General features: G+C 26.0%; 4 protein-coding genes across 6 annotated transcripts; 2 read left to right on the top strand and 2 right to left on the bottom strand.

Moving 5' to 3' along the window:
- Positions 1 to 14,112: 14,112 nt before the first annotated feature.
- Positions 14,113 to 39,054, bottom strand: LOC112692572 (MFS-type transporter SLC18B1-like). 2 transcript variants are annotated; one of them, XM_025567292.1, is made up of 14 exons: positions 32,757 to 32,810; positions 22,478 to 23,035; positions 20,882 to 20,977; positions 20,499 to 20,572; positions 19,016 to 19,163; positions 18,844 to 18,912; positions 18,680 to 18,770; positions 18,396 to 18,550; positions 17,651 to 17,844; positions 15,568 to 15,663; positions 15,438 to 15,512; positions 15,146 to 15,239; positions 14,310 to 14,507; positions 14,113 to 14,230 (listed from the first exon to the last, which is right to left on the bottom strand). In XM_025567292.1, exons 1-13 carry the CDS (start codon positions 32,808 to 32,810, stop codon positions 14,319 to 14,321), a joined length of 1,893 nt encoding a protein of 630 aa, XP_025423077.1. In that variant the 3' UTR covers positions 14,113 to 14,230; positions 14,310 to 14,318. The 2 variants fall into 2 exon arrangements, with proteins under 2 accessions (XP_025423077.1, XP_025423082.1); XM_025567297.1 differs by lacking the exons at positions 14,113 to 14,230; positions 32,757 to 32,810 and adding an exon at positions 38,836 to 39,054 and having other exon boundaries at positions 14,319 to 14,507.
- A 9,273-nt stretch (positions 39,055 to 48,327) lies between these two features.
- Positions 48,328 to 51,950, top strand: LOC112692105. Its single transcript, XM_025566661.1, has 9 exons — positions 48,328 to 48,567; positions 48,625 to 48,705; positions 48,781 to 49,075; positions 49,166 to 49,478; positions 49,566 to 49,665; positions 49,754 to 50,103; positions 50,163 to 50,421; positions 51,104 to 51,271; positions 51,385 to 51,950. The coding sequence occupies exons 1-9, from the start codon at positions 48,505 to 48,507 to the stop codon at positions 51,925 to 51,927; spliced, it is 2,172 nt and encodes a 723-aa protein (XP_025422446.1). The 5' UTR covers positions 48,328 to 48,504; the 3' UTR covers positions 51,928 to 51,950.
- A 2,137-nt stretch (positions 51,951 to 54,087) lies between these two features.
- LOC112692096 (cytoplasmic dynein 1 light intermediate chain 2-like) lies at positions 54,088 to 59,461 on the top strand. Its single transcript, XM_025566650.1, has 10 exons — positions 54,088 to 54,323; positions 54,543 to 54,616; positions 54,675 to 54,791; positions 55,078 to 55,308; positions 57,979 to 58,106; positions 58,164 to 58,393; positions 58,529 to 58,640; positions 58,699 to 58,908; positions 58,979 to 59,096; positions 59,169 to 59,461. The coding sequence occupies exons 1-10, from the start codon at positions 54,301 to 54,303 to the stop codon at positions 59,363 to 59,365; spliced, it is 1,440 nt and encodes a 479-aa protein (XP_025422435.1). The 5' UTR covers positions 54,088 to 54,300; the 3' UTR covers positions 59,366 to 59,461.
- Positions 59,462 to 62,158: 2,697 nt separating this feature from the next.
- On the bottom strand, positions 62,159 to 66,213 carry LOC112692413 (RNA-binding protein squid-like). 2 transcript variants are annotated; one of them, XM_025567090.1, is made up of 11 exons: positions 66,007 to 66,213; positions 65,773 to 65,923; positions 65,212 to 65,252; positions 65,016 to 65,140; positions 64,099 to 64,377; positions 63,924 to 64,017; positions 63,806 to 63,859; positions 63,602 to 63,709; positions 63,469 to 63,537; positions 63,233 to 63,301; positions 62,159 to 62,452 (listed from the first exon to the last, which is right to left on the bottom strand). In XM_025567090.1, exons 2-11 carry the CDS (start codon positions 65,895 to 65,897, stop codon positions 62,412 to 62,414), a joined length of 1,005 nt encoding a protein of 334 aa, XP_025422875.1. In that variant the 5' UTR covers positions 65,898 to 65,923; positions 66,007 to 66,213; the 3' UTR covers positions 62,159 to 62,411. The 2 variants fall into 2 exon arrangements, with proteins under 2 accessions (XP_025422875.1, XP_025422884.1); XM_025567099.1 differs by lacking the exon at positions 64,099 to 64,377 and having other exon boundaries at positions 62,160 to 62,452; positions 65,773 to 66,213.
- Between the last annotated feature and the right edge of the window lie 4,541 nt (positions 66,214 to 70,754).

Raw genomic sequence — 70,754 nt, 5'->3', positions numbered from 1 at the left:
ACACGTTCGCACACGGTGTTTGATTGCGATTCAAATATTCATGTATGATTATTATTTTTGTCGTCATTATTATTGTTTTTAAATAGGTACGGCCCGTTATGGTCGTCATTGTCATCGTTACGATGACGGCGGCACGCGCTTTCGTCCATTAGACGTGTTGCGCAAACATGGTCCGTAGCGAAAGGTGGAAGGGAGGTGCAAAGGTATTGTCTTGTCCTTTCTACCGTAAGTTATAATAAACATTTTTAACGCGATAGATATATCAAATCCGCGACCACTTGAAATGTTGAATACGTCGATTCCGGTGATAACATAATAATAATAATAATAATAATAATATATAATTATTATTTTCAGGTGCCAAAGAAATGTAAAGTAAGTAGTGGAACCGGACAATGGACTACAAATGTATATGCAGTGCTTTTACAACCATGCCGATTTAAAAATATACTGTTTTGTACAGACTTAACGGTGTTAAAATCTGTTGGAATTCGGTACGCGCTGCAATATAATAATACATTATTAACCGGCACGAGAACGAGGTAGCGTGTTCGGGTCGTATGTATTATGGTCATAGGCGCAACTAGGGGGGCTAGCCCTTAGGCCCCTAGTCCCTCCCTCCCCATAAATATTCCATGTTATGCATGGCATACTCCAACTTGGCTCAGAATCTAAAATATATTAACATGGTATATAAGAGTAGGGGTAATCTACAGGTTATTTGAAGTTTTGGTATGAGGGCTGTAGCCCCCCTCCCCCAGATTTTTTATCCTAGTTGGACCTATGATTGTGCCAAAGAAACGTGTCACGATTGCGGCTAAGGAAATATTTCGGTAGTGCGGGGAAACTGTGAACCATAACTGATGGTGCACGGCAAAATCATCGACAAACTGATTTACCTTCTCTCCCACTCATTGTCACATACATTCCTCGTAATCCTAAACTGTTTTTGAGTAACGTTTATTCAAAAGAACCGAGCATAGCCATCCCATCTAACCTAACTAGGAGCGTCGGGTTTGAATGGTTCGTGTACTTAAAAAATGTCTCCAATCTACCTTTCGGAAAGCGTCATAATTAGTGCATGACAGAATAATACCTGTGTAGTAGGTACATTTAATTTATTCGATCACATTGTTATTGAAATAAATATTTCTAATTAATATTTCACATTTTTCGAATTTATTGCCGGTTTTCTCATTAAATCTATTAAGGTACCGAGTTAAATGGCCCAAACGAAATAGCGTAAATTATGTTTTTACATTATGCGTTTTATTTACAATTTTACTATACTTGTGTTCAGTTATTTTTATTTTTTTGTTGATTTTTATTAATTATTTTCTTTTTTTTTTATTAAATAATTTATAATCGATCATATATATTACCTATAATGCAAAAATTTTAATAATTAATAATGTTTTAGAATTTTGAATTCATGTAGGAGTATTTTAATCCTAGTACCTACATTAAAATATTTAATGATATATTTTATAGCTTGCTGTAACTAAAGATTTTTTCTAAGTAGGTTTTAAATTTTAAAATGTCAAAACTATATTATTATTATTATTATTAAACATTCACTAGTGATTAACGACTTGTCCACAATTCGCATAATTTATTAGGCATTATAAATAACAAACTTTAAAGTATGAATAATTTAAGTACGAAATTATTAACAATTGTCTACTTATATAAACTATATTTCATATCTATGTGTGTAGGAGGTATAGTTTTTATTTCTGATTAAATGCATTTACATATTATACGTGTACAAGTACCTACCATTAATTAATTAATTCATAAATAAAATATCACTGTATTTTTAAAGAACAACAATGATCAAATATTTTTGTATAATTAATATAAACTCTACATACCTATTTATATAATATAATCCAATCTCATATAATTATGTGATACATTTTGACGGCTGAAAATGGGTGATAAATGTCTTATATTAATATATTATCGATAATATTACTATTTACAGTAGCTTAAAACGACAACAGGAAGTTGTAGCTAGTAAACATGATATTTATTATCACTAATTACCATTATCTAGTCTTATATATTATGAGACTTCAAAATCAATCCTTTAATACAAATCATAATATTAAACATAGTATTAGTATATATATATATATATATATATATCTTTTATCATAGTATATATCTTTTATAACTATACATTGATTTACATAATATATTACAATATTAAACAATAAGTGTTTACGTTATTGGTATTATCGATAAGAAAGGCATAGTTGAAGACGAAGAACACTCCCTTAAAAATACTTTGACATCAATAGTATACTTATCTTATAGAATAATAATTAAAATATATTATAGGATTATATGAATTCGTTGTGATTAATCGAAAAGTTAGGCTATTCTTGGTACGAAAAGTTGTTGGATTAGAATTTTTTAACAATTAAACTAAACTTTGTTAAATTAATTAACAAAGAGTAGAATGGTGGTCATACGTTTTAATAGATCAGGGGCGCTAGAATCCTGAATACGAACTCAGGACTGCAGTTTATTGTTTACGCTAACACGTCACTAGGTTATCATTTTGGATTTACGTACAGTGACACTTGAATTCATAATCTCGTAATTGCAGCACTGCAGACTGATATAATAGTGATGAATTACAATAGGTACCATAATGGACCATCGAGATCCACGACGATTTGTATGATGCAGTCACGATTGTTTATAAAAATTATAAACATGTTGGTACGGTGTGCATTTTAACAGTATTATTGTTCTTGGAAAGAAATAATACTGTTTACGCGTTCAAAACTCGACCGCCGTCGTCATAACAGCTGCAGGCTTCAGTACCGAAATACACGGTAATTATGCATACATGATGCACAACATACGTACGCGTGTAGTTAATATTTAAGCTGTAAACACACACGTATTAAGCTGAATCCATCATGGTTAGCCGTACAGTTGTACCTGTTGTAATATTGAAACGTGTATAATCCCGAGGAATCGTACGGCGGCATGCTTGCTAAAATGTCCAACCGTTCTGAATTCGAGATAGTATCGTACAATAAAGATGCAATGGAATGTTAATGAAAAATACACCTATACAAGTTTCACGGTTACATATGTCCGTTTTCCGAACGTGATTCCAAGAAATTTAAAGACGAAAAGGTAATACGCGTAATACGCTTCCGGCTATTCAGAACACCCTCTCGGCCTCTTATATATAATATTATTATTATAAACCAATTAACCGTTGTATGGTCGTTTTATTGAATCAAATGGAATCACTACCTACCATCTCTTTCGCTCCCTTGTTAAGTGTTATTATTAGGGTTCGGAAGCTTTAGGAATTGCATATTGTTCTGTGTGCTCTCGATTTATAGCAGACCAAGCTAGACATCTGAGCTATACAACGTTGAGTTGAAAAATTGAAAATTAAAAATGCATATTTTGCATATTTCGTTAATTTTAGAGATAAAATGTATATTTCGTCGATTTTCATTGATTTTCGCATATTTGTATGCATATTTAATATTTTCTAAAAAAATTAATTTTGTTCATTCATAACCAATTTATTTTAAATAATGTTACATAACATAACGCTAATAACGTGGAAAATGTCCATCATATAAAATTCAATATTATTTTTCGTGGTTATTTATTGTTATTTTTTTAAGTCTACTATGAATTTAACGAAAATATTAATGGTTCGACGCAACAGGTATTATACAACATACGAGTATATTTATTAAGTATTTCACAAATAATGAAAATATATTTGTTTTACTATTTTTTCAGTTCAATAAAATGTCAAATGCCAACTGATTATGCGTCATATTTTAGTTTTCAACAATACAATTTTTTTAAATATAGGTTTTTAGAATTTACTAATTAATTTTTAATAAATAAATAAATAAATATTTTATTTGCATATTTTTTGCCTTTTTATGCTCCTGTAACTTCCCAACCCTAATTATTATTATTTTTATTTATTTTTGAAAAATATTTTTTTGGTCGATGTCATTTTTCTCTTTTACTGATTCAACTAATCGTTATAAATATTAATACGAGTAGGTATACGAGTACGATTTACTGTCTGAATCATTGCATTGGCATCAAATTATAACGGTACACAAATAATATTCATAATTTCTAATCCTATACTCATATATTTACCATGTATACTTAATTGTTTTACCTACATGATCAGTTATGAATAATATCGACCTTAAATAATATTTTATCTTAATACGAGTATAATGCGCATCATTTTTAGCCGATTATTAATTTTTAACTATATATCAACAGAAATTAAAAATATAATATAAATTTGCTTTTTATTGGAAACCATTTTGTATTGATTGAATACCATTAGATATTATACATTTGTGTTACAATATATGTAATACAAACATTATTCAATAAATATTTACGTTCGACATTTTTATTGTAAAAATTAAGATGGCAAAAAAGTAAATAACAATATAAAACTGAATAAATCAGCTATAAAACCGATAAGAAAACGAATTAACAGTACGTAGTACATATTGTTACAACACGAACATATTATTATATAGGAAATAATTGGTAGAAAGCTGATTTGCAATGACTCAGTATAACCAACATATGTTCGCTATGACCATAATTAATAGAATATTTAATTAAAATATTGATATTCTAGTGGCGTAGGTAAGGGGGATGTTGGGGTTTTAACCCTTACCCATTTCCAAAATCCCGGTCAGTAAATAAATAGGTAATATTAAAAAATAATTATTACATAAATATATCAAACCTTCTCATTAATAATTTTAACCTAGGACCATGAGATATATGATCGGGATTTTAAACAATGAGTATATGCATGTATTATCATCGGCCTACCAGAATTATATAATGTATTATGTATTGATAATATTACAATAATATCACGTAGTAATATATGTATTATCCTATCACACAATATTATTATTAGGAGAAAACCTTGACCAATACCTAAATTGAAAATGGCTCAACAGTCCAATAACTACATAATATAATCATTGGCGGACTGAAATACTAAGAGTCCGAGATGCGCTTTATGTAAGGGGGCTGAACTATATATATATATATATATATATATATATTACCTATTAATAGAAACGATTTTATGAGGACCTTATCTTCTTAAAACATGTATTATGTTTCAATTTCTTATGTTATTTTATTCATTATATTTATGTTCTACACCCGAATTTATGTTTATAACGATCTTGGTTTTTGGAAATTTTATGTTAAAAATTAAGATTTTTTAATTAAATTGTAATAAAATTGGTATAATTTATAAATAATTCTGATCTATAGAAAACATTTAAAATTTATCGTGTAAGTAAAATAAGTAGAAAAATAATATATAAATATAGTGGACAGTGGCGTAAATTGGGTGATGCAAATATAGCAATATTATAGCAATTGCATCACCACATTTGAAATTTGATAGAGGAAGTTTATATTATTGCACCACCGGAAAGTCATAAAAAAATTTATACCTACCTATAATTTCTATTTTCAAAAGTATATATTTGTTTTACAAATGACAAGTATGCATAAAATTTAATTTTCGTGCAAATGTAATTTTGTATCAATATCTTAAACTCTATTTCAATGGTACAGTTCGATTAACATTTTTTCAACGATAATATAAATTATTTATTATTAATTGATGAATTTGATGCAATATGTTTTAAAAGACGTCGAATAGGTTAGAAATAAAAAAATATGATGACTGACTGCCCATACTCCATATTCAATTTTATTCACTAAATTTAACTGAAAATTCGTTGTTGTATGATAATCTTTTACACAATACATAAACTAAGCAAGCTGCTTCCACATCATCTAATGTATTTATATCCAATATGTTTAACGCCATTTTAAAAAAAATTAAATAAAAAAATAACAAAAACGTTGTACGATGTACATGCATATGCATATGAATACGTTTAATTACCAAATAACAGTATTTTGGACAACGAGATTAGGTTACACCATTTCCCGCGTGTACATTCCCGATAATATTTGTTTCAAAAACAAGTTGTTAAAACGCGTACGCTAGCGTCTAAAACGCATAGTGTGTAACTAACCTGACGCCAGCGTTTTGAATTCCGCATTTTTAAAACCAGCTTCAAAGTTAAACATTTAAATATTTTACTGTAGAAGCATTTTATAAATCATTTTCATACTTTTGGTGATATTAGGTTCTGAGTTGATGATATTAAATGACATTATGGGCGTGCACAAATCTTTTTTTCAGGGTAGGTATGCAAAGGGCTCTCACTGCCTACGCCCACCACCACTGAAAGTTAATTTAAGCGTTCAAAATGCTGGTAAAAGTATATACACAAACGTCTTAATAATTTTTTAATTTTTTTCCTAAAAAAAAAAAAAGTAACTGAATAGCTATTTATTAATTATTATAACTATCTTCATAATTATAATTTAAAATAAATTATGAAAAAAAAAATGAAATACTTAACACTTGAAATGGTTTGATTAATATATTTAAATAGGGTAAATCATCAAAAACGTAATCATATACTTAAATGAAAAACAAAATAAATTTGGTAAATAATGAATAATAAATAATAAATAATACTAATATAATATAATAAATTATTATTAATCATAAAACAATTCTGCGTTCAGTTGAGTTTTTAATATCACCTATAATGTCTTAGGGATTTTAATTTACAGCCATTTCTTGTTCTATAGTTGAAAGATTTTTAATCTGTCTTGAAGCATAATACTTCTTGATTTCATTAACACATTAGATCGTTGTTATAGTATATAATTTGTGTTTTTCAAAAACAAATAAAAATATCTGGTTCTGAATATAAAAATATAATAAAAATCAAAATGTAATAAAAAATCATGTAGTACCTATACATTTATAGACCAAATATGTTATGGTTTTTATTTATTTTTTATATTTTTAGATACAAGGCTCTATGTTTAGTGTATGCAACGGAAATATTTTAAAATATATCAAATATTTCAGCACAAAATGCAAACTCTTATAATTTATAATAATCATTTTCAAGTTAAATGGTTATATTTAAACGTTGTAGTGGGCAGTGTTTTGGCCACACAACGGAAAAATGAAAAGAAGAAAAACGAACAATTTCCTTAATAAAAAATTTAAGCGATTAATCAAAGGTGTTGTCCTTTTTTATTATAATTTTTAATGAACTAACTCGTGTAATGAAAATGTGTATACTCCGATGAGCACGCGAATTAGTTTCGTAACCCCGATAACCAAATTTGGAAACCTGACCCGAACGAAGCATTTGCCACCCCGCTACACATTATATTAAAACCGTATACGTTATATTTGGTAAAAGGTTTACAGATAAAACCATGTAGTATTTGCATACATTTCGTATACCGAAATTTATTTCCGTAGAAAAAAATACCGGCAGAGCTTTGTCATTTGAGGTGTTAAATTCGGAACACGTAATACGAATAAAATCCGTTTTATACAGTACTAAGACTTATTTTACACACACACACAAATATGTAAACATGTTTATATATAAACATTTGTTCGTATTACATTTACCCGTCTTGTACAACTCCAGATACACCACACACACATACGCAAAACCGCACCCAGCAGCGTCATCACTGCCACCGCTGCCGTCATCGCCGACACACAGCGGCACGCGATGACTCATTAGTGTCTATCAGTGAGTACCGCCCCTCACTCCCCTGCACTCTATCGCGACTAAAAAACCGCGGACGAGTCAAATGTTATTAAAATTTCACAGTGCACTACAAGTTAACTTCGCGTACAAAGCGCACCTGCCTAAAACATTTTTTAGATTATTGTTTTTCCAACAATAAAAATAAATGTAAATACGAATAATTACAGATTTTGTGTTCATTTGGAGCTAGAAACGTTGGGGTTCCACGAAACAAAAAATATTTGTAAATGGTTCTGTGGTCATGAACGTTTGGGAACCGCTGGCCTAATGCAATAGCTTAGCCCTAGAAACCCATTGTTTCCACTAATATATATATATATATATAACTACATATTTATTATTTTATTATTATCTAATATTCTATATTAACCGTTATCTGTGAGGTAAATATTTTAATGCACCTCTTAAAATAATAATAAAAAAAAAAAACCATTATCTGTAATACCCAAATTGATTTAACAACCTCATTAATTACCCATCTTATTTTTATCCAGCTTTGTACATCGTTCGATCGGTCGCTACGACTGCTTTATCCATAGCATGAAAGTATGCCGTTGCCGCCTCGCGATGGGCATAAAAGAGCAAAGCACAGGTCGAACCTATACCATTTACTGCCTTTTTGGTGCCGTAGCAAGACCTACCCAGGCAGACTTGCGTGGTCCGAAAGGTAGTCTCCCTCCCGGACTCAACGTACGGCATATATCCAATCCATGGTGCAATAATCAGAATTATTCCGGCATTGTATCCGATTGATATATAAAGACCACTCATAATACAATAATCGGAGTAATTCTAGCATTGTATGGTCTTATACCGCGCGTTCGAGTCCCATAATTCAACAGTTTTTAGTAAAATTAATTTTCTTTTCCCCTGTGTTCTCTTTTTTTTATATTCTAGTGTATCGCTTTCCGAATGACTATTTAAAAACAAATAAACTTTCTTTTTTCTTTTTCCGATTATATCAACCGTATTTATTTCAAACCTTACAACAAACCAAACATCACATACACCCATCAAGGGGCTGGTTGTACCTTGGCTCATGTATTTATGAACATATTTGATTTATTGATAATTAAATTTATTGGCTAATTGCATGCGTTGAAAAATAATTTAATATGCACATACGGTAGATAGGTTATGCATTTGAAAGGAATTAAAGAAAATCCTATAGGTAGTACAATTGAATAGTTATATACATATATGTATATTATGTAGTAAGGGGAGAAGGGGTGGATCATTGTTTAAATACTTTGCTAGAGGGTTTGAAATATGCTTGCCGCACCACTGGCTGCACGTACTCTTTGGCCGTGCGCTACTTACACAACGATCGCTGCGGTTGCCTTCTCGAGTTGAACCCGATTCGCACTGGTACGACACGTCACGGCACGACACGGCAATAAAAAAACTGTCCGTCGCACGTGTGCAATCCACTTACGACCGGCGCGTACTTAGGTAATCCACGAATAACCGGCGAATACAATACAATACAGATACACATGCACAACCATGCACACGTAAAGCGAATAAATAAGGAATAATAAATGTTATTATTTATACATAAATGCAGTATACCGGGATCGTGTATAAATATTTCTGATCACTCTTGGTCCCTGTAACAATAATATTGTAAACTGTAATTTTATTGATGTTCGAATATTAGTTGCATAAAACAATGTTTGATACAGACATTGTTTACAGAATTCCAATGAGAAACAACAATGGAAACGCGTCGGTTGCCTATTCACACTGAACCGACAGCAGTTATCGACGGATGGACAAAACATTCTTCTCGAAAATGGTCGGACGGTTTGTGTTGGTTCCAGGTGTGGCTTTGAGGGGAAGTGCCACTGGGGTCATGGCCTCCCCCCCAAGGCTTTTCAAAAATTAAAATTTTTTATTATTTTTGGTCCTTGTGAACTGTAAAATCCCGATTATTTAATTAGATACCTACCTAACAATTTTATTTTGCCTAAAAAACCATATTATGACATTAATATGAGGTGTGTATTATAAAATAGGAACGTAGTCAAACTCTGTGTCTAAGTACTAATTTGAGGAAACAACTATTATCAGTTAATACTTAAAATGACCCCCCCCCCCCCGGTAAGTCTCTGTAACCGCGCCTGGTTGGTGGTGAGTAGATATTGTCATAATTAATATCAACATAGAAGTACGTATTTTGTCCTGTCACGTCTCGTTGCATCGTACCAGCGTGAACCGGGCTTTACTCCGAAAGTGATATTTCCTCCTCGAACGGTGACACGTACGTAACGTATACACAAACGCGAACACCTTTACGCTTTTAACGTCACGTGGATTAATATGATTTAATGTTAATGATATTTTTGATCGATATGCATAGTACAAAAAAAAAAAAAAAAAACACGATAAATACCCGTAAATTCGATCACCCCCTTTGTGCCATCGATTTCCCTCGGCCACCGCTGCTGCATCAGCAGCAATAACAGCAGCAACCGTCCCGTCACACATTCGAACCCTATATTACATATTAGATCAGGTACACATCGGTTGAGCATTACTATGGAAACGTTATTTATTACGTGCACATCACACCAGTCACCCGATCGCCACTACCGCACCGGCCGACCGAACGATATTCAGACATCCGAGTGACGTAGTGCGTGTTGATTGCGTGATTTAGCGTTCGTACGCGTCCATTAATTAATATGTTCGGTTACTCTTTATGCGAGAAGTCACTACATAATATACACGCATAAATGTATAAATTTATGTGCATGTATGTGTGTGTGTGTGTGTGTGTGTATTCGTAGGGTTCCGCGCAACCTTAAGTCACTAAATAATAATACCCTTCGTAGTGCGTAATACATTCGAATATCATTATTGTTGTTATTATTGCTATTGTTATTGGTCTTGGTTAGCAAACGGATCGATAGTAATCGTTATTCACGACTGCGAACGGTCTGGTCCCCTCGGTCCTCAGCAGTCCTCGTTTCGTCGATCGGTTATAATTAACGCTCAAATACTTATACCATATAATAGCGTAATGACACGGTGAACACTCCATTTCGAGTGTGTTTCGGCAGTTTATATGGCAGCTGCAACGACGTTTAAACATAATGTAAAAACTACGTTTTCTTTTACTTATCGTTTATAGTTGTAGATATTCAACTTTAGGCGGAGGACTTAAATTTTGTAAATATTTAATTAGCAGATAATTCTTAACTGTTGTGGTAAAATGCTAATGTTATTAAAATTTTAGTTTTTATAAGCGAAATACGTTTACAGTAAATGTTGTATTATTATTACTATTATTATTTGCACCATTACAATAAAACCTTAAGAACTTTAAGTTTTCGGTTTAAAAATTGATTGATCTCATTAGGTCTTTTATGCTAAATTATGTGTAACTTAACAGATTAACTAAATTGCCACATTTAAATACGTAAATGCATGCTTCAAGTGATTAAAATCATGCTACAAAACTATTTAAATGATTTATAACATTCACTGCCGAAAGTTTTGTCCTATTATTTTATATTATTCTAGAACAGTTCATACTCCACAGCAAAATTCAATTTCTTTTATAGACATAAACACAACGTTTTGAACTTTACATTTTACCTTAATAAGTCTTCAACATTTATAAAAATATTTAAATCACAAAACCATTCCTAGAATCATTATGTAAATGAATCGATAATAAATATATATATTATAAAAATTTAATTTTAATATCATTGTTTGCATCACAATGACACTAATGGTGTAGAAATAGTACAAGACATTATGGTGGAATTATGAACACAGATTAAATATGTAGTTAAATAAAAAGTTTATTTTGTTTTTACTTGAATTGTAATTATTTTTGGCCAATAATTATTTATTTAATCCATATCAAGCTATTATTTACTTTGAGATCCATAGTATTTTCTTAATTAGGGTTGGTTGTGCAATGAATCGACTACAGTTATTACAGTTAAATTTAACGAAATTTTCACATGAAATTAATAATAATACGTTTATTGACGTCTAATAGATATGTGGCTTCACTATTCTTGTATTTCTTATTATAAGTACCATCAAAAAAGTTCAAAATGATATTGATTCTAGTATATATAATGTTATAAAAAGTCATACATAATTATTTTGATTAATATGTCCTGTGGTTTAAATACTTTTTATTTATTTTAAAACTTTGTTTATAGTGTTAAAAAAATAATTTCTATAAAAGAAAATAAAGAACTTTTTGAAGACGTGCACTGAATACAAATAAAAAACGAATTATAATAATTTGTGTCCATTCTTTTTGTGCAATATAAGCTTGTATATATTTACATATTTAAAGAAAAAGAATCCTAAAGGGAGAAAATATTTCGAATCACTCATTCAGGACTATTTTTGATCCTCATTATCTAAGTTAATGTTATTTGTATTTTTTCAAACGATAAATATTTTTCCTATGATTATTTTCCAAATATATGCCAATTATTTAGTATTTCACTTTATTGGAAACGAAATAAATAATATTTATAAGAATTGATCAAATCTCTGTTGCTGAAAATAGTTGAGTTATTTTACACAAGCTTATTAATATATTTAATAAGATTGTTTTAAATTTGTAAATATTGATTTTTAATAGGTAACAAAATCATAAACGACAAGTTTTATAAATTATTTGTTAATTATCAAATAACTCTACTCAAATGTACATCTCAACCACACCCGCAAGTCCCAATATCAACATACAAAATTATAAAATTGTAACTGAAGCGGCTATGAATTTTTTTCGCCATCATTTAGTTACCCAGAAAACTAAACTTATCGTGGATATAGGGGTGAATTATAAGTGGTGAAATGCATACCCGATCCAGTTTCCTCATCGTTCTCGCAAAATATATATTTCTCGCAACAACAGGACGTGACGTTTTGTTCATAAATTTATCCTCTTGTCGTACTTTATTCTTTCATTTACTAAATCGCTATAGACATACTTTAGTACGAACCATCCATATTTTACTGTGTAGACTTTTGAACTCGATCTTTACATTATGTATGATTATAATTGTTTCCCTCCTCCCCGGTCTATTATTATAACAATGTGCAAAAATCACGTATACATTATTAATCATTTAATATTTTGATGTCGAATTTTTTCGTAAAAGTTTTAGCTTCTGAATAAATTAAATACATATCATTACTACATAACAATTAATACATACTAAATGTGATGTTTTATTTTGTTTCAGAAGGCAATTTGATAATAATTAAAAAAGTGTTGAAAGTTTACAATGTCATATAGGTTTTATATAATAAACTTCTAACTTCTTTAGTACCTACAATTATGATTATATTACAATCCGTAAAATTGGTCAGAACTTTAATACGTGTATTGTTAAAAAAAATAAATCTATCTAAATTTTTTAAATATTGAAATATATATAAAATTTATATAATATTAAAATATTAAATTATCTAACTTTAGTTTATTTAGTTCAAGTATATCTAATGCAATTTCTGAACCAATATCAATTACGGAGTATTTACTAATATAATAAATTTATAAGAATGGATACTAATACTTTATAATGAAAACAAATAAATAGCTGTTTAATTATATCAATAAAGTTAATTAATTTTACTAGGTAACCTATTCATAATTTTCATAGTTTAAGTTATTCTTAGTTTTTTTTTTAGAGACATTTATAATATAAAATTGTAAGTTTTCATCAAATTTATTCACACATGACTAAATTATTTAATTTTAAAATGTGAATTCACTATTTTTATTTTTTTTTTTAAACACTTAAGTTTTAAAAATAAACATTAAATTAAATTACCTACTGCGTTATATTTGTAAATCAAAGTTGTATTTTAAAAATCATATTGAAAATAATATTAAAAAAATATAGATTTCAAAATTAAAATACATATTTGCTGAAAGACCAATAAAGAGTATCTAAAGAGTGAGTATTAGATTTATTTGAAATCCTTAACCACTAATTTATTACTTATTTTTTATTTTATGGGAACTAATAAAATTCTCTATTCTTCTAATGAACCATTTAATTTTCTTTCTTTTGTATATTATATAAGAAATAAAATGAAAAATTAAATATTACATTTGTTTATATTATTACAAAATAAATATTTTTTTATTATTTTATGATTCATAAAGTCAATTAAAAATACAATTTTTCGTAGAAAATTAAAATATAGACAAAATGACGAAAATATAATAAACTGTGTTCTAAAAAAAAAGTATTTTCCATGTACACGTAATATTAGCAATTAATTTACAATTATTATTAAATCTAAAAAATATATTATAATTCATAAATATTTTTCAAAAAAATAAATTTAAATATAATTATTTTAAATATTTTTATTAATTAATCATTTAATAAATTAAATAATAAAGTTAGTTTGTTTAAGTTATTATTTTCATATGAAGTTTGAATTTTGCCAAGAACAACGAATGTGTACAAGACGGATCATCCGGAATAGGTTAAACGGTTTACCTGAAATATGAAATAATTATAATTTATTAATTTTAATTAATAACTTATACCAACAATAATATTTTTTTTTATTACTTACAGATTAAGATTACACTTCAGTAGTTTCGGTTTTGATAGAATAATTAGGTATTATTACTGATCCACCACGATCGTCGTTGACTGAATTATATCGAGGATGGATAATTTTTGGGTCGTTCAAAGGACTCTTGTCCGACATGATTTTCGGACGTTTTTTTTTTTTCCTCAGAAAACCAAAAAACCCAATCGTAAATACACCCTAAAAGTAAAATAAAAAATATGTACATTATATTTTTTACTCGATAGTTAGATCATACGCAGATCTTTAACTAAACATTACATTTATAAATCGTTTAAATTAAACGAACAAAAAAAAGTATTGTCATATGTACAATGACTGTCATTGTAATGGTATTTATAATCTTTTATTTGTTTCAATATGACCCTAAGAAAAAGTGAACATTAAACTTATTTTGTTGGGCGTGCTTTTTTTCTTTAAAAAAAAATCAAAAAATCGTTAATTGTCGGAGTATGGTAGAATTTTAATCTTGAGTATTACAGAACTTAATTCATTTGTTTTCTTGTACAACAATAGATAAATTAGGATTGAAAATAATTATTCAAATTTTTTTAATATTTTTATATTATATTATTATTATTTTTATACATTTTTTAAAATGTTTATTATTTTTCTATTTATTTATTTAATTTTTAATTTTTTTTATTATTTGTATTATATTATATATTATATATTATATACAATATTAACTCGAGTACTTAGTTTGTTAGGTATTATATGTAAGAAAAAAAAAATCGTTTCTTGAAATTACATAAATAATAATATAGTAAATATTATGTCATATTTAAAAAATAGTTAATAAGTGTATGTATACTTACCAATACCAAGCAAATAAGGCCCATTGTAGTCATACATATAGAAAAGCCAAAATGTTCTAAAAGAACGCCTCCCAATGATGGACCGGTCATATCACTAAAATGAAAATTTGTTTGGTTGGTTAATATTTTATTTATTTTGAAAATTTATAAAGAGTAACTAACGCGTGTCAAAGTATCAAAGATAAAAAAAATCTTTGAAATATGTTTGTTTAAACATTTGTGAATTCGTTTTTTAATCTATTTTACTTTTAAAAATATCAGTAATTAAAATATTAAATTAAATAATGGATACCCAAGTGAATATGCTGATGACCAAAATCCGGCAACAGTACCAAATGTAGAAACGCTTTCTTGAAATCCATTATCTCTAAAAAAATATTCCATTAATAATAAATTGTCGAGTACATAATAAATAAACTTACATTGCACTTGACAGAATGAAATTGAACGCAGGCATCATAGTTAATGATGCAGATACACCCAGGATTCCAAGTCCAACCAAATTCAACCATAGAACACTAAAATTGTATTTATGAACTGAATAACTTATTTACATGACAAATATGCATATTATACATCACATTCAACATATATTTATTATTCAGTATTGGATGGAGTAACAAACCTATTGATTATATTATGTTATGTTTTGTGATGAAAAAAAAATGACTCAACATTTTTTACAAAATTCCTTTATTAATTGAAATTGAAATTTAAAATATATCTTTAGTAATTTATTTCTCAAACGTATCAGGTATCAATGGCTCTTGTTGGTTAATTTTTCGACTCCTAAATCTTACCAAACTAAATTCAAATATCACAAATAAATGTGAGTAAAATTTTTCATATTTTTATTTAATGTTTATTACATTTTGAAAAACAGAAAACAACTTTTTTTCCATAGAAGTTGAATTACCTATTTCTTTTTTTTTTAGTAAATCATTAATAATTAATAATTTCTATAGTTAAATTTTTTATACTATTTCTTTAATTCTATATCAACATTATTTATTTATTTATTTATTCATAATAACGGACTTACAGTTCAAATCTTAAAGTCTAAACAATATACAGCAATTTATATAATGGAAGTTTAATCAAAGATGAAAATATAATATAAAAGGAGATGAATAAACTATGAGAAAAATTTAAACAAATTATTACATGGGGAAATCTATAGTATCCTTAAAAGAGTTACCTTGGATTAATAACAAATTTATGGGGGATGAATGTATATATTTAAGTGAAGAATTTGGAATATGAAATAACTTTTAATTTCTAAAATTATGTGCATTTATATTAAAATTAATTAGGCTTAACAGAAAAGGTTCATCAATCTTATCGTTTAGAATTTTAATTAAAAATTTTACATATGAGACATTTCTTCTTTCTTGAAGAGAATTAAGGTTTAATAAGTTTAAAATATTTTCGTAACCAGAATGAGAGGGCCTTAAAATATTACACTTCAAACAAATAAAACGGAGGTCTTTATTTTGTACTGATTCTATTTGATTAATGGAACATACATTTTGAATATCCCAGATTATTGAGGCATATTCTAAGTGAGATCTTACGAGAGAGGTATAAAGAATTTTAAGAGTGTAGGGGTCATTACAATTTGAACAATTACGCATTATAAAACCTAACATGGAGAAGGCTTTACCCGTATTTTTCGTAGATATTATATGATCAGTAAATAAGAGCTTGGAATTAAAAGAGATCCCAAGATCTTTTACTAGGGAATAGCGAAATAAAACATGATTGATTAATTTATAGTTAAACGTTAAAATATTGATTGGTTTTTTTTTTTTTTTTGGGGAAATGAAATAGTTTGACACTTATTTAAATTTAATGATATTTCATTGAAGTTATACCATTTATTAAAGTTATAATATTATCAATCGTTTCAAGTATGTCACCATTTTATGGGTCTAAATTAGGGTGTCTTCCTACAAAAAAAGGTTGAGATATATTGCAGTAAAAAATATTTATAAAAACATTTTCAAAACTTCCTGCTGAATTAAAATAATTTTAATATAATTTTACGAAAAAAGGTAATAAAATACTCAATTTTAAATTTTCTATAAATAGCTAAAATGTATATCAACTACGGCTAAAGGTGATACAGGCATTCATTGAAAATTTCAAATTCCTACGACTACTAAATACTCGGCCGTAAATATTGATTTTTTTTTACTTTTTGTTAGTGTTTTTTAATTATTTAGAAATCTGTTGGAAATGTTGTTAAATTATCCCACTCAATGTACCAAAAAGACAATATTTTTTATCAAAAATCTCCTACGGTTGTATGATTAGAAATAATTTTTCTGGTCGAAATCGTGTTAAGACACAATATAATAAAAAATTGAAAAACACAACATGATAAAATCAATAGTTTTTTCATTTCACTCGGAATCTAATAAAATTTGTTTTCAACCATAATATTTGGGTGTGATTTATTGTTACTGATGATTTATTATATCAGCAGCATATATGATAACTTACTCTTTGTCCAATGGTAACCAAGGAATAGGAGCTAAAATGAACAGTCCGAAAGCTGATATAAGCAAGCCACCAGCCATCATTGACCAATGGTTATCATATTTGTCAGCTATGTAACCCCAAATCGGACTAGAAACTCCGTATAGTACAGAACAAAACAGAAACACAAGTCCCACCTCGTCGGTAGACAGTCCCATCTGTAAATTAAAATTATTATTGAATTGCTGTAATTATTGAAATAAAAAACAAACAAATAGACAAACGCATTCGGCATAACATTAATAGTGGAACATCGTTGCTTTAAATATTTAAATATGTGCATAAATTTGCATTAAAATATAGTTTGAATGTTTTTACATTTCAAACATTTAATAAAAATATATAAAATGAATAGAATAAGTACGGGATTTTCGTAAGAAAATAACAAATTCAAATACACTATTGAATACATTGAGTATTTTTCGGATTTTATTTTTTTTTTTGTGTAAAAAGTTTAAATTTCATTTTAAATATAATTTATAAATATAAAATTATGACTTCTGAAAAAAAAATTCTGAAAAAAAAATAATAAGAAAATTATATACGTAAATGTATTAAAAACTGTTAGGCAATAAAAATCGGAATATTACATAAAGTTCAGAGTTCTGATTATTAAACATTATTGTTTGCAGTATTTTCATTGTAAATGAGTAGATTATTTATTAAACAAATTTACTTTCAAAATCTATTGGAAATTTTAAAATATTACTTCTCGTAAATGTGGTTCAAGCGTTGGATCAAGTGACGCCCAAAAATTGGATGTAACCGTAATGACAGCTCCGACGACAAAAGCTGAAGGAATTATGAGTAATTTTACTATACCCTTTGATCGGCTTCCAACAGCTTGTGATGCTTTTACATCGTCTATTTTTATAAATAAATATTTAATCATATATACACACATAAACATATATATATACATATAAATAAATTTTAATTTTACAATTTTAAAATGTTGTATGAATTATTATAAATTTATAAATTATTAATTACCTTTAATTGGAGGCATAAGGTAAATATGCAGTGGCACGGTAGCTACCATTAAAATGCCTACTACAAAAAATGGCAAAGCATAACCTCCAACCTAAAAAAAAAAACTTATTATCAAAACCAATTATTTAAAAGTAGATTTTATTTTTGTGTAATATTTTACTTACTGAAGATAACAATCCTCCAATTGCAGGCCCAACACTCATTCCTAAACCGACAAATGTTTCCAATATACCCTAGAGTGAATACAAATATAAAATTCGAACAAAATTCGATACAGGTACTTATAATATATTAAAATTTTGAGTGATAAATTTGAAATAAGTATTCAATACTTACTAATACGCTACTGACGTTATCTGGAAATATTTGAATAACGTAAACAAAACTTGACGTAGAAAAAGCACTGGCTCCAATTGCTTCAAGTCCTCGTACTATAAAGCATAGTATTTTAAACTGAAAATTATCTTCTATCATTGGTAATAATCTGAAATAATTTATGTTTTTAACTTCAAAAATTAATTTTTATTATGGTATTTTGATTTTCATGGATATAAAATATTTTATATTAACTCAGTTCTAAGGGCATTGTCTTTTGAGTCCTACCCCAAAATCTCTCAAGGCTTGTTACGATTTGATACGTTTTTACTGTCTATAAATATACTTTTGATCGTAGATCAAAATTTGTTCTTTAACAATTTAAACTTAAATAATATGAACTCCTCAAGAAAATTGTTGCCAAGAAAAAAATAGTTTGTGCATTTTATAGAAAAGTTTAACATTTAAAAATCCAAAATAACTAGGTAAGTGTATCAGTTTATTTATTTAACTAGCGTGAGTTTCAAATTATGTTCAATAATTATGAATTATTTGAAGTAATTGGAATTTTATCAAATATATAGTAGAGATGGATAAATTAAAATACAGTAGAACCTCGATTAACCGCTTATCTCAAGACCTGATAGATAAATGAAGATGGTTAAACGAAATTTTTAAAACATACATATTTTTTTAAATTTTTTTTTTAATTGTGATGAAATTCATTGTTCGTTAATTTTTTAAATCTATCATACATTTATTTACTACCCATACATATATTCATACATGGAATTTTTTTTTACATACTCATATTCGTATCTTGCTCACAACGTGCTTTTTTACTGCCATATCTCCTATTCTTTCTGCGCTAGTAGTGATGGTTATTCATGACATAGTTAATGGGGGAGGGGACGGATAATCCAGGTTCTACTGTACTGATTTTGTTAAGGTTATATGTTAAATCCACCAATTATATTTCACCTCTGCTTTGTATTAAATGTATTTGCAATTGTGTAACATAATTAATTTACTATAACTCACACAACATTTATCTCTACATTAATGTAGAATCTACATAGTATATGGTAGTGATTAATTGTTATCTAATAGTATTTTATGGTAACTATAATTTATAACAACTAAATAAAATTATCAACCCATCACAACATTATACTATTTGTATTTTTAGTCGCACTTTTCTTGAAACTCATTTTATGTTGGATATTTACATTACAAATTTGAACGAAAATCAAGATAAAAAGGTTTTTAATTTTATAGGGGATATTTGAGGTGAATATTGATCGATGAACCTGATACAAATTTTATTCAGATAATAGAAATTTGTACATGAAAAAAAATACAGCTAATTGTTGAAAATAATTCAAAATACACACTGGAAAAAAAAAAAGATTGCTTAAACATTAGTTTCCTGACTCTGTTTGAATATATAATTTCATGTTTACTTTTTAATAGTATTATGACGTACAATACAATTAGTAATTACCCAAAAATCATATTGCACACTCCGGCAATAAACACGCCAGATATAAACAAATATTTTGTACCAAATATCGGCATCTAAAATAAACATTAAAACAGTTTAAGTAAAAATCATATACATGAATATAAATATAAATATAATATAAATATATATATAATAATAATAATAATAATATATATATATATATATATATATATATATATATAATATAAATATTATTAACATTTGCATTTCATTAAAAACAAGATTAAGTAATAATAAGAATGTATTTTATTAATTTTCTTTTTAGTAAATGTATTTATAGTATCACGTTTATTAAAAAAACTAAAGTTTCAAAACGGACTGCTACATAAAAAAATAAAACGAATATATATATTTATACTTACTATTGACCCCATAACTGGAGAGAGTAAGAACATAATCAATGCAAAGAAACTAAAAACTAGACCAGCTTCTGAAATTGTCATGTCTTTTTTTTCAGCCTAAACAAAAATTAAAAATAGTAATTAATAAAAATGTTTTTAACTTTTTCATAATTTTGAATGTAGTAGTATGTACGTAGTAGCCTATCTACTATCTACATCTTTTCAGGAAAATATTCTGTTAGTACCAATCATATCTGTGAAGGTATTGATTATTAATAACAACTTATACAATTACGGTTCTACAAATGTAAAAATCCGAACTGTGCTTAAATAAATCGATACCCAATTAATTATCTATCGAAATACACCTTTTAATGATTATTAATATTTTTGCTTATAAGTATATTTATTTATGTTATTAACATCACATCAGTACATTAAATTAGTAATTAAAAAATAAATATGTATAAAATTCTTATCATATGATATCTAAATAACTTACCATATTTGTAATGCTAGAAATGTACATTATTAGTAACAATTCATACTAACAAGTACCTATTTAACAATCAACAAATTAGTAATTAAATTTTAAATGTTTCTACTTCAAGGTAATCAGTTTGGAACTGTAAACGAATTACCTTAATATAAGTTCTAAATTTTAATTGAAAACATTTGGCAAGAAATATGGTTCGTGAATCCCTAAAATTAAGTGAACATTCAATTTCATTCGCTCCGCGTCGAATTTTTTAAATTCATGTTCCTCTGCATAAATCAATTTCGATTCGCGCAAAGGTGAAATAATTCGTGATCAAACGGCTATCGACTTTGCATCGGGTAAAATATTATGCACGTACATCTCGACGCAGCAGCCTATTGTCGAATGTTAAATCAACATAAACATCACTTTGCATATACTTTGACCCTTCGGGATCTCCGGTGAATATCCGTACACGAATAATGTGTTTGACGGGATTTCGCGGGTCGAATGCACGTGCACGTCACTGTCGCGAACCTCGGCGGCAGTAACCAATGCGTTTAAAAGACGGATGTTATGCGTATAACCGCGGACTGTCCGTGCGAGATTCGCTTGAGCGTGTGCAACAAATATCAAACTATTCCGGACTGTATTGACGTATATGCCACTGGACTGGTGGACACCTTCAAAGTACGAGTTTCGCGGAGAAATGTACGGCCGTTTATACGGATACGGTAACGTGTCGACGGGCGATGTTAAACGACGACGAAAACGTTTTTCGAAAAAAATAACACGTAAGTCGTAGGGAATGGAAATTTCACGAATCGAAAAGTGTTTCGGCCACGACGAACAGCCGTTATTACGCAAAGGGTGTTTGACGTCGAGACGGATCGCGGTTTAAAAAAAAAAAAATTTGCCCGGCCACGTGTTCGCGTGCTCCGAGGGTACGGAAAAAAAAAATACCACCCCCTCGGGTTGGGAAAGCCTTGACCGAGGAACGTCGACCGGTTTCGAACGCTAGAAAGTATACCAAGTAGCCAATCCCAACGGAGACCAACGGTGCGCGGGCACCGCGTAACGACGGCGCACGCGTTCCGCGACCGCGTGACCACGTCCCACGTCCTTACGCGGTCTCTCACCTCTTTCGGAAAGGTCGGCGCCATGATGGACATGGAGCAGAACCCGAGGAAGTCGACGAGCGCGAGCGAGCCGAGTGCCATGTACTGCCTGATGGTGAACCCGAAGTACCGCCGGACGCCGTCGTCGTCTTCGCGGTCGCCGCCGGTGCCGCCGTACATGTCGGACGGCACGGGGCTGCGGGAAACGCGGCACAGCTCGCAGAAAGCGTTCCGCTCCATGGACAGCGACATGCTACGGGCGGTCCGGTACTTCTTCGGATAGTCGATGCGGAACTTCTCCAGGCCGCTGCTGCTGCCGCCGTCCCCGCTGCCGGCGTACGGGCCATTGAAGAATCCGTTGGCCACGCCCGCGATCGGCTGCTTCTCGGACAACGTGCCCGTCTCGTCGCGGTCGTGGTCGCGGCAATAGCGTCGGTGGCCACGCCGTTGGTCCGACAAATCGCTTCGTATGTGCTCGTCATCGTCGGTACTAGCATCCTCTTCGTCCATGCTCACGCCCGTCGCGCCGATGTTGTTGTTGGATTCCAGACCGCATGGTAAGTTTGTCAAGCTTTGGAACTGCAACAGGAAAACAAACACGTTGCATTATTTATCTTCTAGTCGCGTAGCGGTTGGTTTTATTTGGAAAACTATTGGTACAATGCGCGGATTTGAAAGTAGGCAGCGCGTTAGCAGAAACATTTCGGACGCTACGATTTATTGGCATTTGCTACAGTCAACATCTTCATGCGAGACGATAATATGTTTTAAATTTTAATTTTAACGTCGTTCCGTAAAAAATTCGATCTTAGCAGTTGCGACGAACAATTTGTCATTAAATATTTATATATATATATATATATATATATATATATATATATATATATATATTTATTTATTATTTTAAAATATTGAACTACGAAACTATTTTGGTTTTAAACTAAATATTTGTACGTATTATTTTTTCTCGTGTTTTCGTAGATCCGTGTAACATATAAAAACTGATATTAAATTATATCGTCAACGTTTTATAGAACGTTCGAAAATGATTAATTTCATTACCTAGTTTTAAAGTAATTACGATTTGCACTAATATATGTTTCTTAGAAAAATTAACGCGATCAGAATTAATGTTCCTTTTAAAAGTTATGTGATTTATATTATCTATTTAATAAATGTTATTTTTAAATTATTATAATCATTGATTTGGTCAAGCTTTTACATACCTATATTGCCAGTATAGAGAAGCATGCAATTTAAATTGTTTTATGAATAATAAGTTGTTTATTTAGAAACATCGGGTAAAAAATTATTCTTGTATCTATAGAGACAAAATAATTTTGTTGATTTTAAAAATATAAAAATTAAAATATAAACCTCTATAATTAAAGTGTAAATTAAAATTAAAATCATATCTGAAAAAACTAGGATTTTAATGAAAAAAAAAAAATATTGAGTCTTACTAAGTATATAGCCCTATACTGTGAAAATATATATGCAAAATACTCGTAATAACAAAAATATCAACGATTTTACAAGTTTATGGCTAGAAATTGTTATTATACAGTTCTATAAAATTTTATTTTATTTGTACATAATTTTTAGTTAATATTCATATGATCTTGATAAATTTAAAATGCAAATTGGTTTATGAAAAATCATTGTAGCAAACAAAAAAAGTAATAATAAAAAGAAATGTATTATTCTTTAATTTAAGTCAAAATTCCAAAATTCCAGAAAAAATGAATTATATATTTTAAATAGAACTTTTACATAAATAATCATACAGTAATAATGGTAAAATTCAAATATAATGAATGTAATGCATGTGAATTGTAGATTCACAAATGAAATAATAGATTTGAATAAGATTAGGTACTATACACCTAATGTCATTAAGATGACTTAAAAAATATGGAAAACACGTATATTTTGTAAAATACACATATATTTCCATCAATATGGTGACAAAAATATAAACACGATTAGAAAATAATCTTGAGAAACGGTTAAATTAGTTTAGGTTATTTAATATACATTTAATGGTAGGGCATTCTTTAGAATATTGTAGTATGCTAAGTATGTATACAAATCCACCTCTATATTTTCAATGATTCAAATATAATCTGTATCAAATTTTAGTTCTCCTTACTAAATATTCATTTAAAAAAAAGTATATTTTGATTTACTTCACTGTATAAAATACTTAAATGTATGTACATAAATGATGGATAATCTCACCATTATTATATCCAACTATGATTGTACATTCAATCTTTTTGTCAAATTATGAACATTTATACTAGTATTCTGTGTACCAAGTCTCAAGTCTCAATCTCCAGTCTTGATGATCAGACAAAATTATTTTTGCTAAGACTGACCTAATAATTTTTAGCCTCCCATTGGCCCAAGTTAGTCAAATATCTTAGCACCGTAATTAATAATATAATATTCTAACTATCTTGTTCTAACGATTCTAACGATCATTAGATGGAAATGTATGAAGTGTAATCGGTAAGTATAAATACTTATGTTCCTACGTCTAAATATGGAATATATTTTTTAGTGCAATAAATAAAAAATGATAAACAAACTAATAAAAAATTATATCTGGTTTTTGTTCTTTAATTTCTAATGAAACTTATGATAACTAAGTAATAAAAGATTGAAGTAAATTTTATTCAGTTGATAATTATCAAGACGTTTTTGAAGTAAAATTAAAGGTTTGGTGCACACATTTGCAAAAATTAAGTGCACATAATCTTCTATAATCTAGATGCTCTTGATAAGTGCTATCTCTTTTCAAATGTATTCAAACTGCTTCATATTTTTACACACTACCTGTTACATCGAGTGAACCATAAAGAACTTCTTCCATATGAAAATTAATCAAGACTGATCTTCGAAATTCTGTTGATCATTTAAGGCTTAATGATTTAGTAGTTATAAATATTTATCGTGAAATCGATGTTGAAGTTGAAGTTGAGGAGGTTATAAAAACATTGGCAAAACAAAACCATCATATTAACTTTATTTTATAAAAATGTATATTATATTTATTTTATGATTATACTATACTACTAAACTTATTTAATAATATTTTTTTAATTTTTAGATTTTATTATTTTACAACAAGAAGAAGAGGAGATTTTTTTAGTGACGAGCAAAAAAAAAAAAAATATTGTCATAAATTAATTTATATTATGGCACCTCCCCCTTGAAAAAATCCTGCATACGCCACTGCGATGTGTATTATTCATATAATTAAATTTAAAATGTGATTATAATGTGAAATGATGATTATTTGTATCCTAAAACCGTGGAAATATATAATATAGTTTAATTAACAAAAAATATAACTGAATGAGAAATGTCGTTGAATCAATTATAATATATAACGAAGAAACAAGTTATTAATTATTATATTAGTTGGTATCCTGAGTACTACAAACAAAATGTGTCTATAGACGCGAAGCTATTACAGTTCATTATAAAAAGTTACAAAACGATAAGTTTGAAAAATTCAAAAAGTCTAGCTGGTATTAATGTTTCTGAAACTAATGACATAATTTAACAACGACGCAATACAGAAAATTCAGTGGAGTTAGTATTAAATCAATGTAGTCTCAACTATCTTATTTGTTTTAAATTTTGATAAACTAACAAAACAACAAGTATCCACATTTTGCTTCAATCAGACGACGTAATGGCACGTAAAGTTTTCGAACAATGTAATCGTTTAATTAAACTAGGGCAGGGCATATTAGTTATACAGCGTATAATAATATTATATACACTGACAACGTGAAGTAATAATGTCTTATGGAACAAAAGATTATTTGTGTTAAAAAAGATACCGATGGTGGTGGTTTCTGATCTGTGGTGAACACGGCGAATTAGTAACGTCCAATTAATTAGGATAGAAACACAAATGTATCATTTAGTTTTATTACTAATATATTATTTACATAATTATACAAGGGGTTAAAAATAAAAGAGTAGATAGATAAAAATAAAATGATCTGCATGCTTCACAGATGAAAAACAGTTCACACTGCTACTATAGTACAAGAATATTATATAATAATATTGCTAAATAAGACTTATAACTATAACTTTTGGTTATAACTTTTATTTTGATGCAAATGCATATTTTTTGATGATGTTCTAATACACAGATCCGTAAGAAGAAAATGGTATCAAATGATACTGATTAGTTTATTGTAGTTTTTATTTTGCATTTTTTTACATTTCATGATAAATTTAACTTTATATGTATTTTTAGAACATAGGTATTTATTTTTTAATAGCGAAAACCAATTTTTTTTTTTAAATTTATCATTAATATTATTCGTAACATACAATACTACCTATACAATATAATAAATTATGATTGATTTTCTATGCAGTTTTGAGAATTCTCAATTCAATGTTGTAATCAAATTAAGGTAGGTAGAATAACTACTGTGCCTTAGTTATAAAAAATCGATACATTTATTAACTTACAAATTTATTAAAGACTAGAAGATATAAATAATTATTTTGTAAAATAACTTTTTACATCAAATTTTCTGTAAACAAATGATAATGTAATAATTATATATATTTACATTATGTTTATTATGTTTTTATTATTAATGAGTAAAAGTTATTCTAACAAATATTAAATTTTTAAAATAATCTTAAATTGATTACCTGCTTCTATTTCCATAAAATATAATTCTGTTTATTTATTGCATCATACGTAACTTATTAATATTTAATAATAAATAATACATTTTCAATGAAAAAAATTGTCTAAGTTAGTTTAGTTAGGCTTTTAAGATTATATTTATTAAAATATTTATCACACTTGTCACTTATATAATGAAGAAATTATAGTTAGCTTAATTATTATATTAATATCATAATATATTACCTATGTTAATCATTACGGTAGTAGAAAAATGTAGTTTATCGTATACAGTTAATAGTATTTCAAATATAACAGTGATGATGCTACATGGGCTCAATGACACAGATATTCCACTGTTGAATTTTTAACTTATACAGAAGTCAAATTTCAATTAAATTAAACATTTTTTTTATTTTTTTTATTTATTGAAAGTTTAAATTTTTATATTTATCCTACCGGTTTTATCCTGTAATTCAAGTAGTGTTAACTAATTAAATATATGTTTTCGTGAGTTACGGAAAGTCAAAAGATGATTTCTCTAAAGCACCATTTGTGTCTAATTTTTGGACTATTATTTATATCCGAAAGTCCAACTATTGAAAAAAATTATGGTTAAAAATCAAAGTATTCCTCGTTTTGTTTAGAATTTAAAATAAAATATATGATATTTTTATTAATTAAATTTAATTAGAAACTTTAAGTTTCAAAATAAATTAATAGTTACAAACACTTTTTGTAACAAAATAAAATAATATAGTATAATTTACCATTAGATAAATACATTTCATGATATTATTATATATTTAATTAATACATATTGTAATATATATTTCAAACGATTGCCATATAGAATATTAAGCACTTAAGGAGTATGTTGTGTAATATGTGTAATATATTATACCACTTGTATACATACAGTTATATACATATTATATGTCAAGTCGCATGCATGCTTAGTTATATAAATAAATTAACTTTACGAGTCTCAGATATTTTAAAAACTTTTTTAATTATGTTATGTTTTCATTTTACAGAAGCCTAAACGTCCAAGCGTCTATAACTCCGGACTATAGACGACGTATATGTTTTTTAAATCTTTTTCTTGATAAATTCATATAAAACTAAACTGTTCCACCACTTACACATATAGCAAGACCATAATTACAACCACATTCTAATGGTTCCAACTAATATAAAAATATCACATTACGTTTGTTAGATTTGTATTCATTTTCTGATTCGTTCAAGTCACGAAGTGGAAACGAGTGTTTGGTTTTTGTATATATATTAACTATCGTGATAAAAGTATGAACATAATTTATGATGCATTTGTTATTGTCACAAAGATGCTATAGCCTCGTTATGAAAAATAGGTCGTTCGAATGAACTTTAATACTTCAAAACGTTTACGTTTAAAGAGTGCCTATACACGTAACATGTTAGAAAGCCTGTGTTTGAATATACAATTGCATCAATGCCATTGTCATTTTGTCGGTACATTATTAAATATTTTTATTTTTCCTTCTAATCAACCATTAAGATCATACATTATTAATATAAAGAGTTTATACGCATAGATGTTATAATAATGATTGAAAATGACCGCAAATGCAATAGAAGTCGATAAAACATAACTAAGTGGACCCGGTTTAAGTGATATTATTGTACAAAATACATCATAAAAGTATAATTTATCGTAGTGCAAGAAAACGAAAAGAGAAAAACAAACAATAATAAAACAAAAATCATTGCTCTTATTTTTGTAACTGTTATGATTAGTTTGCTTATATAAAAGCATATACGATACGGAATTGTTACAAGATTGTTTTGATTTATATTTCATGAAACACAAATAGATATTTTTATCTATGAAAACAACGTTAGTAAATTTCTTAAGTAAACAATACATTGTCTAGTCAAAATCAAAATAATGATTTTACTATTTTGCAATATAATAAAAATTAGCACACCAATTTATTTTTAACGAATTTCATTTTCTAAATATATTTTTATATTTTGTTACTGATGATGTACAGATTCTAGATTTTAAATTCAGATTTTATTTATTTACTCATCGATGGGAGTAATAAAATGATACAATTATATTACCTATACCGTATGCGTGCGGGTACTCATACATCATCGTAAAGCGTATGCTTTGACGTTCATATCAACTCTACGTTTATTATGTACTCGAGTTCAACTACTTTACTGTGAAATCATTGAAATGAATTGCACGCTTACGAGTAGAAGTGTACACGTGCATATGTTTGATTCGAATATTATTATAAATATTATATTTAAATTGAATGATTTCAATCTTCATATATAAATTACACGTCGTATCAATACTACAACCACAGTCATGTGCAATAATATCAAACCAAATGCGTGCAAAATCAGTATAACATATGGAACCGACATCGTCCGTGACGTAAAAAAAGTGTGTATTGCATCGGGGTTCAACACAGTTGTGTATAATATTATGTACAATGATATATCGAATAACAACAGAATTATAATTTTTGTTGGGTTTCTATATTCGGGAATCATTAGATATCAAGCGATGTGGACGTTTTGTTATATTTATTTTGTGTACACTTTCAGATTATGTCTTCCGAACAGATCATTTCAAAGATCGTTTTAGCGGTAGCTAAGACAAATACTTATCAATTATTTTTTACAATGCTACGAGCCAAAAAGGTAAAGACAACAGTTACCACTACGCGACCGGCCCTTTAACAAATGTTGTGCGACCCGCATTGAACGCATTGAAACCAATTTATATATTCTCAAATTCAACTTTCCTTAAATTCTATAACTTAGATATAGGTATAGTGGTTTTATTATACATGCAAGATCTTTTATTTATCTTATCTAATTATTTTTATTTATCATTAAACCTTAATTGATTTACCAGTTTGACAAATAAGTAGGTATTAGTTTATTTCTGTCAACCATATAGTCTTGTGCAAACAGTTAATCGCTTATTGTTCGTTTTTAATTTACTACGTATTATTATAATATTAAATTATACGATTAAGCCATTAATTTAAATTAAGTTCGAGTATTACATTTTCTTTAATAGCTAAAAATAAAAGTAAAGATAAAGTCTTGAACGTTTTTTCCCCATTGTAAAGAAATATCATTGTTTATTCACCAACAAAAATCTGTATTTTTAGAAATAAATACATTCGAATTTTGACGCAAACTTGTATGAGTGCAGATGTAAATTAAAGTTAAATAATACTTCAAAACAACTTATAAGAAGAAAATAAACTTATCTCACCAGTAAAATATTTATTTTTGACGAAAAACTCAATACGAACATTGGAGAAATATCAAATAAAGATTTTTCAAGTTTTCTTAAATTCGATTTAATCACAAATGAAAACAATATTTTTTCGGGTGATATTGATTTAGAGACTTATAACCAAAATTTATTGAACTATATGTAGGTACTTTAAAAAATGAAATGAACAGTCGTTTCAATTACATCAAAACTTATGTAATTTATGTCTATTTATTGTAAATCCATGGGTAGTAACTGAAAAAGATATATTTTGAATAAGTATTTTTAATTACAATGTTGGTATGTTAAAAAAGTGAATTTACAACTGGTTATATTTTAAATGGTAAAAATAAAACAATAGAATTTTAGAATACACTTGAAGGATATTAGTATCCTATCTTTTTATCAAATGTATGAGCTGTTTTAACATTTTTTGGGTTAACAAATTTATGTGTAGCTACTCTTAGTAAATTGGTGTTTATTAAAAACAAATATCAAAAACGCTTGTGTGATGCGCATTTAGTCGATTTACATCAGTTATCAACGTCCAAAATACTGGTAAACATATTCAAGATAATAATAAAAACATAGATTTCTATCATCATCAAATCTAATAATCGGTATCAATTTAATACTGAAATTAATATAGTATGCTAATTTGATTTTATTTCACTATTAATTGTCTGTGAAATTAAAATTATAATACATTTTTAATTTGTATGCCTTATGATATTATGTATGTTATCATTAAAAATGTAATTAAGAACTATCAACTTTTACACCCAGGGAAAATAATATGCTCAATAAGACCCTTTTTTAGGTCAATATTGTGATAAAAATTAATTCGCTAAATTCGGTCCATCAATAATTTAAAAAAATTATATTTGGTCCTTTCCAAAAACCAATTGGAGACCATTGGTCGAAGTAAATAAATAGGTCAAGTGGATGGTGGTGAATTACTTTGAAATTTGAACATATTATAAAACATTTTTATGGCTCATTAAGTTTAAATATAATTTTAAAAATTATTATGATTAGATGTACTTATAAAAAACCGAGGTGAGAATGGGACCGAGTTGAAATTACTATATTTATAATAAATGGGGTACGATTGTAAGTGTCATCACTCTTACCTACCGCACAGAATAAACTTTTAAAATATTAAATGTTCAGAAAATTATATTAACATTTTATTCACTTAAATGTTTTTGTTTATTGATTTTTTGTTATAATTAACTAAAAATATTTTAATATTAGTTCACGTAGCTGAAAATTGTAAATTATAATTTTATAAGCAATCAAATCTACTAAAAAATACATGAATTCGTTAATTTTATTTATTTGTATATTAGATATTTTACTTTAGACTCTTTTTATTGAATATTAACATTTTAATTAGTATTTTGATTATTTTCACAAACTCTACAAAATAATCAATCTACGTACATATTTAGAAATCTTAAAATTAATATAGTAAAATTTATTTTTAGAATTTAAAAAAGTTAACTTAAGTTATAATGGTATTATTAAGTAATAAGTATTATTATTACTATATGATACAGAATTAAAAGATATTTTAAAATTAAATTTACAACTGTTTTATTAATTATTTTTGTTTTCAAAATGTTATATTTGATAATAATGAATAAATACGTAGTATTAATCAATTCAAAACAAAATTAAAATAATTAGTTGTTTTGCAATTATTTAAAAAGTACTTTAAATTGTATAAACATTTTATTGTAGGGTGTGTTGATAATTTTAATACAACTATTTATATACATTTTTCTTCTTTTTTATACCTTAGTTTTGTATTAAATTGATTTTAAGATATTATAAGCTATAATTTATTTTATTTTAAATTATTATAAATTTATAATGATTGGAATATCTAATACAAATACACAGAAACTAGTACAGTCTATTTTATACTACAACACTAATTCGGGTTAACACTCAATATATTTTACATTGAACAATATTTTATTTCCAACATCGCAAATTTTACATAGTCGAGTAGTTAACTTTCGAGATTTGTAAGTACTTACCTGTTTATTTTTTCACGTTTTATGTAAATATGTGTTAAAGTAGTCACAAAGAAATTGATAATAAATTAATCTAAAATTTACCTTTTTGCTGTACCTGTATACATTAATGCTAATCAAATATAATTTAAACTCGAGGCAATTAAACAAGATGATTTAATAAGTACCTAAATTGTGGATATTTCAAATATTGAGCCCAACTAGAACGACGTTACGTCAATTAGCGATTATGTTGACAGTTTAGGATTTTAGATAATTGTAATCGAATCAATGAAGTGATTTACATACTTTAAGAAGATAACGTTCAATGAAATTGTACAGCACCAACACTAATTCATACATGAAGTCGTATAAAATAAAAATTATAAATTACATTGGCTGAAGTACCTGTGTTATAATTCAGTATACAACGTGTATGAGATAAATTAAATCACTTTAAATAGATCGTAAATAGATAGAAGAAGAACAATCAACTAATAAAAATATTGCATTTTGCTTCTGACATAGCTCATGGCTTTAAGTTATATAATAATTTGAAAAAAAAAAACAAATATAGGTTTACATAAAAGAACTTCTCGATTATAAGCTGTATTAAATTTCCGTACACAAGTCTTACGGCTTCTATGAGCCTGTTAGTATATCGAAAACTTTCACAAAAATGTATAAGCATGTTAGATACATTCATTTAGATAGTTCGACTTCTAGATCAAACGTCTTTAATTTCAACATTTAATATAATAATTTATAAATCACTTAGTACAATGATAATCAATTGCAGTCCCTATTTTTCGTAAAAATTATATTATTATTATTACCCCCTTCCATATGATTATAATTTTTAGTAATAGTTCTTTTTTTTTAATCGAATTACACATTATAATTAGTTAAACTAAAAACTAATCTGATATTATTTTTTAAACTGAAAATATACTTTTGTCTGGTATAAATCTCAAAACTGTTTACAAATTATTTATTTTAATGTGGGATATATAACTTAAAATATAATAGAAATATTTAAGTCCTCATCAGCTATCATGCATAAACTGACTTCCCGAAAAACACCTTCATAATATTCTTATTTATTAGTATTTAGTGGGTACACACTTCTCGAATCCCGTAGTGCACACTTGCAGTTTCGGACTACACACTTTGTGTCGGGGTTCACTAAAAAAAGGGACTGATCAATTGATACACAACATTTAAATTTATATGATAAGGTATAATATAATATAATCGAACAATAAAATACAAATAAAATCTTCATTAGTATTATTAGTTGAAAATATATTTAAAACTCTTAATTACATATATTTGAGTTTTTTGAGATATTTGAGTTGTGAAAAATAAGTTGTTGAAGGATTTAAAATATTGTTTATGCAATTATTGTGATTCTGTATTAGTATTGTTATTATAAATAATAAATAAAATATCTTTTTTTTTACAAATGTATAAAACTATGACGGCCTAAGACTTTAAACATTAATTTTTAAGATGAAAAAGTTATATTTTAGCATTTTTAATAAAAGACTGAGAAAAATAAAAACAAATAAGAATTGGAAAGTTTTATTTTTAAATATTTATAAAATATAATAAGAAATAAAATCTCCTGAAAGAAGGACAGTTAAAAAAAAAAAAAAAAAAAAGGAATAATAAAAATTATTTAAATCAAATTTTTACAAACTATACAATACTTGAACAAAAGAAGCATTTTCGTTTGTTCGGTACTTGGGCACGTATAACGTCGTTACACGGTTAGATACTTATTCAAAGTATAATATTCATAATGGTTTTAATTAATAATAATTGGTTCGTTAGTAGCGTCTACAAAATATATATATACTCGTATATGTATGTATGTATATATATATATATATACTTATACATATACTCGTATAAGTATATGAATAACCTATTTATGCCAAACAAACAATACCGTTTAAGTAATTAATTAACAGTGAAGAAGAAAAATATCTGCATCACGAAACACCTGACGACTCCTGAGATCACTTCTTATAACAATGTAAAATATTATAATGGATTTTATATGTTACTTATTATTATACTAAATATGGTGCCTTCTACGAGATATTTGTTATGTTTTCCTACCATTGGGTACCCAAGAAAATATAATGTGATTTTCTCAACAAAACGTCAACATTTAATTGTCGAGTTCATTAATTAGGCGGACATTTTTCTGTTAAACACTTACGGCTGGTGAACACGCATTATTCAATGGAAGCAGTGTCGTGCATATTATTGTCATTACTGTGCGGAAATATCTTCGTCGAAACTTGTTTACAGAAACAGTACATACTGCCCGTCCAAGCCCGTCGCTAGGGTACAAGCAAGTCGCACGTTGTTTTAAAGTGACATACAATTTTAAAGAAATTTAAGGGACAAAATTAGATAAGTATCGACAATAGACGACAATAATTATAATTTATACTGCGTTTTCATCAGTGGCGTATTTGAGGGAGTGATAGGGGTGATCTCCCACCCCAAGATATGTTTTGAAAATCGCATTTTATGTTTATTGAACTTTTTTTTTTCTGTTTGATTCGGCGACGCCACGGGTGGACTTTCGTATTACTTCTGTGACACCACCAATTGTTTATTGAGCTTATAAGTGTTTCTACATATTTTAATCAATACATATATATATTTTTTTTTCTATGCAACTTATTGCATTTAGGAGTTCTTCTTATTGATAACATTATGATCATTTTTAAATTGAAATTAATGTTGATGATGTAATTGATAGATTCACAAGTACCTATTAAAAAAAGAAATATAGATTTTGTTTTGTAAATGAAAATGTGCTTTGTGTTTTTTAATATATAAAAAATTTTTGGGATGGATGGAGGGTATTTTACCCTTCCTATTACCCCCCCCTCCCGTGGTAAAGTCTCGAATACGCCACTGGTCTTCACCATTATCATATGAGCTTCACTTGCTCGTTATGACTGCGAATGATTATAGCATATTATAATTGCGATTTGTATTGCTTTCAATAAAGAGTGACAAACAATTTTCGCTTTAGGCAGAAAATATCAAACGACGGGACTATACACGTCCGTAAACGAACAATAGGTACGTGATAAACTTACTGTTCGTATAATATTCAAGAATAATTATTACATTACTAACGTATACGCATCTTTAAATCTCAACTAACTAATCTGTCAAGCCGGTAATTCGAATTAAAGTTATGAATGGTGTGTATACTATTTTCTCGATAAGAAATTTTAAAAATTATTTATAATGCATGCAAAAATAAAGGTTAATTTATTACTACGGTAATCAGCCACAACGATATTATCAGTTTAATTTTGCTCTCTATATAAATATCAAGAAATGGTAGTGAACGGACATTTGACAACTATCAACAAATCAGATTTTTTTAAATCGGATATATTTTCATAATATCATAATCTGTATAATAATAATATGGGAATTCCTTACTTCTCGTTCTCCAAATAAATATTTAAATCTTTAAATTTCAAATACATAAATTACACGGTAAAACTCTCATTTGTGATGGATTGCATACTATAATATACTCGAGTTATAAGTTTATAATTTATTCATTTAATTTTATTATAAAAGTGTAAATCTGAAAATTTGTGTATCTCAAAAAATTAAATACAAATAAAACAAAAATCTAGATCCACAGACGAAATGCAGAGTGTATACAGAAACATTTTATTATTATTATTATTTTGTAAAAAAAAAAAATTATCTGCCATTGTTTATTTATAATTTTAAGTGTATGCTCCTATCTTTGAGTTTATTATAGGACATTGTTTTAACTTATTCATCGTATACAACAACAACATTTTAAATAAATTATTTTCCGCGATATGAAGAATGAAATGATTGAGAAAATAGAGGAATACGCGTTACGGTGTACATTATTTAACGAAAAGACTGAGTATACTATAACAGTGGTCGAATGATTTCTTAACACGATTACTATATGCATTCAATCCCATTTCAATATTTAACTCAATTAAGTAAACTCAGTAAATCGAAATATTTTTTTTTTATGAATGCTTTTCATTCATTACTAACTGAGCATTAAAATATATGCTGGATATCTTCCAGTCTTTTCGAATCTAGAGCTGGATTTTTATACTACGCAGTAATCAAAATAAAGCTCCTGATTTTACATCGTTATAATAATAAATAAAAACCAACATTCATAATCAACTATAATATGGCTTTATATCAATTGTGCCGAAAATCGCAGGTAAAGAAAGAAAAATTATAGGATGGAAAAAAGGTATACATCTATTGCTCCCATCGATATTCGAGTTAATACATTTTGCTACTACCTCATTGATATGTATGAGTATATTGATGAAAATGCAACTTTTCCCTCGTATCTTTGGTCGTGTAACATATCAGGCGAAAGAACATCAAATGCCTGTGAGGCATTTCACTCAGCGTTTGGGAAATATTTTTATTCACCCCATCCAAATATTTTTGTTTTTTATGATATGTTTTAAAAATAATGTAACGCAACAATCATAATACGTGTTCTCTTAGTTATCACAAATAGACCAAGCTCTAAATTTATGACAAAAAAATTAATATTAAAATAGACATTACTAATTTTAATATTGGACCAAGAACTTTTCAAAATTTGTAGAATTAATGTAAATACATATATATATATATATTTATATTATTAGTGTAAATACTAAATATGTAGAATGATAAGTTTGATTTTAATTTTAATTTTTATATTTAGCCATTATGATTTTTACTTATACAATATAGTTGTTATACCGGTGCAATAGATGTATACCTTTTTTATTTACCCTTTTTATACCGACACAATAGATGTATACTATACAGGTGTCCCAAATTCAGCGCAATTGACAAATACTGTATAATATAACTACCGTATATATGTATAAAAAAAAACTTGTAGTTCCTAACATCGGCAAAAAACAAATGTTATGTTAAATGTAGGGGTATAACTAAGGTGACCAAATATTTTTCTAGTCATAACTGAACAAAAAAAATTTTCAACATTTTGATTATAATCAGTTTTTTTTTATTTAATAATTATTAACAAAATTAAGTTCCATTATGGTTTTAAGGAACAAAAAAAATAAATTAATTCATTATTAACTTATTATGAAGTTATTCATTTTTATTATAAAAACTTTTATATATATATAGGTAAAAAAATGCTTCTACGTAAAGAAAACGGCTAATGATTATTGTAACATTGAAATATAGAACTATGAAAAATAATTTAGTAATTTTGTGTCAGCGCTGATATTGTGGTGTTTATATATAATACATTAGGTTAATACGTCCATATTAATAAATTGCTGCAATATATATTTTTATATTTTATTAGGGTAGCTATCTATTCCGATTAACTAAATGCCAATGCCATTTACCATTACAACTCGTCATCGTCAACCATGCAGTAATACAGTATAAGTCACATGTACAGAAACTAGTTAAATATAAGAGAAACAATAATTCATCAACAAATTAAAATCGATTATCGTTATTTTTTACTACTTTCTGAAAACGAGACACTAATATGTTTAGTTTTTAAAAAAGTAAGATTCAAATTCCAAGATCAAAGAAGATTCCCCTGAAGACAATGGAACAAAGATACGAAAACCGGGACTATCCTGTTCAGAACGGAACGTATGTGTCACCTTAGCTATAACTGAACGCGTTTAATTGTTTGGTAATTAAACGTTATTATACTATAATCTACATATAACTCTACTTATATGGTATAAAACTAAATCTTTGTTTTGGACTTAAGTGGATTAAAGATTATAATGGTTTTCTTAACTTTAATGCAATGGCTCAATAATATAATATTTTTTTTTATCTATTTTATAATAAAATGTTAGTCGTCAAATATTTAGATAGAAAAAAAATATTTTAATATTACGTTTTTATTTTACGTTTGCATACATATAATATTATTATGTAAACGTACTGATAATACATAATTTAAGGTTAAGTATAAAATTCCTTATAATTAATAAAAATAATGATAAAGGAGTTGTATACTTTAACTTTTATAAATCACTATTTTCCTATTTTCAATAAAAAGCACCACTACCTATAATTTATACTGAATGTCATCAGATAACATCAGATAACATCTGATGACATACCACTATTTATATTTATACTATATTTTTTTAATTTAGAATTAATTCGTAAAAATTATGAATTAAAAATAAATGTAATTTAGATTAAGTTTTTTATCGTTTTAGTACATTAAGTAAGTGAGTATTTCTTAATACATAAATCAGTTAAGTTTATGATGTACCTAAGTAAAACAAAAAATGTTTCAAGTTTATGAATACGCATTTATTACCTTTATATGATTGGTATAATGTTGATGTCTGGATTCGTCGAAGAGCATATCACGTGTTCTTATTGGACACTGATTAAAATAAAAGTTGATTGAAATTTGTTGTGATTTTAAAAACAAAAATCACCAAATTACAATTAAATATTATAATAAGTATAAATAATTTAATAAGAAATATGTATCGGTGATCACAGAAGGCAAGTGCCTGATGACTTTCCAACAATGAGTGTTCAAAAATAAAGTCAATAATAATACGTACCAAACACCTTATCTTATAAAAGACATCCAATAAAACACACACGAGATAACGTTAGTCGTTAAGTGACAAAGTACAAAACTATTGATGGGCAAGTAGGTATAATTAATAATTAGTAACATAATACAAATAATTAGAATATATTATACGTCAGAAATTTTCTTTGATGTATAATATTAGTTTATAATTTCATAAACATTGATTTCAATACGGCTACATATATTACTTAAATAGTTAACCAGAGCGGATCGTTACTTAGAATGTCGTACGTTTTTAATTGTAGAAAAATGTTTAGACCTGGTATAATTATTTGTTTTATTAAAATACAAAACTTCTTGAGTTCTATCTTTCGATCTGTACACGTGTAATTAATAAGTCCTACACGAAATAACCAAACACGACCATTAATTCATTATTGTATATAACTATTGTCCTATACGGTATACCTATATATGATTCAATTGAGATCATTAATACTATAAAAATATCTCAACAGCAGGTGATAACAAAGAACAACATTTGAAATATGGTGTACCAATAAAAGTAAAATATAAATGTATAATAATAAAAATAATAATACAAATTTTAATTCGTATTTTATCAATAAAATAATTTAAGATAGTGATACACCTATCCATGAACCAGAAATAACCATGTTGGTAATTTTTGTTAAAATCAATTTCAAATACAACATTTTAATAACTTTCAACGAAAATCGTGGTGTACAAGTGAATAAGTTCCGATTATAGCATTACTTATTATAAAAAAATGAAATACCTTAGGAGCCTAAGTACCTTAATCTATGAATATATACTTATAATAATTTGTTCACTAAAAGTTAATTTTATTTAAATACTACGGTCTGGGAAACAGAAATAGTAAATATATTACCAACCACACATAAGTTTCACATTTACCTGGTTCACCATTTCAAATCAATTCAATTTCCGAATGCTTACAATGTGATATAAGTATTTATGATTTATTGTAAATAATATTTTCTTTTTATTATTATTATGATTTGAATTAATTATTGTAACCCCATTCTCTTTATGTACACCTCAAGAACTACACATTTCAAGTTAGGGCTTAAACATGGATCAAATGGCTTTTTATGAAACGGCCAAATCTAATATTTGTGCTAGATTAGATATCAACATACCTTACAATCTTTTAAGACGCGAGTAAGCGTGTGTGTGTATGGTTTTTAGAATATTTCATAATAGTTGTCAATATGTACGTAGAATTATAACAAAATATTAACATCACTTATCCTTTTATTCTCCAAATGTGACAAGACCATGTTTGAAATAATATTTCGTCATGAAGTCTTTTATTATAATTTATTGCCGTATTTACAAATATATTAATGATATATTTTAATGTACCTGTATCAGGATACCACTTAATCGCAACACAAATAATACTCCATCACTATTTCGTACTCGAAAATTAAATAATTTTAAAATAATGACGCTAAAATCTATTATAGCCGAAAGATTTTATTTTTTATATCCAACTAAACGCGAATAATATTCCTCCGTTTATTCATACCACTTTGCACCACCAATTATATCCGTAATAAACCTATGTTCAGAATGATGCGCATTGCTAATGAGTATTCAGCCACCTCATTTTAATTATATTATGTAATTACTTTTTACTATTATAATATATTATCTTGTATCACTGTACTTTGGGTCACGGCCCGTTCTGTGTATAAATAAAATAAAAATAAAATAAAATATTCATCTTAGATTTCTCAGATTCAGTGGCGGATTTAACGGTCGTTTAGTCGGTAAATGCCGACGGGGCTCCTTTTTTTCTAAATTGTTTACTGAGGCCCAAAAAATTGTTATTAATTTATTTAAATTTTACCACACAAAAAATAATTATCATACAAACTGTAATATCGTTTACAATTACCATTTTTACTTTTAACAAAATAATTTAAATATACAGGAAATACTCAGGAATACTCTGAATACTTCAAAAATAAAATATTTTATTCATAAACAAAGTAGAAAAGATCGAATATAGATATAGTTAGAAATACTATTAACATTGTTTATAGAATTCTATATAATTTTCTCTAAGACTTGAAACTAATTAACAAAAAATCGTCCTATTTCACAAATATCAGTTTTAAAACTATTTATTTTGCATTACATAATAACAATTGAAATTAATGATGAACATGGATCACATAGGATTACTTAAAACAGTTTTTTATTAACTTGGCGGCAAAAAATATTTTATTTTACAGAATTTTACAAAACGATGACTTATTTTATGTAATACAAATTTGATTTTTTGTTGTTATATAGCAATTAATATATTATTCGCTATTCGATTTATCTATACATACAATTTGCAGTTCTACGTGTCGACTGGAGTTTAAATTTATGTACATGTTGAACTCTAGAAATAAATATTTTTAATCAGTAAGTTAGATACAGAAACAACTAAACGAAGTATAAATTTAAATTTCATAACTAAGAACACAAAGGTGTGACTAGATAGTTTTGTGATGTTTACAATATATTAATGTTTCATAATATAATTAAACACTCTAAATTATACATGCAAAGTCTGTATATATAACGTGCAGGCCCTATTATTTGTACAGTTTTGGACTGCACGCTTCATTTTACTGCTTTAAATGAAAATTTAGTCTCGCTACTATTTTAGAAAAAGGAATATATTCCATACATAATGTATATATATATATATATATATGCATTAAACTTTAAAAATTCAATAATACTCATATTTCCTAGTAGTTGGCATAATATTTAATTTTTATTTTATAGACCGTAGTGCACACACGTTAAAACCGTAGTGCACACTTGTACATTCGTGGTGCACATTGTGTGTCGGGGTGCACATAAAAATAGGGCCTGATAACGTGTATATATTTATTTATATAGGTATTCGTAAAATCTCATAAATACTCTAAAAACCAAAAACCATCTATAATAAATCACTAGTAAGCGATTTCAGGGCAATTTAGTATTCGTTTATGGCACTCGGTAATTAAGCACGCTCTTTAAATTATTACAATAGGTATTGAATATTTTTACTCCATAATTATTTGTTCTTAATAAAATGTAATATCGATCGAGACATAAACATTAAATATTTTCATAATATAGTCTGTCAATATGAATATAACTATATAGTTTAATTTTTAGAAAATATACTTTTCATCAAAATGTCTCTATTGATGATATAATTGTAGTATGAAAAGTTAACAATTCCAATAAAGTGTGACACTTTATCTAGTGACAACGACCTTTGTTCAAATTTATTTTTGAATATGATGATTCATCATAGCTTTAAAATGTATACAAATATATAATTTGATTTATAATATACACAAATATATCTTAGTAACTTACAAAAAGTTAAAAATATTCAGTATGTCCCCAACACCTTTTATACACTAGTTTGTAGAAGATAGTGAAAATAGTGTACTTATGTATATTTAGTAATATTACATATACTTATATGTAATCTTTGGCATAGTTAATTGAATTTCGGATTCACTTAAGCTTTTTGTATGTTTTTTCAGAGAATACTAAAGGTAGTATCTGCAGATTCTCGATGTTGTTCAAATAGTTTTGTGAGTTTGATAATTTGATTTTTGACTCGAGTTTTGGTTAACTCCTTGGAGCACACTGGCAACTTATTCAAGCATGGAAGAATATTCGTCCATAATAAATAAGCAAACCAAAAAAGTGGAATTGATATAAGAGTTATATAGCTGAAATACATGTTATAGATAGAGAAAATAGTGGGTGATATCGAACCTTAGTAGATAAACCATTAATGATTTTTCTATGGGTTTCTATCCGTGATTTTATAGATTTAATATTATCTTCTTCTTCTTCTTCTTTTCGTGTCGGTTGACCGTTAGTTAATTTAATATTATTGTAATATAAATAATATAATTGATAAACTAATCAGTTATAATAAATACTCAAAACAAAATATATAATTAATTTACTAATCTATACTAATTTCTATAATTTATTACATTTTATAAACCAGTTATAACCAATTCTAAAAAAAAAAAAGAAAAAGAAGCTTAAATTTTATGATATATATTGTAATCTGTTTACAAACAGGTATTTAACAATATTGGAGATATTATTTCGATTTTAAAGTATAAATTGAACAAAATCAAAATCAGTGCCGTCGCAAGCTTTTGCGAAGCCTTAAGTAGTAGTTGAAATGGCTCAAGATAAGTGGAGGTATGCCTTACAATTCAGATTTCCTAATATCATCATAACATTCTTCACACCTTGTATATCCATAATATTTTTTTTTATATTTTTTTATAGTTCATATAAGGTATATTATCTTAGTCCGTGGCTCTAAATACGGGTATAATACCGGTTGCGAAACGGCTGATACTAAACAACACGATAAGCCGGGATAATAAGTATATCATTTTAAAATACAAGTCTTAGGAGGAATGTGTTATTCTAGACAAAACAAGTAAAGGGATGAAAACTGTAAATACAAAAAAGAAGAGGTATGCCATCCCACCGTATCATCCCCACTTCGAGCACTGGCCTTAGGTAAAATTAGTGTGTTTTCTAATCGAAATTTAGCTATTTATGGTCTTCTTCTCCTTCGCCTTTGTCCCAACTATTTGAGGTCGGCCATCTTTGTCCTATTTATGGTATACTTATATAATTTTTTATAATTTTATAAATTTTCTATAACATATAAAAAAAACACCCTTAACAGTTATTTTTATGGACATGGTACCTACACTAAAAGTTGGCATTGTAGACAAGAGTCTTTGGTTCACTTTTTTTTAAAGACCCTCCCCTACGGACAAATTCTGCGCACGCTTATGATCTTAGTTAAATCAATAATTATTTTATATTTTCCAGAAATTGTTTTATTTAAATTTATAATACAATTAACATTTTAGTTTACAAAATCAAATTTAAAAATATAATATTAATGCGAACGAATCAAACTTGTTTCGTGGCATATTTTTATTATAAATATATAGTGTAATGTCATTTTATTATTGCAGTTTAAAGAATAATCTCAGGATACTTTTAACTGTATTACAAGCATAGATTAATTTTGAAAAAGTGCAATCTTGTGTTTTAAGAAAATTTATAATTGGAAAATGTATTAAATGCAGTAACATGAATATTAAATAATGACACTTCGAAAAACACAAATATACAATTCATTGGCGTACTAGATACAGTTTAATTTGGGAAGACCCTACATTTTCCTGAGGGTCAAATCTTAAGTATTAAATTAATATACATATATTTTTCCAAGTGTATGTAACCGAACATTTATATGTATGAATGTAACTAGATAAAGTTGAAATCTATTTATTTTCTGTTGGCAGGTAATAATTAGAAATTCTTATCATGTCAAAATACGATTTAAAAATATATTTTGTGACACTTTAACAAATTATGTAACGATAATTTTCATTTTCAAACATGCTAAAGTGGTATTTTGGTTATAGTAACTAATTAATGTTATGAATATTAATTATTATTTTACAATTTTTTCTAACTCTCCTAAAGATAAGTTAAATTATGCAATAAATATGTCACATTTCAATAAACAATTAATGCAACTTTTGGCGTGTATACAATTATGATTAGTACCTAGTTGATAAATTAATAGAGTGGGATTTGTTCCATATTGTTAAGTAAACGTATTTTGAAACTATTTTATTGAAGTAAAATAATAAAAACATTAATTAGTTGCTGTAATCAAAATACCACTTTGAAACTTTTGAAAATAAAAATTTATCTTATATAATTTACAATCTATCACAAAATATATTTTTAAATCGTATTTTTGAATAAATATGTATAATATATTTCTAAAATATTCAGTATTTACATAATTATTCAAGTATCTATTCAGAATAATTTCCCATTCGTTTAATATTTTAGTATGTTTATATATTTATTTAGTACAAAAATACAAGAATATATTATTACGACAACTCGGTGGTACGCCAAACCTTTGCTACGAAATACGAACTGACCGTATCAAAATAAATAAAAACTATTAGTCTTGATTTTGCCGTATCTTCTACTTATTTATTTTATAAATCAAAATTTTAATTTACTTGGGTTATAATTATTTTGGATTTGATATGCATTCCTTTTAATCTACCTTCACACCTTAAAATAAATAAATGAATAATATAATGTGGTAAAATATGTACGAAAGAAAATATAAGTATTCCTAAGTAGGTAATGATTATTGTTTTATATGATATTATAAAGTGATTATATATATATTTATATATATAATAATGTGATTATAGCATATATTTTTATTTAATTGGACATATTTAAGGCTTAGAGTGACTTCAACATTTTTAATATGAATACTCTATAAAAAATTATACATAACTTTTAAATAAATCTCGTTATTTGAGTAATTTTAAGGAAACTTCTAATATTTGCATAAAAATAATAAAGGTGTTATGAAGTTACAAAGAAAAAAAGCTTAAAATCATTATATTTAGAGAAGGGGAAACTATATTTTGTTATATAAATTCCAATAATTATGCCTGTTGTAATTTGTAAACGTATTAACTAATAATACTGTAAACTGTTTATAATATATTATAAACAGTTTTAAAAACAAATATTATAATATTTATTTTTATGTGAGAATTTAGTGATTATGTAGAAAAATCCTGTTTTTAATATTCATGACAGTTTAATATTATTAATGTATTGATTGTAACATTTTGCACAACAATTAGTTTTTTCTGATAAATTAAGTACAAACTCCAAATTTTTAGCTAATAAATTGATTATAAATTACATCTATTATTGGAGGTGTATGAATAGTTCTGATTACCATAAGATTGACATTTATAAATGTCACATCTGTATATCGATCCATTGTTCTGTTATTAGTTTCCATATACACCGATTATATTATATGGGTTATATGACGAGAACAATATTTCTTAATATGACGAAATTAAATTTTATTATTTTATTGTGATACTTGGATTTATAAATAATAAGTATTAGCAACTTGCAATTTCATGAAAAGAACGTTAGAGCGATGAAAAAAAAAACCTTAAAATATAAAATAAATGTAAAATATGTATTTATTGAGCCCTTCTCAATTTCATTAACAATGATAAAACTCGGGATTTCACAAGTGTTATCAATCTAATAATTTCAGATATACCTATTGGCAAGGGCGCCCATAGGAAAATTCTCAAAGGAAGGACAACATTTTAATTTATCAATCTATTCATAAATAGGAATGACCCACGATATAGGAAGGGGTTTAAAATTTTACATTATACTATTACATTATATATATATCAAATTGGAAGACTATAAAATAATAATTATTTAACCAATTTACCATAAAAGTAATTTATTGAAATTTTTATTTAATTAATAATACAAATTGGATACTTAAAACATTAGTTATATTTATTAAAATATTAATTTACAAATATTATATAAATATTATGGTTGTGTACACTCACACATATACATACCGTATTTTTGGAAATATATAATATTTTAAGAATTGATAATTATCCATAGAATAGAAACGAAAAAACGTATTGTTATTTATAGCTGATAACATGATTTCCTAACTAAATAAATAGATTTTTCGAATTATAAATTTTCATATATTAAATTAAATTTTTAAATTCTATTTAAATAAATATTTTCTGATTATAGAAAACAATTTTCCAAGATTTTTGACATTTTACAGGGGGGGAACATGTCCCTCCCTTGTCTTCCCCCCCTATGGGCGTCCTTGCCTATTGGCTATTACTGAAAATTATTTTTATTTCATCTTAATTCAAATATACAATGTATCTTCCATTATATTTCTAAACATTTTAAATAAGCTATAACGCATATGATTAATCTGGTATTTAAGTTTTCGAGATTATTATTTTGGAAATTGTAAAAGGGAAAAATAATACTTGAATTTCTAGACGGTTACTTAAAATTTTTAATTTTAAGAAATACGTTTTAAATCACATATCAATGTCTATACAATAGGAATTGCATGGTTTATTGCGTACAGAACATTTCTCAGTTTAAACCCTTATGACTAGCTTGCCCAAGATAAATCACATATTATTTATTGCTAATGTAATAATGTAATTATATTTCGTCTAGGTACTTGATGGATGGTTAAGAGGACGCCTCACCCGAATGTGTTGTTTCCGTTTGATACGCGTACAACATAGAAAATTTGCATTCAGTTATTTAAATAAAGTGATGTAAATTTTATATTCAAAGTAAATTAACATATAATTAAAATTTAAGAGAAGAAAATTATTTATGTTTTGTTGGTCAGTTTTTTCAATACTTTAATTTTTAAGTGAGTTATAAATTTTTTTTGAATTTTAATATTTTACATACTTAAAACTACATAACACATAACTTACCTATAAAAATTAAAATATCAAAAAAACCGACCAATATAACATAGATAATGTTCTTACCTTAAAGTGTAATTATTGATCAGTTTGCTTTTATATTTAAACCATAAACCTTATACTATAGTATAAGGTCTATGATTTAAACTAATGTTACTAAATTTCAACTACTGAACGCAAATGTGCCATGTTGTACGTTTGTTAGACGGAGACAACAAAGATGGGTGTGGCGTTTTCCTAAGTTATTTCTTAATATTATCTACTTACAAATACCTAATTGGAATTATATTATTTTGTTTAGAATGAAAAAATAGTTCAATAATTCATGCAAAGTTACTTAGATTTCTTTATGTTCAAATTTTAGAATAAAAATAATAGATTGAATTTTTCCCAAAACAGCAACTTCAAAATTTGTTCGCACTATTTTTCAGTACTTAGCCGTCAAAAGACCTCTAAAATCTGAATTGTTGAAATCTTAATAACATTTTAACTTTTGGACCCCCCAAAATTTCTTCAATATTTTACGAATGTTTAAAATACTTATTTATTTTTAATACCAACATAAATATTTTCAGTCAAAAATGACTTAAGCTCCAATTAATCATTGACTGCTTTTAATTTTATATCATAATATCATATGAAAATATGATATTGTAAAAATATTGTAAAAATGTAGACGATTATGAGTTCTATCACTGTCCGGCGTTCGAACATATTGCTATCATTGTACGTCTTTGTTGATAAGTAAATGAGACCAACCGCCAATTTGTTATCAAAATATAGTTTCACATTTTATTAATTCGCACAACGATAACATTTTGAAATCTTGTGCTCGAAAATATTATTATACAAAATATTCCATACTTTACAGAGTTCACGTTTCTCCATATCTTCAAACTTGAGTTCTTACGTAAGTGTGTTTATTCCCATTCTGAATTAAAATTAGATACATATTGTTAAATGTTAGTGAAAAATGATGGACGATAGTACCGACGAAATCGTTTTAGATGACTTTTGCTACACTGATCTTCAAAAAGTATAATGAAAGTTAATTTAATAATATCAATGGATATTTAACTTATCGTTTTTTTAGAAACTGAACTGTGTAAAAAAAATCATTGTTGATTCAAACTATGAAGGAGATAAAGAATTGTCCATTAACAGATTATTGCAGGTAGTTATTATAATGTAATTTTTTTTTATTTATATATTTACATATATAATAAAGTAATAATTTTAATTATTTTAGGACTGTTTACAAATGTTAAATAATGGAAAAATTGCACTGGAATGCATGGAAAAAGGACCTTGTACATCAAGTATTATAGTACCTGATCTCATATCATATGAAAAAGGTGTAATTGCATCTTTTAAACATTGTTCAGAAAGTAATGTGATTTATGGAAACTTTATTAATAATGTAAAACAATTGCTTACGGATTTGTTCAAAAAGACATCAGCAGTACAGATATTGTTTTTCAATATTATAGAAAAAGTTACATTTGATTTAACACTTAAAGGAGATCAAGATTTATTGCTTAGTGGTTAGAAATTTTTTTTTTTTATTTATATTACTAATATTTAAATCAAACTTGTGTAATAATCATATATTACTATTTCTGTATTAAATATAGTGTTACAGCATATTTGGTATGGTGCTGAAGCAGTATATAATGCAAGTAATAAAATTATGGCTACTAATTGGAAAGTTTATATTGCTATGTCACAGAAATACTCAGTAGAACTAAAAAAAAATATAATAAATGATGAACCAATCAATTTTCTTTGCAATGAAATAAAGAAAAAAGTGTTATCCTTTCACCATAATGATGAAGTTACATTAAAATTATCCACGTATTTGATGAGTGTTTTAGTAAAACTTTGCTCATCTGGTTGTATGTTAGAATCTCATAAAATGTTGGTTGAATTTATTTTATTTCTTAATTGGTAGGTAAAAATAAATAATATACTTAATAAATGATAGTATAATACTGAATTAAATTAAATTTTTATTATGTTGTGTTATATTATTAGCTATTGGTTATCAGATTCACAAGATGTCATTACTATTAAAGACAGATTATCACAATTTGTTGATCAACTAGTGTTGATATCAGATGAAATGTTCATAAAGGTAATTTAATATTTAAATGGGATTAATTTTTTTTTACATATTTTGTTAAATTATTTGAAATTTAAGTTATAATTTTTCTGTGTTTAAGGTATTTCAATTAAGTTGTCAAGATATAATTAATAAGAATACAGCAAACCAAAAAATATCTGCACTATACATTGCAATGTTGTTATTAAAACGTTTAATCAAAACACCATGTAATCAACAAGCTGATGAAACAATTGATATTGTTTTTCAATTGATAAAATGTATTGATCCAGTAATGTGTTGTTATAACATAGATATCTATGACCCTTTACTAATAAATTTAGCATCAGTAATCCTTATGTCTGATTACAAATTATTCGAAAAGGTTGAAAAAATTGTAATTGAAAATATTCTCAATACTGAGTACTGGTCAGCAATGTTTAGTAGTGACTTATGGATTATTATAATGAGGTATTATTGTTAAATTAACAATGAAAAATAATAATGATATATTTGCATTTTTTTCCCAGGTATTTACCATCAGACATGCGTAATGTACAGTTTTCAAAATTAGCTAAACTCTATGAAATGTTGGTTGAATTTCCATGTTTTACTCAGTGTCCACAACATATTTATCTAGAAACATTGTTGAGGAGACATTACTCCCTATTAACCGATAAAAATCAACTACTGAACATTTGCCCTCAGCTCAAAACTGAAAGTCTGAAATCTGCTATTGGAATACTTCATGTCCCAACACTTACAAAATATAATTGTTTATCGGAATTGGTATTATTTCTATAGCAAAGTTATACTATTTTAATTATTTTTTATAAAAATGTCTAATTTTTTATTTTCATTGTAAAAATTTAAGTACTAAATGGATAATTTATTTTTAAAAATGTTGGAATATAAAAAATAATTTTTGCTGTAAATCATTAATATTAGAAAGATATAAGAAAATGAGATTTTCATGGATATCAAACAGTACTAGTTAACATGAACAAATATACTGTGAAAAATGTTTCAATGATTTTTAGTGATTTAAAAATTTAATTAATAATCAAGAACCATTTATATTTTTATAAAATATTGAAGAAAATTAATAATTAAACTAACAAATTTATAGTAGTTATTTTAGAAATGAAAATAAATTATAAAATGTTTAAAAATTAGATAAAGCAATAAAGTATCGAACAAATTTTAATATTTATATGGACAACATTTTTAAATACTACTATTATATATTAATATATTACCATCACATATGTAGTTCATCTGTACATATCTGGTAGCTTATGGTTATTTAGCTATATAGCTATCTTACATAATTTAAATAAATAGGAAAATCGTTATTCATAAATAAAAAACTGTTTAACTAAATAATTGTAAAAGAAAAAATATTAAAACAAGAAATCCCAATTCTCATTATACCTAATTGTTATTATTATTATTATTATTTTTTTTTTAGGTAAAAATAATTACTAAGTTACCAGAGCAAAAAAATTATGAACAATTAAATGGGGATATAATATATTTATGGAATTGTATTAAAGATGAATATCCAAATAATTTTTTATGTGCTTTAATTGAAGTTACTATTGGCTCTGAAAAGATACTCAAAACAATTCTTCCTAAGGTACAAAAATAATACTATAACCTACTACTGACTATAAAATAGAAAAACCATTGAATTTAAAAATGTATTAATTTTTTTTTTTTTTTTAATACTTAAATATGTATGTTTATTAGATTAACACAATTATTAGTGGACATAACTACGAAGACACCACAGAAATGAAACGCTGTAGACTTCGATTAATTCGATCAATATTATTGCACATACCAACATTTGAAGAAAATCTTATTCTGGAAATTTTTTTCAAATATCTATTTGACCAACATCCATTAGTACGGCAATGGACTGTTGAAACTATAGTGTATTTTTCTAGTGTTACTGGAAATCAAAACTTGGTTTCTATACTCTTTAAACGACCAGAAATTAGAAGTGTTATAACTGACTATTTAAAAATGAAAACCAACCTTACTTATAATCATAATGATATTGAAAAATACTTTAAACAATTATCGCTATGTGGTAAATTTCAACATAATTGTTCATTTAATGGCCAGTTAAACAAGATGTTAGATAAATTAAAAACTGATATTGATTGTTTAAATGACATTGTATGTAAAACTAAAATGTCAGCAGATGAGTTGGAAAGATTAAAAGAATATTCCTCTCTTTTAAATAATATTTGTGAAGCAATGCAATTTGATATTGAAAATGTATAATATTTTTTTAAAAATGAAATGTTCAGCATAAATCAGTATATAATTATAATTCTTAATACTAAAATATTTTAAATTTATTTTTTATTTGTATTTAGTTATATTACATTTTATGAAGAAGTTATTTTTTTATTTTTTTACATGTTACATTATGTATAATTAACTATTATTTTTGTAATATAATGAAACATTTTTTATACTATGTAATAATAATTAATGAAATTAAATAGATTTTCTTTTTTTCTTTTTTTGTTAAAATTAATATTTATTTGTACTTGTTGTATTACTTTTTATGAAAAGGTTATTTTTATATTTTTTTACATGTTACATTATGTAAAATTAATTATTATTTAGTAATACAATGAAACATTATTTATACTACGTAATGACACTACGTAAAGTAATGACATTTTATTTTTATTGTAATTAAATAGATTTTTTTTTTTTATTAAAATTAATATTTTTTTGTACTTATTAAGTGTTTATAGTTCTAAAAATTAAACTACTGTCAAACTAAACTTGATGGATCTAAAAATATTAAAAATGTAAAAGATAATCTAGGTAAAGTATAATTTTCCTGTAAAAAAATATAAGAAATCTATAATACCCAATTTATACAGTTTTCATTTGATATTATGGACTGTGTTACATTTTCAAGTTAAAAATTGTTTGGTATCAGACTATTTTGTGTACTCAACTTTACAAATGTCATACTATTTAAACTTGTAAATGATCAATTGCCATTGAAAGCAGTGATGTAGTTAAGTTATTATTTCAAAATTTAAAAAAATTGGTGGTAAGATGACAGTTACTGCTATACTGAATTTAATAATAATATATTCAATAATTTAACTTGTAAGACTACATCGTCAGAGTATAATAAATTAACTAATTAAGTACATACGATGTGATTTGGGCATATTTTTAATCTACATTTTTATTTTTTGATATGTTATTTAAAGTTGCTAGTGGAGTTTGTGGGTACCTTATAAACGTTTTTGCTCTCCATAAAAAATTAGTTTTACGCGTCACTGGTTGAAAGATAATTGTATTTCTATTTTTTAATAGATCCAATACTAGAACATTTTTAAGTTAAAAATAAGTAAATATTTTAAGGATATTTAATTTGAAATAAATTTCATTCAATCAAATGAATAAGTGATAAATGAATTTATCACTTGAACAAAAATCGAAATAAGTGTTTTATATTTATCTTAAACAATGTGAATAATTCATTATTTGCATAGTACCTAGTACTTTCAAAGTCATGGGATTAGTGTTATTTTTTTAACACAAAGTAAGCTTACAAAAACAAAATATCCATAAATTTAGATTCATGATTTAAAAATTTTTAATTTGTCATAAATATAATACCTATTTAAAGTAAAATGTTACCGAAAATGACTTTTACAAGGAATGTGGAACTGTCGGTTTTAATCAAGTTATATGATTTGAAAGGTAAGGTAACTACTGAAAAATCGTAGTAAAATATTAGTTTGAAAATGAACATACATGCATATAGGTTTATTCAGCGTTCTATACTTCTAAAGATTGAACTCTTTTTTTTTTTTTTTTTTTAGTTACAACTTTGATTTTTTTTTTTTTGTGAATACAAACTGTTATATTATTATTATTTTTTTTTAATTTAAATTTCTCAATAGGTATAAACGAAATAGATAAATAAGAAAAAAAATAAAATTGCATTAAACTCATTATTGTTCGATCATTAAACCGGCTCGATTTCATAACACAATGCCTAACTGTCACGAGAATATTATTTAATGAGATATATTTTTCCCAGTGTAACAAAAATGTAATTTTATTTTACCTTCTTTTAAAAACTAGTTAACCAATTCATTAAAGGTACTAAAGTCCTCTAGGATCTGTAAAACTCTTTAGTTAGGTAAATAATTAAATGTAAATGTTTAACTCATGTTTACTAAACAACTAATTACGTAGGTCGATAGAAATATATCATATACCTATTTATTTAGTAAGCAAAAGTGGTGTAAAAAGGATTTGAGTTACATTATTTAGAAAAAATCGGTAATTTAATTTTTAGTCAAGTCGATTGACACTGCCTGTAAAAATAAAATATAAGTGATATGTTATTATTTATTATCAGTATTCTTATCACTATCTTGCTGTAATAATTTTAGTCACAATCACGTATAAAATTTCTAATTTATGTAGAATGTAAAATGAATAATTAAAAATATAAATGGTACGTACTTTATTAGACACTTGTTTCACAGAATTTAATGTAACTTAAATGTGGTTTTTTTAATAATTTAATGTTCATTGGCATATAATCGATTCTTGTGGGTCAATAAAAATTTACCATTGAAACATTGAGTTGGTCGTATTTGCTGTAAAATGCAAGAAGAAGAAAACTTATGGTGAGTTTCAAATACCTATGTAAATATTTTTGTAGTACATGAATGATCTGCGAACATGTTTGCTCAACAACTAATAAAATATTATAATATTATAATATTTTATAAAGTAAAATGTTTGTATCGGATTTTCATAAAAATAAACCTGTAATTTATTTAAATGTTGAAGTCTATCAAATCATTGTATATGGCTCTGTTCAAGTGTACCCGTATTTTTTGCAGGAATTCCATGTTGATTTCATTAAAAGAAAAGGGAGGGACCCGATTACCTACCGACAAGTCTATGATCATTATAGGTAAGTTATACACAATATCAATAATTATTAAATTTAATGATTTTTTTGCTGTTTTTAGGTGATAATCAGTGTGGTAAAACCACACTGGTAGCTAAGTTACAGGGTATTGATGATCTAACAAAAGGGATTGGACTAGAATATGCTTATATTGATATTCGTGATGAATACAAAGAAGGTAACTAAGTAGTATAAATTGTATTACATTTATTATTAACTAAAATCCATAGAAAAACTTGAGTTGTAGCAAAAAGTTTAGCTATACATATATGAATTGCAATAATTATTTTTGAATGATTTGCAATAATGCAAATTTTTTTTTTACAAACGAATCATAAATTGAATTATTTATTTTCTGTATTGACATTCAAATAATCATTAATCTGTTATTACAATTGATTATATATTTATAGACAACAGTCATTTAATTAATTTCTCATAAATTATGGAATTAATTTTTTTAGATCATACAAAATTGAATGTATGGGTACAAGATGGCAATCCGAAATACTCATTTCTTTTAAAATTTGCCCTATCAGAAAAAAATTTTAAGAATACATTGATTATGTTTGTTGTTTCAATGAAAACACCATGGAATATAATGGATCAATTAGAAAGTTGGGCTACTTTGTTACAAGACTACATAGACAATCTTCCAATTCCTAGTGAAGAACTTCGAGAGTACCGTCAAAAATGTAAGTAAGGGCTGCAGTAGCGTAGTATACATATAAGCACTGTAACCACTGCTTACACTTGAAAATAAATCAAAATAAAAATTAAACATATTGGATCTATATGGCTATATGATAAACAGAGTTCGGAAATTGTAGCACTAAAAATTTTAAATATGCTCTTAAATATGCATTTAACTTGAAAAAATCATAAATTTATTAGAAAAAAAATTAAATGTAATTTTACAAATGTTTGGGGTCATAGACGTCTGGACTGGTTGAATTATAAAAACTGTTAACAAAAATGTTAAATTGATTAAATATATTTGTAAAAAAGTACTTATAATTAAATTATTTTATATAAAATTGGAAATTACCCTGAATTATTAAAATATTTGATAATCTAATGCAATGATACAATAAAGGAATAACAATGACATCACTAACTATTAATACAACAAATTGTCGATGAAAACAATTGATGAGGTCTATTTATTTCCAATAATTCAAATATTTTTAAAAATATAACCAAGTAAGTACTATTATTATCAACAAAGTGTAATTATTTCCTGTATTATGTGAAAATATACCCAAAAATAACACTATAAACCCTAAATTAGCAAAATAGCAATAAAACCCGTGAATATGCAAAAAATAGCAAATTAAATTTTGTGTATAATATCCAGTGGCGCACAGTAGATTTTTGTCAAGAGTATCAAAAATATATATTTCGAGATACCCCCCCTCCCCACCAGTAAAATTTGAGTTTAGGCATAGTATAGCTCTTAATTTTAGGTATTTTTGGTTTTTTCTTACCAATAAAGATACTAAAAATAAAATTGTTTAAAGTAAACCTAATACTAATTATTTTTCAATTTTCTGGGTATTAATTTATAAGTTTGTATAGCATAAGTCTTGGGATTGAGCTCTACTACTTATTCTCATATGACGCTTTAGTTCTAGGGTAAACATAATTAGTATATTGATTTGTATAGCTGAAAAATTGGTTAGTATTAAATTAAACAAATATTCATACAAGTTCACACAGAACTAGTCATCCACCAATTCTCTAAAGGGTATCAGTCGACACCCCTGACCCTCCCTGTGTGCGCCACTGATGATATCCAAGTAGTTTGAAACATATTTGTATCTTACTTTGGATATTCTATGATGAACAAAGAAAAATATGCATTTGCTAGAACTTCCGAACCCTGGTGATAAAGCATGGCGACAAGTGAAAAACGAAACAATCGTAAACTGTTTTACAACTGTATTACTAATAAAATACGAGTTACTCGAACTTTAATAAGTAATAATAAGTTATAATCAAGTACTTATTATTTTATTATATTAATCTATTAATCACAAATATCTGATCTTACACTTAAATTCATAGAACAAAAAAATAATTAATTAATAATTATCTACTTGTCTAATTTGATCAAGAATCATATAAATCAATATTAATTATAGACTTAAAATATTACTATATTAAAATACTTATTTTATAGTTATTATTTTTAAATTTATTTATTTGATCATTACATTCCATATTTCTTACATTTAATTTTTTATATTTGAAGTTAGTAAACAATATTATATTTATTACCTACGTGGTATCTACTTAGTAAATCTTGGTTAAAATATTTATTTCTAACATAGAAAGTGTTTTATTTTAAAATGTATCTATTTTATATTGTTCTTATAAAATAAATCTAATGCACTCGTAGATTAGCATTATTAAAATAAAAAAATGTTTGGTAGGTACTAATCAGTATTGGTTTTTAATCAAAATAATATCACGATTCTTTTAACCGTGTGAATATTTGTATTATTTTAATCGAATAAATAACTTGATTCTTTTAATTGAGTGAATATCTCGATTATTACCATATCTCAATTACAAATATATTGGTTATTGAAATCATTCGATTTTTCCCATCACTAGTTTAGAACATAAGAAAAAAATCTTGACGAATCCATGCTTTGGTCGTGACTGTCGCGTCTGAAAATGGAAAATCTGGTTTCATTCTATTAATAGCTGGTATTGTACTTCTATTAATAGCTGGTATTGTGCGTCGTACTGTCGTGTAACATGTTCTTCAACTGCTTACGTGAGCTTAAAATATTTAAAAACAAGACATTTTCTATTTCGATGTTCTTGAAGACTTCCAAAAACCCAAGAATAATTGATTGATTATTTATCTATTAAATAAAAGTATAATTTGTTAAAAGTTAAAAAATTCATAAATTTCAAATGAGTTGTATACATTTTTTTACTAATTAAATTTAGTTAACTGTAGACTTACGAGTACTAATAAATTTCCAATACATTTGTTTTTCTGTTTACACTTTCTCAAAAGCCACTGGTGGGCTATGAAATAAACAATAATTATTATTATAACTTACAGTAATAATAATCTCTCTGCAACAATCGCGTTTATTTTTTACCGTGTGTGTAAAAAATAATAATAAGCCGAATTAAGAAGTAAAAATTTAAATATTATATGTGCTAAAATAATGTATGCATATTTAAACGCTTGTTTTTTCATAGGATTAAAACTGTAAAGGTTCATCTTTTTCATATTATACCGAGATGAATAAAGTGATAATTGTGGTCATTGTATATTGAATGAAAATGTTTAAGATTATTTTTATATTTTTTATTATACATTATGTTATTTATTATTACAGGTATAAAAAAGTGGAACGAATATACTGAAGAAAACGTTGGTGATAAAAATAATTACTGGGAACCATCTCTTGGAGATGGAATACTTACTAGAAATCTAGGATTAGATATAATTGTTGTTGTTACAATGGTATGTATTTTGTACAATTTATATTATTACTAGTATTAAACATATTATTTATTTTAGACTGATTATATTTCTGTTTTGGAAAAAGAAAATGATTACAAAGATGAGCATTTTGATTTTATACAACAAGCAGTACGCACATTTTGTTTACAGTATGGAGCATCACTATTTTATACATCAGCCAAAGAAGATAAAAATTGTGATTTATTATACAAATTTCTTACACATAAGATCTATAACTTTCCATTTAAGACGCCAGCTTTGATTGTTGAAAAAGATGCGATTTTTATGTAAGTTTATATGTTTAACTGACATGTTAATGTCTATCATATATATATATATATATATATATATATATATATACAAATTTAATTCGTGTTTATATTTATACATTTCTGTAATATACCATTGGTTATGATTTTCAGCCCAGCAGGATGGGATAGCATGAAAAAAATTAGTATTCTTCATGATAATATGCAAACTATAAGACCTGATGAATTTTATAATTCTGTTATAACAAAAGTGAATACAAGAAAGGTTTGTGTCAAATCACATTGACAAAAGAATTTAATTTTTATGCTGGATTATTTTTTAGGCTTTTGCCAAAGACCATGAAACTCAAGCAGAAGATGAACAAGTATTTTTAAGCAAACAGCTAGGATTATTAAACCAAAGTGCCAATCAACAATCAGCTCTTGGTATTCCAAGACAAGACTCGGTAATGAGGTCACTTACAGGTGTGTCTAAGTCAGGCGATAGACGATTGTCATTAACAAACCAAAGTCAAGGTTCTCCTACTAAAAAGGTCTGTCTGCTCTCTTCAGTTATATATATACTTAAATTTATTTAAACTCAACTTTATCGTTTTGTTAAAGATTGATCCAGTCAAAGCCACTAACACATCAACTCCTGGTGAAGGTGTATTGGCAAATTTTTTCAATTCCTTACTACACAAGAAGTCCAACCAAAGTCCTGTAATGACAAAATCGCCTGGTATATAAATATTAAGTTCATAAGTAAAAAATGGGTCATTGAAATACAGATGATTCTTATTATGTATTACAGGTGAGTTATCTGGTTCTAAATCGTTATCTTTGGATAACACTGAATATCATACGGACACTTCAGCCGAATTGGATAAGTTGGCTAAACGAACATTGAACTTATCACATGAAACATCTACTGAAACCAATTCGTCTGAAAACGATATCGAAGAACAAACTTCAACTTCTTATGGTGAAAAATCATCTTCAGAATGTTAATTCAGGGTTGACTAATTATTTTTCCTACTATTGTGATAAATTAACCAGTATTAACGTTTTGTGCAATTTAATTATTATTAACTTTTAGTGGAGCTACACAATATTTATTAAGTTTTATATAATTTTTTTTTTTATTAATCCTATTTAATTTTAATTTAATTAAATTTATACAATTATATTTTTTATTTTAACTATAACAATGCTATTAAAAAAAAGATTTTATCGTACATTTTTACATAGACTTGTATTGAAAAATAATTATAATATAATATAATTATATTATAATAGATTATTGTACTAAAGCAAAACTTAGTGAAGGGCTTCAACTCTTGTTTCCAATATTTAATACACTAAGAGATCCAATATTAGTATTTAGTGCCCAATATTGTGTAATTAAAGTTGTTACCAAATACTCTAAATTTTGATAATTATAATATGTGTATTTTGTTAAATTATCAAAATTTAAAAATGTTAACATTTTGGAAACAATAATTAATTAGTGCTGATTGTTGGGGGCTTTGATAATTTGATCAAATATTTTGCATGACTGATTATATCAGAATATTAACTATTAAATTTAGCCATATTTTACTTAAATTGCTGCAATTTTAATGTTCACTAAATTATTTATATACGATATTTATATATTATTTATATTCGTATTTTTATGGATAAAATTTAAAACTAAAGAGCTATGAAAAAATAAGGCTCAGATTGTTTTTTAGCTATTATAGTATTTATATATGTAACTTATAAGCATGCATATTGTAATATGTCACTGTATGATTTGTATTGCTTTACCATATTTATATTTTATCTGGTGCATTTTTGTTTGTAAACTTTTATGATATTTGTATTTATTTAACACTCATTTTTAAATTTTATATTATTACCATGACCAAATTACACTTTTTATTTTTATTGCAACATTTTTATATGAAGTAATACTTAAGACTTTGTGTACACTTTAGTAAATCATATTTACCTACTACAATCAAACAAAAATTAAACAGTGTACCTTTTAATATTAAATTTAACTATTTTGGTGTATCTAAAGAGCTGTTTTGACAAGCTTCATATAATTAATGTACTAAGCAAGTAATATAATATTACAATGATGGATAATTAAATAATTGATACTTCTGTTAAATTATTTTTTTACATACTTTTTGAGTTGAATTGATTTTAATTATTTTTTTTTTTTATTATTTCTATGTATATAGTGCATTATCTGAAGTGTTTCAAGTGTTCCGTAATTTCAACCATCTAGAAAGTGGTTTATTTGTGAAATTTAAAACTACATTAATTGAAATTAAAAATAAAATTTCTATTACAGCTGATGTTTGGTATAAAGCAATAGGTTTGATTGAATGATTATAGAAATGTGAATCTACTTTAATAGCTCAAAGTTATTTATTTTAAGAATATTCAAAAAACTACTTTACTATCCAATTATTTTCAAGATCATGTAGTAAATATGATATATTACCAGATAGTTCTGTCAACTCTTGAAGAGCTTAAACTTAATGCACATGATTTCTCAAGTGTCAAGGAAGCAGCAGACAATTTTGTTGCATGGACAAATAATAAATTAGTAGTTGATGAAAGTGATAAAGTAAATTAAAATATCTAAATACTTAAGTTTTAGTTCATATCCATGTAATAATTCAATTAAAATAATCACAATAAAATAAAAGTTAAATTAAAACAATTTCAGATATATAAAAATGTATTTGTATGGTAAAATACATTATGAAAACATAACAATATTTCGTTTCAAGTAAAATTGTTATACTGGATATCTAATGTGACCAACTTTCTTTTTCAGTTTGGGGAGGTCTTAAAAATATTTCTTTGTAACCAAAATATTTCATATTCACCCGTAGGTAAATTGAGTCCCAAACGAATTTATTTTTTTTCGAAATAAATAAATTGAATCCCAATAATAATATTGAAATTGGTAAACGAGTCTCACGTATAAAATTTAAAGAGGTAAACTGAGTCCCTTGTATAACAGTTGAAGCGGCAAATTGAGTCCCGTCTAAAATATTTAATGTATTAAATTTATTTAAATGTATTTAAATTATAAATATATGTTGATATAGTTATAAATTCACCAAGTACGTTAGGTAAGTGTATTTTATTGTTACATCATTAAATATTATTATATTTCGCTCCATATTATTAAGCAACATTTATATAAATACCTAACTATCTACAACAACGCTGGATGTGATATGATCATTGATAAATGTAAGTTTAATTTACATAATATACAATTGTGTTAATATAATTAAAAGTGTGTTAAATAAAATAAAACAGCATTTCACTATATTTCAAATTACCGCTTTAATTTTAAGCAAGGGACTCAATTTACCAAACCTTTTTTTTTTATAAGAATATTATGATGAGCATAGTAATTTGTAGATAATATTCGATACTGATGTATGTAAATATTATAATAATAATAATAAAAATTATAATAATAATAAAATAATAATTATAATAATAATAATAAAAATATAATAATAATACAATAATAATCTAATGATAATAAATATTGTTAACAATAGCAAGAATGATGTATTTTGAAAGACAAATGACAAATATAATAGTTGTAAATAAAAATATACCACTGTCTTCCACTGTAAAATATTAGAAAATAAAATATAAAAATTAACATAAATAGCATCAGTTTTCTATTGACATACATTTACACATTTTTTTCATTAAATAATATAATAAGTAATGCAGCTTATAAGAATTTTCAAATGTCTCTATTAGCAAAACAACGTTTGATGAGTCAGCTATAATATACATAAGTTTTTATGATATAAATTAAAACAAATTATTATTAAAGTATAATAATTTAATCTTTATTCAATACATAGTTATAGGGCAAATAATTTGTGAGAATACCCTTCTCAAAAATTAAATTAAATGGGCTCAAAAAAGGTACAAAATTGTATAAAATAATTAAAAGTATAACAAAACTGCAAATTCTCGTATTATAATTGTATAGGTAGTTGGCTTAGCAATACGTATTTCATTCTACTTCATCCTTGACTGGCTCCATTTCAGGGATATCTGTAGAATTCAAAAACAATATTCTTAATAATATAATTGTACACTTTACATTTATAACAGTTTATTTACAAAGTTAAGTAATAACTATTTAAACATTTTAGTAAATCAATTAGTATCAAGTATTTACAATAACATTGTAACTGAGTTAACATTGAAGTATCCTTCTAAAAATGTTTATAGATTATAAATTAGTACGAATGACTACTTTTAATTAGTAAGTATTTAGTTTTGATATTAAAAAACAGTCATAATTTAAAACTTGATTAATTTGAAATTATTACAAGAGCTAAAAATCTGTACCTAAATATCCAAGTACCAAAGTATTAAATTAAAATATCTAAATACTTAAGTTAGTTTTAGTTCATACCCATGTAATAATTCAATTAAAATAATCTGATAAAATAAAAGTTAAATTAAAACAATTTCAGGTATATAAATAAGTTTTATTTAATACATATAAAAATTTGTAATATTTATCAAGGAAATGCAATCTAGTTAATTAGCTATATAGGTATGTACATAAAATACAAATTTATTTAAATACTAAAAAATGTTGATAGTAACAAATTGGTAAAACTTTTTTCAAATAATGATTCATTTATTTATATATAGTTTGTTAATGAATAATTTGCATCTATATTCTATGAAAATAAAGAGCAATTTGATTTGAATTTACAAGATAAATGAAAAATCACAGTGTATGTAATATAATTATGTATGAGACCATGTGTGTGTATATATAATATATATTATATCAATGTTTAAGAATGAGTAGTTTACCTTTTTCTATAATATTTTCAGAAACTTCTTCAACAATTTCAATGGGTTCATAGTATTCATAATTGTAATCTAAGATGTTTAAAAACATTAATTTTTTCTTTAAAAAATATTAATAATTTAATAAATAATATAAATGACAAAAATAATATGAAAATTAAATTATTAATTCCAATTAATTAAATTTATTTTATTTTTTCTTCCATCAAAGTGGAAATTATTCAAAGGTTATAGTTTACCTCGATCTTCAGTAATTTCAGACAAGGTATCATCTGTCATAAATGGTTCATAATACTCATTCTGGTAATCTAAAATGTTTAAAAAATATTAGTTACCATTCCTTTATAAAACACCAAGAATATTAATACTTACCAGCAGCAGTATAAGTATCATAACTTGGATAATCATAATAAAGGTACGGGTAACCATAATAGGGGCATTGATAACCATATGGACTAAACTGATTGTAAGGATTATATCCTTGAAAAACAATTAAAAAAAAAAAAAAAAAACCTATTATATTTATAACATATTTTTAGACTGGATCTACACATATTAATAAGTATATATATTTACCAATATTAACATAATAAGGAGCTTGAACGACATAACTATTTTGTGGTAGAAAATCTATTAAAAAGTAATAAATTTAGTAGAATTATAATAATTTTATAAAATTTTGTATACATTGTACCTTCATCATCATACATATTGGATGGTGTTTTTCTCAAATTTTCATAAGTTTTTGTATCATATCTATTTCTTTTTTGAATTTTTTCTACTTCAACCTAATAGTAAATTAAATTTTTAAAATAATATAAAAATAAATTATATTTATTTATAAAAATAACATTATATTAATTAAGTACTTTTGTTCCATTAATCACATGAGGTGATGCACTTAAAATATCATCAATTATCTGCGGGTTATCAAATGAAATAAAACCAAAATCTTTTCGTACTCTTTTTGCATAATCATATGGTATCTTAACATATAAATTAGTAGTAAAACGTTTGAAATAATTCTTAATGTCCGAAAAATATAAATTAGGAGATAATCCACGAATATATAATTTATAATGTCTTGATAAAGCTCTTCTAGAAGTAACTGTCTTATTATTAATCACATGATTTTTGCATGCCAATACCTATTTAAAATTTAAAAATTATTTAAACTTGAATAAGAACTAAGCTTTATATACTATACAAAATACATACCTATTAAAGTAACAAAAACTATATTATAAGATATTTTATAATCCATTTTTCATGAAAAATATATATATAGAAATATTATATAACACAAATATGTAGGTACTTGATGATATAATTTTAAAAAAAATTTAAAAATAAATATTATTAATAATTTTACTTATCCTGCTCAAAATATTTCAATAAATATGTTAATATATTCATAACAGTGAAACTTTGTGGTCCTTAATATATTAGTAATGTTTATAATTTCTATATACATGGATTGGTCCATTCAATTTTTTTAAAAATATAAAGGTCTACATATCATTTGTCAATAGATATAATTAGTAAAAAAAGAAAATAATTATGCATCAAAAAAACTTAATATATACAAAATAATAGATTAATTACTAGTCAAAGTTAAGCTAAAATGTCTAATTACTATTTGTTATATGACTTTATGGACCTAATAGAAGATTTCAAACTGCTTATGATTAAATTATAATAATTAAGCTATAAAAGAATGAAAAATAAATGATTTATTAATTAAATTAAAAAGTATTTTTATAAGGTATTCATATCAAATACAAACCTTAGATACAGCTTTCGAATCTTTGAACAAAATGAAAGCAAATGCTTGACGATTGAAGGCAATAGGGATTTTTAATGTAATTTTACTAATTTCCCCAAATTGCTTAAAATGTTCAACTAAATCTTCTAAAACAGAAAAACACAATTTAATCAAATAACCAATTTACTTCTGGTATTCTAAACATATAAACACTTACTTTCAGTTGTATTTTTGTCAATATATCCAACATATATCTTTCTGCAAAATAAAAGCAATTTTATAAATGAATAAGAATGAAATTATCCATTCATATTTCTAATATAATTTTAGTCAGGGCTAGGATTCTATAGAAACTGTTAACTATTATATTTTATTATTATTTTAATTCATAGTTAAATATAAATAAATAAGCTAAAAACATGAAAAAATAATTTAAATTATAACACTACAATCTATCTTAAGAAAAAATAAATGTCAGTTATTTGCAACATAATTGACGTATTGAGTTATTGTGTTTTTTTCTTCATTAGTACTTTAATAATATTAGTTGATAGGCACTGAAATACTGAATTCCTATGAGATGCAAAAAATACATTAAAAAAAAAAAAAAAAAAACGATTTCCTATTTTATGTTTCACAAATAAAACAATAAAAATTTTTATCAATAAATCGAAAATCATGCAAGTCGATGGCGGCAGCCTAATCTTTTAGTGTCGAATGTTTATGTAATACGTCTTCATGCAAACAATATGCTAGTAAAATAATGCTTTTGTTTTACCTTTCTTTCATAGTTCTCGGATTTTCGAAATTTGTGTTGTAGTCACAATTATCGGCGGTATCATATAAGTGTTGTTCCCAGCCATTTTGTTGCAGTGGGTCGTTGTGTTGCTGATATTCGGCCATCTTTATTATAAATTTATAAATACCTACTGCCAAACGATAAAAATATAGTATGCATTAATATAGAATAATAATCGCAGATAATTTAAGTATTTAAACATTGAAAATGTACAAATGAAAAGATCGGAAACGAGGAACGACGGTAACGATTAACGGACTAATGTGATAACATTTCGCGCAATAAAAAATAAACGACCATTGCAATGCTGCAGCGGATAGACAAGAGTTTCTTCCATAGAGTATGCATTACTCGATGATTTCCAGTGCTCGACTTGTGGGGGGACACAGGGGTACGGAGTACCCCAACTAATTTTCAGAAGTTTTAGTTTCCCCCTACTATTATTATGTAATAATTATAACGTTTATCAAGTTATTGGAACGCTTTTTTTTTTAAAGCGAACAAAGTCGTCTTCTTTAATTTTACCAAGTCAAGCACTAATGGTTTCTACCCACCGTTACCGCGTGGTTTAAATTGTATTCACATCCTCTTTGCACCTTCGACGTCAAAGAGTATCGTTTAAATTCACGTTCAAATACATTACGTTTTCTATTTTATCAAGCCGTTCGGCGATCGACCTGCAAGCCAAGTTTTATAATAAAAAAGAGCGCGCCGCGTCGGCAACGGAACAACGGTTGATAGTACAATGCTTATTGTACTCTGCAAAACTAAATGAGCTTAATTGGTATTCACGGCGGCCTGAGGGGAAATATTTATGAAGATATTTATATGACTTCTTATTTCCTATACTCACAACTGTCAAATAAGACAAGAACGAATATTTTCCATCCTAACCCTCAGTTCTAAGAAGTGAGAATTTTTCTGGGCGACAAAAAAAAAATGTCCACGCATATAATTAAAATCGACAAAATCAACATCAACAGACTATGAAAAACCTATAAGAAAAAAATAACAGTGTTAGAAAATTTTTCAAACCTTAGAAACTCTAATACCATTCAAACTCGTAATGGTATAAATAATACAATATAATACCGTATCGTATAGTTTTTATCGGTTTTCCATTGTAGATATTCTAATAATCAATATTATTAATTTTTACTTTTAATCGTCAAACATGATTTACAAAATTTATAACAAAATCAAGCATAATAAATGAATATGTACTAAATAAAATAATTAAAATTATCTTAATTTTTGCCAAAACATCGTTGTCACCCTACAATTAAATATATCTTTTAGGCAACAAAAAATATTTACTAAGCCACAATTATGTCGCCCAGTTTATTAGTTAAAATATGCACAGGTTCTAAGGGTACAAAAGTAGTCACTTTGACGAAAAATGGAATCAATCTAGGTAGAGATAAAACAAATTTATGAAACGACGAAATTTTGGGTACAGCTTTTTATTGGTGCTACCTTAGGAACAAAAAAAAAAGAAATTGAATTAATTCAAATTTCTTAATAAGTTTAACTCTAAACCGAATATTTATACTATATTTTTTTATTTTTTTTTATTTAGACTTCTGTGATAGATCCGCTACATGGAAACACCATGAGGTGATTCTTTTAGTGACGGGAAATGTCCAGTATCTATAATCAGCACTAATTTCATTAACATTTTTTTTTAAATTGAAAAATATCTACAGAATTCTTATACAATTACTCTATTATATGGTAGTCTTATTGAACAGTATGCGACAAATAAAAGGTGATGCTGAGTTTGAAACTCGATATCGGTTGAAGTTTTTTGTAATTCTTTCACCATTTTCTTAATTATCCAAAAAATAATTCTTACCTAAAATACTAACTAGACATAATTTCTTATCAGAAACCTCCCATAATTGTGATGATCGAAGTAATCCTTTTTGAGGAAATTCTTTAAAATAAATAAATACAATGTCAGAAATACATAATTTTTATAATGTTTATATATTTTTATATCTATATTTGTAAGTTTACCTATCTATTTATTTATATTCTATTTGAAATATCAATTATTGGAAAAAATTAGTAACATCATTATTATTGAAATTAATACTTTTTTTATTTGTGCTCTGAATTTTCTAATTAACACTTGAGACACAATTTTTGAGTCCTAACTTAGTAATTGAATACCTCTTAGAATCAATCTACATAACACAAAGAAAATATGTGTATGTACAATATGGTTGGTTTCGATGTTTTACATCCAATCTTTGGAATACAATTTTTCCCGTGAGAAAGTTTTAGGAGATATGCCACTTTTTTTACTTGTTATCCTTGAACTCCGATTTAATAATGAATTACTTTCTAGTTATATCTAGTTAGCTATATGGCCAATAGATTCTTTTATAATATATAATATAATGATTAATTTCAAATTTACTGATTTTATTAACCATAGTTACAAATTTTTCAATATAATTATTTATATTGAAGTAATAGAGATTAAAATAAATAATTTAACATTAAATTATAATAATTATAATATATATGTAGATAATTAAATAAATGTAAAAATTATACACAACCATTTTTAATTTCATGTTATATTAAATTAAAATTACAGTGTTGGGTAGTAACTCAATGGAAAGCAACGCGTTATTGTAACGCCGTTACTTTTATAGTAATGTGTTACGTAATTTCATTGCAATTTTTATTGTTTAATGAAAATGTTATGGAAATTATTTTATATACTTAATTTATCTTGTATAACGCTTTACAAATACATAGGTATCTACAATCCAAAAAATGTTTAGACAAAAATCTGTAGGTTCCATATTATATTTAAAAATATATAATTTAAAGATTATACTAATAAATGTATATACACGGACATTATTATTTATATAATATTTGGAGCAATATAAAATGATAAAAAATTAAATTCTAGATTATTTCATTCAGTTTATCAGCAAAAACGGATTTCACATTAGGTACTGCAGGCAGCTGCCTAAGGTAGCAACATTTGGGTTTATTATAATTTATAGTCATTATAAATAAAAACAACTGTACAGAAAACAGTTTTTAATAATACTATAATACGTTGGTATAGTCCACCTAGAGCCTGCGTAGCCTCGTTAAAAATACGTACGGTCGACTATGGGTTATATACTCATATCATACCAAACAACAATGATTATTAATATTATTTTTATGGACAAAACTAGTGTTTTTTTTTTTTATATAGTTTTGCTTGTAGAAATATGCGTCAATCAGTGGCGTATACATAACTTTTGTTTGGGGGGGGGGGGATAATTTGCAAACAAATCATTATTTTTTTTAACGCCTTCACTATGTACATTATTTTATAACATTTAAAAAAGGTCTAGGGGGAATCTGACCCCCCTCTCCTTGTATACGCCACTGATGGCAATATGTGAAATATGTGCTCAGTTATAAAAATTTGATGAAATTTACGAATTTAAGTAAACCTTAAGTTAGAATGTTAACGGGTTTATTTAAAAAATAATAATTGATGGATTGGAAACGTTACTTGATCAAATATAGAAAAAAAACCAGTATAAAAATCGTTAATGGTTGGTAATGATTTTCAAAATTTATATTGAAATTGAAAAAAGTTAAAATTTATATTTTACATCAAAATCAAAATCATTTTAATAATTAAAACGATTTTAAATCAAATTAATTTAAAATTCAACAACTAACAGGTCTGTTTATATTATCAATTCATAGACATTGGCATATTTGTTAATAATATTGATTATATATAATAATAAATAACTAGTACCTATTTTGTTTTCTTAGAATATTTACGATAAGAAATCAGCGTTCGATGAGTGATCGTTGTTTTTATACACACGATTTATTCTGTATAATCATAGATTAAATAGTATATTTAATCTATAGTATAATATACTATATAATCAGGATAAATTAATTTTTTTATCAATATGCCTTATTAATTTTTTACTGTACATTATTATTTTTACATTATAACAAGCAACATGCATACAATAATAAATATTGTATTTTATATCATTTTTAATAATTTACTAACACACAAGCAATATTTTAGATGGTTGATAATATTCATGTATTTTAGTATTGATTATACATAATCCATTACCATTTTGAAACTACTTCCTTAATATCTTAATTCAGCTCTCTAAATTACATCAAACGGTTAGCTTGTATTTGCTGTCTAATTTTTATTAGAAATAAAGAATATTTAGTATTTCTTATAATTTAATTTAGACCTTCAACTTTAATGTCCTTTGTTCGTGGAGAAAATTGTTACTAAAGTACAAAATCCGGTTGAATCAGCTTATGCCTATCTTAAATATTTAAATTTAAGATACTGAACAAAATATTTACATAAAAAGAAAAAGTTACCATAGATTTCCATAACTACAGATATTTTGTTGTTAAGTATCCATACGCGTTGTACACGTTTAACCCAAGGACGAATTAATAAATTAGTTTGACTAGATACGATAACGCCTAACGGTGTGCTGTCATTTTGTTATTTCAAACGATCCTTTCCCATTACCTACTCGTATTTTAATTAATATGTACCAAAAAAGAAAGTTTTATATATTCTATATGTCTGGAATTATCCCACTTATTCGTATATATATTGATGGTATGATGAGTTTGGTTATATTATACTAATATAGTAATGATTAAATTACGAAAATATTGATGTTAAGAAATTCTATGAAATAAAATTAATCAAACACTTTAGTAGTGATAAATTTATAAATTTTAATTTACTTTAATGATAATAATGTATATCTAATATTATTTTCTTATATTTTTGATGTATTATCTATTCATTCTGGATTTATTTTTTTTTAGTTATATTTCCCTGAAACCGAGCATGATAATTATTAGGTTAAATCAATTAAGTTACATTTTAAAATGAGCAGTAAAAATTACATTTTAATTTTCTTGTTAAG

This window comes from Sipha flava, unplaced genomic scaffold (genome assembly GCF_003268045.1).
Source record: "Sipha flava isolate LNK unplaced genomic scaffold, YSA_version1 116_pilon_pilon, whole genome shotgun sequence".
In the NCBI taxonomy this organism is placed as follows: Eukaryota; Metazoa; Arthropoda; class Insecta; order Hemiptera; family Aphididae; genus Sipha; species Sipha flava.
Note: the sequence above shows the minus strand (reverse complement) of the source record. Positions and strands in the feature narration are given on the sequence as shown.

Bases quoted from the DNA above. Each gene is read 5' to 3' on its own strand.
- LOC112692413 (XM_025567090.1), bottom strand. From the start codon at position 65,897: ATGGCCGAATATCAGCAACACAACGACCCACTGCAACAAAATGGCTGG. The intron at 65,253-65,772 runs GTAAAACAAAAG...TTTATTTTGCAG, and splicing joins CCGAGAACTATGAAAGAAAG to AAAGATATATGTTGGATATA. The intron at 63,860-63,923 runs GTACAATGTATA...ACTTTTTAATAG, and splicing joins CAATATGTATGATGATGAAG to ATTTTCTACCACAAAATAGT.
- LOC112692572 (XM_025567292.1), bottom strand. From the start codon at position 32,810: ATGTATGAATTAGTGTTGGTGCTGTACAATTTCATTGAACGTTATCTT. The intron at 18,551-18,679 runs GTAATTAATAAT...TTATAAAAATAG, and splicing joins CCTTATGCCTCCAATTAAAG to ACGATGTAAAAGCATCACAA. The intron at 17,845-18,395 runs GTAATATTTTAA...TTTAATTTACAG, and splicing joins TTGAACCACATTTACGAGAA to ATGGGACTGTCTACCGACGA.
- LOC112692105 (XM_025566661.1), top strand. From the start codon at position 48,505: ATGATGGACGATAGTACCGACGAAATCGTTTTAGATGACTTTTGCTAC. The intron at 48,568-48,624 runs GTATAATGAAAG...TCGTTTTTTTAG, and splicing joins GCTACACTGATCTTCAAAAA to AAACTGAACTGTGTAAAAAA. The intron at 50,104-50,162 runs GTATTATTGTTA...TTTTTTTCCCAG, and splicing joins TTATGGATTATTATAATGAG to GTATTTACCATCAGACATGC.
- LOC112692096 (XM_025566650.1), top strand. From the start codon at position 54,301: ATGCAAGAAGAAGAAAACTTATG. The intron at 54,617-54,674 runs GTAAGTTATACA...TGCTGTTTTTAG, and splicing joins CAAGTCTATGATCATTATAG to GTGATAATCAGTGTGGTAAA. The intron at 58,107-58,163 runs GTATGTATTTTG...TATTTATTTTAG, and splicing joins TAATTGTTGTTGTTACAATG to ACTGATTATATTTCTGTTTT.